Source organism: Anomaloglossus baeobatrachus, chromosome 8 (genome assembly GCF_048569485.1).
Source record: "Anomaloglossus baeobatrachus isolate aAnoBae1 chromosome 8, aAnoBae1.hap1, whole genome shotgun sequence".
Classification (NCBI taxonomy): domain Eukaryota; kingdom Metazoa; phylum Chordata; class Amphibia; order Anura; family Aromobatidae; genus Anomaloglossus; species Anomaloglossus baeobatrachus.
In genome coordinates, this window is record NC_134360.1 from 250,447,205 (window position 1) to 250,519,293 (window position 72,089).

The window sequence follows — 72,089 nt, forward strand, 5'->3', positions numbered from 1 at the left end:
AAAACACTTCTAGTATTGATCATCACGTATGGATTTTACACAAAACATGTGAAATTACCTACAAATAATATGAACAAGAACTACCTTTATTGAAACCAAAAATATACACAATCTAATATATAAAGCTGTGTGTGTGTGTGTGTGTGTGTGTGTGTGTGTGTGTGTGTGTGTGTGTGTGTATATGTGTGTGTGTATATGTGTGTGTGTATAGTGTGTGTGTGTATAGTGTGTGTGTGTGTGTGTATAGTGTGTGTGTGTGTGTATAGTGTGTGTATAGTGTGTGTGTGTATAGTGTGTGTATAGTGTGTGTGTATAGTGTGTGTATAGTGTGTGTGTGTGTGTGTATATGTGTGTGTGTGTGTGTGTGTGTGTGTATAGTGTGTGTATAGTGTGTGTGTATAGTGTGTGTGTGTGTATAGTGTGTGTATAGTGTGTGTATAGTGTGTGTGTGTGTGTGTGTGTATAATGTGTGTATAGTGTGTGTATAGTGTGTGTGTGTGTGTGTGTGTGTATAGTGTGTGTGTGTGTGTGTGTCCACTAAAGGAATCCGCACCGTCGCATTTACAATCACTAAATTTTGCACAGACACCCCATGTGACCCAGGGAACATCATAGACTATGATATGACGTGAAAATTTAACCCCGCGCTTTAGTTATTTACCAAAATCCTGCCTCCATTTAACTGAATGGAGGTGGGAGCTACTGGCTATTAATAGCAACTGTCAGTGGTTGCTATAGGAACAAAATAAGCTGTTAGTATAAGAAGCTTATGTGTAAGGTAAATGAGATGTTGGAGGGGAGACAGATAGAGACAGAGACAGACGTGGAAAGAGACAGACAGAGACAGACGGTCAAAGAGAGATGGGCAAAGAGACAGCCCTGGAGAGAGACAGCCCTGGAGAGAGACAGCCCTGGAGAGAGACAGCCCTGGAGAGAGACAGCCCTGGAGAGAGACAGCCCTGGAGAGAGACAGCCCTGGAGAGAGACAGCCCGGGCAAAGAGACAGACTTGGAAAGAGACAGACTTGGAAAGAGACAGACCTGGAAAGAGACAGACGGACAGACACACACATAGAGACAGACACAGAGATAGAGAGAGACAGACAGAAATGGAGACAGATATACTGATTCAAATACAGACAGAAAGATAGAAACAGACAGACAGAGACATAGACACAGACAGACTAAGAAAGACACAGACAGCGAGACAGACAGAGACTGGGAGAGGGACAGAGAGACAGTTACTACAGTTACTATCCTGGGCAACGCCCGGGTCCTACAGCTAGTATTATATATAAAAGTTTATTGAACATTCATTCTGCAACTTTATTGGAAATTTTTGCGCCTTTTCCTTTCCTTTTAGAGGCCTGCGGATGTTCTCTGTGAAGCCTCCAGCAGTCGTCCTCCATCATCTCCACCTTCCATCCACCTTGTTATCGTTGTTCCATTTCCTTGATATCCTGATGAAATCTTTCTCCTTGCCCTTTCCTAACAGCACCAAGGTTTTAGGGAAAGTCGTCCAAATGGGAATGTAAAAAATGTCATTTCAAATTCCTCCGAACACCCCAGGCTTTGACACGTTCCAGCATATTCTCCACATTGGACTTAAATTTTAGATCTTTGTTGTTACAAATTTCTTCCCAAATTCTTTACAAGAATCTTAAGCTCTTTTTTTTTCAACAGTTTTCATTTTTGTTTCGAACACGTCGTCCTTCCTGAGTTTCCGAATATCCTGACCCTGAAAAATGCCTTCATACAGTTTTACTTCAGCCGGTCTCTGACACTTGGTACACGGGCACTTTAAAGTCCCTCCTTTTGGTAGAGCTTTCACAACCTGCTTCATTAGTCCAAGCTTAATGTGGAGCGGTGGCAGGAGAAATTTAGCGGGGTCAACTAAACTTTCCGCAGTGATGTTCTTGAGTCCAGGTTACACAGATGTTCTCGTTGGCCATATGTTTTGGCTCCAGTGATGATTCCTATCCTGGCTGTCCCATTCACACAAAAAGTATAAGTACATTGTATATTCTCCTTGTTGCCCAAGGAGCAAAGAGAGAACTTTCAGATCACCACATATTGACCATCTTTGATCCTCATAGTTAATTTTCTTGAGAATAAAATCTAAATTCTCATAGCTTTCCTTCAAGAGTTCAGAACGCCCTACAGCCACTGAAGCATACTCGCTGCCATTGTGCAGTAGTACGGCTTTCAGACTTTTTTTGGATGAATCAATAAAGAGTCTCCACTGATTTTTTCCATCAGCCCGGGAGCATCACTGCAATTCACTATAGCACCATTTTGAGAAAACTATGGATGGAATACCTTTTGGAACTCTATGAAATTTCGGAATTTTTGAAAATTTTGGAAGCCTACGGAGTCAGTGTTTGTGAAAAAACTGTATGTGATATAATTTTTTCAATATATGTTAACTGAGTTCAGCAATCGATCGAATCTGAAAATCACTGAATACTTTTCAAACAATTTTACCTTTGCCGACCTGTGTAATCGTTAGATGGCTGTCAGCAGGTTGATAAAGTCTGTTAGTCATTAACATCTAGTTAGTAATCAATGTGTAGATAAGTTATACTTCATCTGAAAGAGATGCATTTGTCACTTCAGCAGGAACCATGGTCAATGCCACCGAGGCCCCATCTCCTAAATATGCCACCTTTGAGACTCCGGATATTGTCGTCGTCGTGCTTTATTTTGTGTTTGTCCTCGGAATTGGAATATGGGTAAGTCCATAGGTATTAACCTGTTATTCATTGTATGTTACCGGTCCAGATCAGACCCATTCACTAACTCTAGACGTGGAGTACATGGTCTGGACATCATTGCAACCAAGCTCTACAATTCGTTTACGTCACAGATGTCCCCTTGTGTGTACAATCCTACAATATCGGGAATTGTCACTACGGATAAGGCTTTCTTAGCAACCATGAAACGTTTAATATCACAGGTTATGGCTACTAGATGGGAGATTTATCCAGGGATTTATTCTCCACATCCCAAGTTAGGGAACTCCCAACTAGAGATGATTGGTTCCGTAGAGGTTCGGTTCACCGGCAGCAAACGAGCCCGAGCCTCCACTGATTCGAGCTTGAACCAAACCCTGGAGCAAGCCACTGATTGGCAGTTTTAGTCTACACCCACATACAGCCCCAACCATTAGCAGATCATTTCCAGGGGAGGGTTGGCAGGCTTTTCAAAACTATTTTTGGGTTGCACACTACATCTAATTGTGCTGATGTTACCCCCAGTGCGCACCGTTCAAACACTGCAAGCGGCTAGTACAAGGCTGAGCGCCAAGCATATCTGTGCACAGCATTGCTCGCTCGAGTGAAGTTCGCATGTTAGGCATTCGAATCCCGAACCTGACCCTTGATTTTTTTGAAGTTAGTGATTGGTTCGAAAACCGAACCTCAGGTTCACTCATCTCTACTCCAAACCTGTCGACAATTATGGGAATTGACTCTTGGATTATACAGGTTTTGTCTTCCTCCGGATCAAGATGGTTGGATTAAGCCCTGGTTCAGACTGGAGTATTTTATGGTCAGTATACAGACCACAATGCTCGGACAGAAAAATATGAAGCTGTAAGGGTTGGGAGACCCCCAGTCAGTCTGGTCATCATGGTCTATATACAGACCAAATAATACACACTCTGTCCCTGGCCTAAAGTTTGGACTCATTGGACATGTTTCCTTTTTCAACCTGAACAGTAGTTTACTGCACAATATGGGTTGTCTATTCTTGTCTACTTGGCTAGTCCTATTTGTTGAGCATGGACCTACAACCATTGGTAAGGTTCCCACAATCTTTGAGCGGAACATTATCCAGCACGACATATTGATCTAAAAATATCAGGGATGTTGGGTACATTTGCCCTCACTGAGCTCCAATCTGTTGCTCCTCTGAGAAAATAAAACAGAACTTACATGATAATAAGTGTGTATTGGCCAAATTGGCACTTTTAAGGTCAACAAAGGCAGAAACGTTTGGAAATTGTCAGATGTTACTCATTTTTTTTTTTCTCAAAGATCTGCTTCAATGCACGTGATGCATTCGTTGCTCATCCAAGCATCACACAAAGAAATTCTGATGTCTAGGTCTAAAGGGGGTGTTACACGCAGCGATATCGCTGGTGTAAGCACCCGTCCCCGTCGTTTGTGTGTCAAATGGATGTGCAAATCAATGCCTGTGGCGCACAATATCGTTAGGAGCCGTCACACGGACTTAGCTGCCTAGCAACGTCGCTGTTGCCGGCGAACCTCGTCCTTTCTAAGGGGGTGGTTCGTGCGGCGTCATAGCGACATAACTAAGCGACCACCCAATAGAAGCGGAGATGAGCGGGACGTAACATCCCGCCCACCTCCTTCCTTCCACATTGCCGGCGGCCGCAGGTAAGCTGTAGTTCGTCGTTCCCGAGGTGTCATATGTAGCGATGTGTGCTGCCGCAGGAACGACGAACAACCTGCGTCCTCAAGAATCAACGATTTTTTGAAAAGGAACGACGTGTCAACGATGGACGATAAGGTGAGTATTTTCCATCGTTAGCGGTCGCTCCTCGCTGTCACACGCAACGACGTCACAAACGATGCCGGATGTGCGTCACGGAATCCGTGACCCCGGCGATATACCGTTAGATACGTCGTTGCGTGTAACGGGTCCTTAAGTCTTTGTCCTTCTGGCCATGTATACTCCCGACAGATAGGTCATTTAAGGACACTACACACAGAGATAAATCTGTGGCATATCTGTGGTTGCAGTGAAATTGTGGACAATCAGTGCCAGGTTTGTGGCTGTGTACAAATGGAATAATATGTCCACAATTTCACTGCAACCACAGATCTGCCAAAGATTTATCTCTGTGTGTAAAGTGGCCTTTATGGTGGGGGGAAAAAAAATCTGTTGATTTTAAACAATGAATTTGAAAGAACTTGGATGGGTTTAGATATATTTTACAATTTTGGTCTATAAGCTTAAAAATAAACCCATAAAGCATGAGCCAATCAGCCCAAAAAGAAACAAAAATCCCAAGTGATCAGATTGGATCAACAGAATTTGCAGTTTTATCTATCCAGAAATTGTTTTGTTTTTTTTCTTTTTTTTTTTTATTATTATTATTATTATTATTATTATTATTATTATTATTATTAATTGACGAGAACTTAGAAGAAACTGTGTGGATAAATCTGTGACGCTAATTAATAGAGACTCTGGACTAGAAAAAAAAAAATTCTGTAAATGGGTTTTGTCTGATTTTGTAGCTTATCTTTATTTAAAGAGAAGCAACCAGCAGGATTTTCATATATAAAGTAAAGCCAGTGCTATACTGGCGCTCGGATGCTGTATGTAAGCAGAGCTTTTGTTCAGAGATTGGATGTTTTATTTCACAAATATGTGCAAGTAAAGTTCCAGCAATGTACTGCTATTTGATTGACAGGTGCAACAGTAAGGGAATATGTGGGTCAAGTCTTGCTATATATTCCCACCCCTGTCTGTTTACCTACGTCGGAATTAATGTCTATGACAGCGACAGGGGGAGGAATACATAGAAAGGCCCAACCCACATATCCCCTTCCTGTTGCACCTGTCAATCAAATAGCAGTGCATTGCTGGAACTTTACTTGCACATATTTCTGAAATAAAACATCCAATCTCAGAACAGAAACTCTTCTTACATTCAGCATTCGAGCGCCAGTATAGCACCGGCTTTATTTTATATATGAAAATCCTGCTGGTTGGTTCCCTTTAAGTGAATGGAGTAGAGCAGCTATACCAGACAGATCCTAGTTACAGACATGCTTTTATACGTTTTCTTAAAGGGAACCTGTCAGCAGAAATTTCGCCCAAGACCTAAAAGCTTCCCCCTCTGCAGCTCCTGGGCTGCATTCTAGAAAGGTCCCTGTTATTATTGTGCCCCATGTGAGACCAAAATAAAGACTTTATAAAGTGGTACCTTTTTGTATTCAGATACTGTAAATGTGACACGGGGGCGGGCTTTCTGGCATCCGTTATTCTGCCCCCTGGTCCTGTATGCCGCCCCCATCACTCCTTTCCATAGCTGATGCACCGCCCACTGCTCCAGCCATCCCCGCGCATGCCCAGTGCCAGTCTCACGGGACTGAGCAGTGTGACCGCTGGTGACGTGTGTGCAGGCAAGTGATTATGGGCGGGGCTGTGATTGTTATCAGCAAGTACCCGCCCATAATCTCGTGAGCGCGCAAACCTCACCAGCAGTCACACTGTGCTCAGGGTTTATGCTAGACTGTATGGGCTGCTTCCAGGGATAGTCACGTGATAGTATTTTGAACACGCCCTTATCACGTCACAAAAGGGACGTCATCCCTGGAAGCAGGAGCTGCAGAGGGGGAATCTTTTAGGTTTTTGGCGAAATTTCTGCTGACAGGTTCCCTTTAAATATGTGTAATGGCCGGTGTGAATATTCTCCTCCCGGCTCAGACTTCTGTCTTGTCCGGCTATGCTCTATCTGCAGGCAACCATTACATGATTGTGGTGCCATTAATTAATTTACACCATGAATATATATTTAACTCTTTTCTGGTTTCCACTAATCCATTATCAGCTGAATCTTTATTTTCAGTCATTACATGTAATTACACGTAATACAAAGGTCACAAGAAAGATATCGTAATAGAAAACACACATAAATATGGGAACTCCTCAGTCCACGGATCTGTAAAGTAAAGTGTGCACCTTTTATGATACTAATGGATCATTCAGACGTCATAGATTTTTCTTGAACTCAAAAAACGAATAATTTTCCATCATTGTTTTGGATCAGACTTTCATCAGTTCGGTCAGTTTTTACCTTCAAAGTTTTGTCAGTTTTTCTTGAATGCACAATATATAAGGATGGGGGTTTCTCCAGCTTCTCCTAGAGAACAGTCAATGAAAACGGACAGCGCAAGGATAGCATCCGCATTGGTGGGTTTAATCTATAGACTTGAATCCAAATCGGGCAAGTCTCACTGTTTTGGTTTGGTCCTCAAAAATCAACGTATATGTGAACATGCTATAGATTTGGTGCAGAAATTTCCTGCATCAAATCTGCACCTTCTGGCAGAAAAATGCACCAAAAAACATGTAGGGTTTTTTTTGGTGCATTGTTTTTCCATGTGCTTTTTTTTTGTTTGTTTGTTCTATTTTTAGTGAAGTCAATGGCTGGAAGGGCTAAAAAATGCAGGAAAAAACTCCCCAACAAATTAATTGATATGCTGCAGATTCTTTCTGCACCAAAACATATGCACACAGCACTTCAGAAATCTCATAGCATTTACTGGATTTAGGATAGGCATGCAGATTTCAAGATTTTAGTGCAGCTTTAAAAAAAAAAAAAAAAAAAAAAAAAACGCATTAAAAAATGCACCATGTTCACCGGCCCTAAAGCTTACAAGTTCTTTCTGTGAAAAATAGAAAAAAACTGACATTTTAATGAGCTGTAATACAATACTAACCAATTTTTCCATGTTTTGCAGTCTTCTGTCCGTGCAAGTCGGGGAACAGTAGGAGGATATTTCCTCGCTGGGAGATCCATGACCTGGTTTCCTGTAAGGACTGATATAGAATATTGGCTTCTACAACCAACATATGACCTGTAGTTGTGGCGACCTGGGCAAGCCAGGACGTCACAGGTACTGCAACAACACGCCCCACACCCCGGTTAGGAACATCAAGGTCAGACACAAATCCTTGTTGCCTCCCACCAGGGGCTGATGTCCACACCAGGTGGGGTGGAGCCAGGCGGTTGGCTCCTCCCACTGAGGAGTTCACAGTCCTGGAGGCGGGAAAGAAGGTCAGATAGTGACGAGGAGTTGGAGTTCCGTGAGGGAAAGTGAAGGAGGAGAAGTAGTGGTTGAGGAGATGGAGCAGACTGACCGTGTCCGGGTACGTTGCCCGGGCACCTGAGAGCAAGGTTGGCAGACGGTGGTGACCGTCTGCAGGCGAGGCCGATCGACGCGGAACCGTAGGACCGGGGTCGGGCGGTGGCCCGCCGGTACCGAACCGGGGAGCAAAGAGAGGCCAGCACCATTCGGCAGGGCCTACGGACCCCGACCAGGCTTGGAGTCGCCGTTAAACCGGTCAAATCCGTCAGCGACGGGAACCTCCGGGGTTTCCCAGCAGTAAAGAGCCGACTGAAGGCAACCGTCCAAACCGTGAGGGAGATAAAGCTACCACCAGAGCTAGAGCTCCCAGGCCCAGAGCCTGCGGGCAAAGGAATGGCTCCCTTAGCCAACATACCGCTGGGGAGCGGGCTATCAGTGGGAAGCCATTGGGGCCGAGAACAGAACACCGGTGCAGGGAGAGACAGTTACCGCCAACCTACCGGGAGTGACCGCCGCAGCCGTCTGTGGGACTCGTCCATCCAGCCGTTTGTTTTACCAGAGACTCCGTGTGCGTTACTGGCTGAGTAAGTACCACCGTGCCGTCTGGCACTGCACTGCCCCGCGACCCTGCACCCTGCCAGGCCCCGCAACCCACCTTCCGACCTCCACCACCGGGCCCCGGGACCACCAAACCCCCCCTACCCACGGAGGGGAGAAAACATCTCAGCTGCTCCCTGTCAACGCTCCCGGGATCCCTGTACAGAGCAGCGGTGGTGTCCCAACCTCACCACAAACCGTGGGTGGCGTCACGTACAATATCCCTAAACCAAACCACCCCTTTCACTCACGGGCGAGGAGCGCCGCTCGAGTCCCCGAGATCCGGCCCACCGCTCGAGCCACCGACCGAGCGAGCAGCAGCAGCAGCAGCTGGACCCGAGCAGTGGGTGAGCGCAGTGCCCTCCCCGCCCGCGACATAGTCATATCCATGCTTGCAATGAATCTCTTAAAGGGGTTGTTACATGTAGTATCTACACCGCTTCCTGTCTCTTGACTTCCTGCTTCACAGGGTGCAGTGAGGTCCTGATGACTGACCTTTCGGACCAGCATTGTGGTTTCACCATTGATCCAAACTGATCACTCTCCCAGGATGCAAGCACAAACATATTGGCTTCTGCAACATTAGAGAAGCTCATGCTGCTCTGAGGCTGGGCGCATGGTGCTCTGAGGCTGGGCGCATGGTGCTCTGAGGCTGGGCGCATGGTGCTCTGAGGCTGGGCGCATGGTGCTCTGAGGCTGGGCGCATGGTGCTCTGAGGCTGGGCGCATGGTGCTCTGAGGCTGGGCGCATGGTGCTCTGAGGCTGGGCGCATGGTGCTCTGAGGCTGGGCGCATGGTGCTCTGAGGCTGGGCGCATGGTGCTCTGAGGCTGGGCGCATGGTGCTCTGAGGCTGGGCGCATGGTGCTCTGAGGCTGGGCGCATGGTGCTCTGAGGCTGGGCGCATGGTGCTCTGAGGCTGGGCGCATGGTGCTCTGAGGCTGGGCGCATGGCGCTCTGAGGCTGGGCGCATGGCGCTCTGAGGCTGGGCCATTGCGCTCTGAGGCTGGGGGCATGGCGCACTGAGGCTGGGGGCATGGCGCTCTGAGGCTGGGGGCATGGCGCTCTGAGGCTGGGGGCATGGCGCTCTGAGGCTGGGGGCATGGCGCTCTGAGGCTGGGGGCATGGCGCTCTGAGGCTGGGGGCATGGTGCTCTGAGGCTGGGGGCATGGCGCTCTGAGGCTGGGGGCATGGCGCTCTGAGGCTGGGGGCATGGCGCTCTGAGGCTGGGGGCACGGCGCTCTGAGGCTGGGGGCATGGCGCTCTGAGGCTGGGGGCATGGTGCTCTGAGGCTGGGGGCATGGTGCTCTGAGGCTGGGGGCATGGTGCTCTGAGGCTGGGCGCATGGTGCTCTGAGGCTGGGCGCATGGTGCTCTGAGGCTGGGGGCATGGTGCTCTGAGGCTGGGGGCATGGTGCTCTGAGGCTGGGGGCATGGTGCTCTGAGGCTGAGGGCATGGTGCTCTGAGGCTGGGGGCATGGTGCTCTGAGGCTGGGGGCATGGTGCTCTGAGGCTGGGGGCATGGTGCTCTGAGGCTGGGGGCATGGTGCTCTGAGGCTGGGGGCATGGTGCTCTGAGGCTGGGGGCATGGTGCTCTGAGGCTGGGGGCATGGTGCTCTGAGGCTGGGGGCATGGTGCTCTGAGGCTGGGGGCATGGTGCTCTGAGGCTGGGGGCATGGTGCTCTGAGGCTGGGGGCATGGTGCTCTGAGGCTGGGGGCATGGTGCTCTGAGGCTGGGGGCATGGTGCTCTGAGGCTGAGGGCATGGTGCTCTGAGGCTGGGGGCATGGTGCTCTGAGGCTGGGGGCATGGTGCTCTGAGGCTGGGGGCATGGTGCTCTGAGGCTGGGGGCATGGTGCTCTGAGGCTGGGGGCATGGTGCTCTGAGGCTGGGGGCATGGTGCTCTGAGGCTGGGGGCATGGTGCTCTGAGGCTGGGGGCATGGTGCTCTGAGGCTGGGGGCATGGCGCTCTGAGGCTGGGGGCATGGCGCTCTTAGGCTGGGCGCATGGCGCTCTGAGGCTGGGCGCATGGCGCTCTGAGGCTGGGGGCATGGCGCTCTGAGGCTGGGGGCATGGCGCTCTGAGGCTGGGGGCATGGCGCTCTGAGGCTGGGGGCATGGCGCTCTGAGGCTGGGGGCATGGCGCTCTGAGGCTGGGGGCATGGTGCTCTGAGGCTGGGCACATTTCTTCATTGCATTTTTTTTCTCCATGTAATTTTGTAAAAACAGCAAAGTGCAAAATGTTCTTCTTACCCTGTGTCCTTATTATAAGGTGAAATCAAGTCATCTTCATCTGCAATCTTCTTGTCCTATGCACATGACTAATATATTATGTTTTGTTAATAAGTCAACTTTTTACTTTTTTTAATATAAGTTTTCCAGATATAGAAGCAAATTTTTATCACACACATACACTGTCTCTTGGATTCTTCCCAGCATGGTGATGGCACGACCAATGTTATTAATGCAATACTATGATAATATAAATACACAATGCTGCCAGTTACTAAACAATATGTCAGTATTTTATTCCTGGCGTACTTCCCCCTCAAGTTTTAACCCTTAGACTTCTCATAAGTCTCTAATACGGTCTGGTAACCCCTTTGTGCACCCACGTGTGAGTCGGCGCTTTCCCCTCATTGCCTCAGACTATGTGGAAGGATGTTATAAAAGCGACAATGTGACACGAAACAGTGACTTTATATTAAAGCTTATATCATGTGAGACCTCGGGGCTAAGATCTGTAGCTATAAGCTGCAATTTATATGTGAAGCCCCACAAGTGCAGTGTCGGTGCATTACCTTCTGGGACTCCACTCAGCTGGATCTGGTCACAGGTAGGAGATCTTCTTCTTGTCGTGACGCCACTCTCAGAATTGCGGTCAGTGGGGACCGCCACTGCAGATTGAGGGATGCCTGGGGCTGATGGTGGGTGCAGCCAGTTGTAATAGCCTCCTGAGAGTGAGGCAAGCCCCAGGGCCCTGTGTAGGTGTGTAGAACCACAAGGCGCAGAATAACTCCACACAATCAGAATGTCTTTCAGGGGTTTTACTCACAGAAGGTGGCAGAGTGAGTAACCCGGGCGTAGCTGGGATGAACCAGGCTGGAACCAGGTGTCCTTCAGGCTGACTGATGAGGGTGGCTACCGACTCGCCTTCCTTAGCCCTTCTGTGGTTTGTGGTAACCCCGACTTTTAGTCCCTATGGGGGTCACCCAGGGAAGTAGCTGCTCCCCTCGTTTGTTTGCCGTTTGCTTGTCGCCTGGACCAGATCACTCCAGCTGCTTGCCTCCTGTGAACTATGGGCCCTAACTGTGGCTACGTGGCTGCGGCCTTTGGGGTGTTGTGGCGTGGGCTTTGAGGGCCCCACACCGGCAGGTTTAGCAAGGAAAGGTGGATCTATCCCCGCACCGGGATCTGCCGCCCGTTTGGGCCTGGTACTCCCTGACCGTCTCCGTACTTTCCACTACGCTGCTCTCTCTCCAGCTGTGTGTGGGGTTCGGGCAGCACTACCAGGTGACCGTTCTCCCCCGTCGGTAGTCACTGCGCGGACGCTGTTAGACTGCAACAGCTCCAGGGTCTGCTTCTGCTCTTCCTGAGCTGCACACTAAACTGGCTCACTCGTGGGACCTGCACTGCTGCTCCTGTCTGAGCTCCACTTCCATGCTCCTCACTCCTCCACACTCTGCTTCAGACTGTTTACTCCTCCTTCTCTTTTCCCCTTGTGCCTGCCTACGCCACCTAGCAACCAGGCTCTCTACCACACCCCTTGATTGGAGATGGAGGCTTCGCCCCCTCCACTCCTCAAGTGGAGGTGAAGGCTTTGCCCCCTCCTGGGATCCCCAGGGGTCCTCTCAAAGGTACATGGGTGAGACCTGATCACTATGCGCCTGTGTAGTCACACCTCGGTCAGCCTTCTGGATTACCTGTTTGTACTGTCCCCAGCATGGGTGCAGTACTCAGTGGTGCCTGACCAGGTCAGGGGCGCCACATTCCCCCTTAGTTATCACCAGCACGTCCTCGGGCTGCAAGACAACATTTTAAAATGCATAAAACATTAAAACATGGTAAAACTTTTTAAAACCACCAGGTACCATACATCACCACCCTCCACCCACAAGTCCGTTAACCCACCCTAAACCCTTTCACGTTGGCCGCGCCTTCAGCCACTTCTGGCAGGATGTAGAGGCGGCTTTCATGGTCTGGTGGTTTCAGGGTATACCTGGCCTGGTGGAGCCGCGCCTTCAGCCACTTCTGGCAGGATCCAGAGGCGGCCTTCACAGTTGGTGCTGACCAGGTACCCTCTTTGTGGTGGAGAGCCAGGCCCCATAAACAGGCGTGCTCCCTGGTTGCAGGCGAGCCAAGGCCCCATAAACGGACGTGCTCCCTGGTTGCAGGTGAGCCAAGCCCCTAAACAGGCTGGCTCTGGTGGTGGTACCTCTGGGGTAACTATGTACACTGCGAGAGTTTGTGGCTATAGCCAGTTCATAGCCTTAAGGTTTATGGGTTTCTCACATTAGTTCATGTGGGCACATTTCTTAAACATTAACGTTGCAAAACTTTTCAAAACTTGTCAAACTGGTAACTTCTGTACTTCTTTCTTTACTTTACGCAGATTCCTCCTTACCAGGGCTTGGGCCTGTAGGGCTGCGGCACCTGTTGCTTTCTCCATCTCTGTCTTTTCCTTCTTCTTCTGTATCTGTTTCTTTTTCTGTATCTGTTTCTTTTTCTGTTGAGACAGCAGGTTTACTGTAGGGATTTCTGGGACATGGTGTAACATCTAGTGCGTACCATCCCCTTTCTCCTTGGTGCATGGTGAATTCCACTGAATCTCCTGTTCGTAGGTTCCTTCCTGGATGTCCTCTGGGCAAATGGGCTCTAACGTCTCTTCTGTTAACAAAGATGCCTTCCTTCATACCAGGAGCAACTATGAAACCATATCCACTCTTCAAGCTGAAATCTTCCACAACACCACGACAGAGTGGGCCTCTAACCTGGGATTTGGCCCTTCTCAAGAACCGTTTCTCTTCCAAGTCTCTGGCCATGACTTCTTTCTGCTCTGGAGACTGCGGTGCAGGTGGATCCCTTGTCCTGCTACGACGCCGTGTCCTACGGGCTGGGTTCTGCTGGGTTGCGGCTTCACTGTTTGCAGGCTCCCAGGTGATGTACCTGGACAGATCTTCTTCAGCAGAGGGTGTCGGGCTCTCTTCATCCCAGCGGGAATACGGCAGCATCTCTGGCGCGGGGCATGGATCCACTGCTGATGGCTCCGGGGTCAGCTCCTCAGCTTCCTGGCCTCCTCTCCCCCTTAGTTCTTCGGAGCACTCCTGTTGTGGCAGCGCCGGGGATGGGTGGTCATCAGCAGGCCCGGGCGGGGGACTCTTTGGCGTGGTTGCTGCAGAGGTCGCCTTGGGGGTGTGCGGAGGGAGCAGATACCGATCCACCATCTCCTGTGGGAACTGGGCCTCTAGGTCAGCCTTCAGCTTCCAGTATTCGGGGTCCTCTCCTATCAGGGACTTCCTAGCAGGGACTTCCTTAGACTGGGGAGCGGTGTCTGCTCTGGCCTTGCAGGCCGGGGTAAACAGTGGTACATTCTTGTCTTGGCGGGCCGCGCCTGACATGGCGGCGGCCTGGTCTTGGCGGGCCGCGCCCTGCATGGCGGCGGCCTGGTCTTGGCGGGCCGCGCCCTGCATGGCGGCGGCCTGGATCAGCGTTGCAGTTGCAATCAGGGTCGCAGCTGGAGTCTTAGCGGGCGTCGCTACTGTGGCCGGTTCTTGGCGGGCCGGGCAGGGCATCGCCGCGGCGGCCTGAATTGGCGTCGCAGCCGCGATGGGATCTGTGCAGGCTGGGCTGGGCGTCGCTGCAGCGATCGGAGCTTGGCGGGCCGCACCTGGCGTGGCTGCGGCCTGGTTCAGCACCTCGCCTGCGGCGTGGATGAGCGTCGCTGCTGCGGTGGGGTCTTGGCGGGCCGGGCCTAGCAAGGCGGCGGCCTGGGTCAGCGTCACACCCGCGGCATGGATGAGGGTCGCGGTGGCAGCCGGATCTTTGCGGGCCGGGCAAGGCATCGCTGCGGCGGCCTGGGCTTGGCGGGCCGGGCAGGGCATCGCTGCTGCGGCCTGGTCCAGCGTCGCCGCGCCGGGCGCCTCTTCAGAGACCGCGGGCGTGGCAGCAGGGGTCGGGGCACTCGCGCTGGCAGGGGCAACACTGGACTCACCCATCGGTGGTATCATCGGGGTCTGAGTCGTCGCCGTCCGGTCTGGCACTCGTTGTGCGGTTCCCCTCTCATAGGCCTGAACCGCTGCAGCCATCTCCAGAAGCTCCGTGCGTTCCTCTCTGATCTGCTCCACGACCCGGGTCTCCAGTCGGTCGCAGAACTGGGCAAGCTCCCGATACCACCAGGCAGCGGAGCCTGGTTCTGGGTTTCTGCGTTCAGACGCCATTTCCTCTGCGCCTTCTTCTGCACGATTTCCCAGCAGTGGACTCGTCGCTGCCTCAAGTTGCAGGCTCTTCAGTTTCTGCTCTGCCTCTTCCAGCAGCAGGCTTATGGCTCCCTTTCTGTCCCGACGTCTCTGAACGCCTCCGCTCTCTTCACTTGCAAGGTCAGGACTCTGCAGGGGATCTCTGGGTAGCCACACCTCTTCGTGGGCGGTAACTTCTCCCAGCGCGGGCTGCTGTTGTTTTTCAGCGCGCTTTTCATGGTGGCAATATGGCGGCGCTTCCAATTTTCCAAGCGGACCGCCCAGGCACATGGTCACCTGTCTGAACAGGTCTAGTCCTTATCCTGTTCGTGACGCCAGATGTGAAGCCCCACAAGTGCAGTGTCGGTGCATTACCTTCAGGGACTCCACTCAGCTGGATCTTGTCACAGGTAGGAGATCTTCTTTTAGGATTGTCGTGACGCCACTCTCAGAATTGCGGTCAGTGGGGACCGCCACTGCAGATTGAGGGATGCCTGGGGCTGATGGTGGGTGCAGCCAGTTGTAATAGCCTCCTGAGAGTGAGGCAAGCCCCAGGGCCCTGTGTAGGTGTGTAGAACCACAAGGCGCAGAATAACTCCACACAAGCAGAATGTCTTTCAGGGGTTTTACTCACAGAAGGTGGCAGAGTGAGTAACCCGGGCGTAGCTGGGATGAACCAGGCTGGAACCAGGTGTCCTTCAGGCTGACTGATGAGGGTGGCTACCGACTCGCCTTCCTTAGCCCTTCTGTGGTTTGTGGTAACCCTGACTTTTAGTCCCTATGGGGGTCACCCAGGGAAGTAGCTGCTCCCCTCGTTTGTTTGCCGTTTGCTTGTCGCCTGGACCAGATCACTCCAGCTGCTTGCCTCCTGTGAACTATGGGCCCTAACTGTGGCTACGTGGCTGCGGCCTTTGGGGTGTTGTGGCGTGGGCTTTGAGGGCCCCACACCGGCAGGTTTAGCAAGGAAAGGTGGATCTATCCCCGCACCGGGATCTGCCGCCCGTTTGGGCCTGGTACTCCCTGACAGTCTCCGTACTTTCCACTACGCTGCTCTCTCTCCAGCTGTGTGTGGGGTTCGGGCAGCACTACCAGGTGACCGTTCTCCCCCGTCGGTAGTCACTGCGCGGACGCTGTTAGACTGCAACAGCTCCAGGGTCTGCTTCTGCTCTTCCTGAGCTGCACACTAAACTGGCTCACTCGTGGGACCTGCACTGCTGCTCCTGTCTGAGCTCCACTTCCATGCTCCTCACTCCTCCACACTCTGCTTCAGACTGTTTACTCCTCCTTCTCTTTTCCCCTTGTGCCTGCCTACGCCACCTAGCAACCAGGCTCTCTACCACACCCCTTGATTGGAGATGGAGGCTTCGCCCCCTCCACTCCTCAAGTGGAGGTGAAGGCTTTGCCCCCTCCTGGGATCCCCAGGGGTCCTCTCAAAGGTACATGGGTGAGACCTGATCACTATGCGCCTGTGTAGTCACACCTCGGTCAGCCTTCTGGATTACCTGTTTGTACTGTCCCCAGCATGGGTGCAGTACTCAGTGGTGCCTGACCAGGTCAGGGGCGCCACATATACTTATAAAACAATTGTGATCTTTACAGGGACAAAGCATTGGGAGGATAAACTATAAATCCCCAGTGTTTGTATACATGAGTCCAGTGGGCGGTCCTAGTCAGTGACTGACAACTATATCAGCATACTTAGGCAGGCTTTGCACGTTGCGACATCGCAAGCCGATGCTGCGATGTCGTACGCGATAGTCCCCGCCCCCGTCGCAGGTACGATATCGTGTGATAGCTGGCGTAGCGAAAATTATCGCTATGCCAACTTCACACGCACTCACCTGCCCTGCGACCGTCGCTCTGGCTGGCGACCCGCCTCCTTCCTAAGGGGGCGGGTTGTGCGGCATCATAGCGACGTCACACGGCAGGCGGCCAATAGCGGCGGAGGGGCGGAGATGAGTAGGATGGAAACATCCGCCCAGCTCCTTCCTTCCGCATATCCTACGGAAGCCGCAGTGACGCCGGTAGGAGATGTTCCTCGCTCTTGCGGCTTCACACACAGCGATGTGTGCTGCCACAGGAGCGAGGAACAACATCGGACTGTCGTGTCAGCGTAATTATGGATTACGCCGAAGTTGCACCGATGATACGATTACGACGCTTTTGCGCTCGTAAATCGTATCATCTAGGCTTTACACACTACGATGTCGCATGCGATGCCGGAAGTGCGTCAGTTTCAATTTGACCCCACCGACATCGCACCTGCGATGTCGTAGTGTGCAAAGCCGCCCTTAGTCCTATAGAAAAGATTCTCATTAGTGATGAGTGTGCACTACCATGCTTCGGTGCTCAGGTGGGCCAACTCGTCCACCCCATGGAAGTCCATGGGAAGCTCTATTTTCTGGAAGATTACTCAGAAAAATGCTTGAGTTCCCCCATTGACTTCCATTTATATTTGAATGCTTGAGTTACCCCCATTGGAGCAACCAATTGCTCGTTACTAGTGATGGGTGAACCTGGACTGTAAAATTCCGGGTCCGCACGGGTAACCTAGTACCCATGCACCGATCCCAGGCCCAGAGTTCTCAGGGAATTCTGAGTAACTATACGAATCCAGCCAACTGAGTAATTAAAAAAAAAAATTAAAAGGAAAAAGAAAAAAATAAGAATAAAGCAAGCACATTATACACTGAGCAGGTGTAACACTACTTCCAGGGCCGCTCATTAACTTCATGCATGTGCACTGCTTCCCCTGACCATTGGCAGTCCTTGCATCTGTGATTGGTTGCAGTCGGACTGCACCCCTACCCTGTGTGACATCGTCTGACTGCTTGGAATCGCACACAGTGTCTGTGTATGTATAGTGGTGTGAAAATAAATTAAGAACAAAATTATGATACCCAACACAGATAAAGCATATGGCTACAGGCTGCAGACCCATCCATGTGCTTATCTTGGCTGCGTATCAAAATAAGAGGAACCGCATGTGGCTTTTTTAAATTAATAATTTTAAAAACCTGCTTGCGGTTCCACTTAATTTTGATACCCAGCCATGATAAAACCGACAGCTGGGGGCTGGTATTCTCAGGCTGGGGAGACCCATGGGTATTGAGCTCCCTCCAGCCTAAAAATAGCAGCCTGCAGACACAAAGAATTGTCGCATCTTCTAGAATGGGACAATCCCGACACTGTACCCAGCTCAGATGCCAGGACTGCCAGTGGGTGGAGGAAGCAGTGCATATGCGTGAGGTTAATGAACAGCTCCAGATGTAGTGTTAGGGGTACTTTGCACGCTGCAACATCGCTAGCCGATGCTAGCGATGCCGAGCACGATAGCACCTGCCTCCGTCGCACATGCGATATCTTGTGATAGCTTCTGTAGCGAACATTATCGCTACGGCAGCGTCACACGCACTTACCTGCCCTGCAACGTCACTCTGGCCGGCGACCCGCCTCCTTCCTAAGGGAGTGGGTCGTGCGGCATCACAGCGACGTCACACGGCAGGTGGCCAATAGAAGCGGAGGGGCAGAGATGAGCGGGACGTAAACATCCCGCCCACCTCCTTCCTTCCGCATTGCCAGTGGAGACAGGTAAGGAGATGTTCCTCGCTCCTGCGGCTTCACATGTCGCGGGCGGGGAGGATGCCGTCGCTGCTGCGCTCTCGCTAACTCTCGGGTCCGGCGCTGCTGCGATGGCTACTCGGTGGCTCGAGCGGTGGGCCGGATCCGGGGACTCGAGCGGCGCTCCTCGCCCGTGAGTGAAAGGGGTGGTTGGTTTGGGGAATTTAGTCCGTGACGCCACCCATGAGTCGTGGTGAAGATAGGCACCACCGCTGCTGGTGACGGGGATCTCGGGAGCAATGGTAGGGAGCAGCTGGGATGTTGTTTCCCCCTCCGTGGGTAGGGGTCAGTGGTCCCGGGGCCCGATGATGTGGTGACGGGGAGTGTTCTTCTTTCTGACTACTATGGATTCCCAACGGTAGTCCGCTCCCCGGTGTATGGGTACCGGAGGAGCCCGTTTGCCCGCAGGCGCTGGCCCTTGGGTCTCTAGCCATAGGCGGTAGCTGTATACCCTCACGGTGCGGACGGCTGCCTTCAATCGGGACTTTTGCTGTTGTGAAACCCCCGGGGTTCCAGTCACATTCGGATCTGACTATTGTCGGCGGCTCCAAGCCTGGTCGGGGTCCGATGGCCCTGCCTGTGTGTGCTGGCTTCACTTCGCTCCCCGGTCGGTACCGGCGGGCCAACGCCCGACCCCGGTACTACGGTTCCGTGTTGCTCCACCACTCCTGCAGACGGCCACCACCGTCTGCCAACCTTGCTGTCAGTGCCTGGGCCACAAACCCAGACACCCAAGTGCTCACTCCTCTCACTTCAAACTCCTACACTCATCTGTCACCTTTCCCGCCTCCAGGCCTGTGAACTCCTCGGTGGGTGGAGCCAACCGCTTAGCCCCGCCCCACCTGGTGTGGACATCAGACTATGGAGGGAGGCAACAAGGGTTTTGTGTTTGGCTGGTGTCCCTGTCTAGTGGGGGTGGGGTGTTTGTGTGTTATCTGTGACGACCTGGCTAGGCCAGGGCGCCACACACACAGCGATGTGTGCTGCCGCAGGAACTAGGTGCAACATCGTATTTCCTATTGGTGCGACATTAAGAAAATGGCTGACACTACACAGATCATCGATTTACGACGCTTTTGCGATCGTTTATCGGCGCATCTAGGCTTTACACATTGCGATGTCGTTACCGGCGCCGGATGTGCGGCACTTTCGATTTGACCCCAACGATATCGCAGTAGCGATGTCGCAACGTGCAAAGTACTTCTTACTAATCCCTTATCATCACTGACTAAGACCAGCGAAGTCGATATACTGTATTTATGGCTGACAAATTAGAAAGCGTGAAGCTGAAAATGTTTATATTTTTTTTTTTTTGTTCCTAAATTTCAAATAAAAGTCACCTCTAGATCCCTGTGGATCCTCCAAATATTTACAACCTTCTCCTTATTCTTACAGATTGGAGCATCGTTAATGTCCAGCAATGTTGGAAGTGGTCTCTTCGTTGGGATGGCGGGGTCGGGTGCCGCAGGAGGTTTGGCCGTTGGAGGTTTTGAGTGGAATGTAAGAAAAAATTATTACTTGAAATAAGAATGACAAAGGATTTAAAAAAAAACCAAAAAAACATAAAGAGGATCTGTCATCCTATTTCACAATAAAAGTTGGAAATCATAGGGACCTGATGAAGCTGGTGTACTTATGTTGAAAATCTATGGTAGAACGGCTATAGAATCTTTTTAGAAAAATGTCTTGCCTTTTTATAGAAATATAATATACAGTTAGGTCAGAAATCTTTCGCCAGTGACACAGTTTTCGCGAGTTGGGCTCTGCATGCCACCACATTGGATTTGAAATGAAACCTCTACAACAGAATTCAAGTGCAGATTGTAACATTTAATTTGAAGGTTTGAACAAAAATATCTGATAGAAATTGTAGGAATTGTCACATTTCTTTACAAACACTCCACATTTTAGGAGGTCAAAAGTAATTGGACAAATAAACCAAACCCAAACAAAATATTTTTATTTTCAATATTTTGTTGCGAATCCTTTGGAGGCAATCACTGCCTTAAGTCTGGAACCCATGGACATCACCAAACGCTGGGTTTCCTCCTTCTTAATGCTTTGCCAGGCCTTTACAGCCGCAGCCTTCAGGTCTTGCTTGTTTGTGGGTCTTTCCGTCTTAAGTCTGGATTTGAGCAAGTGAAATGCATGCTCAATTGGGTTAAGATCTGGTGATTGACTTGGCCATTGCAGAATGTTCCACTTTTTTGCACTCATGAACTCCTGGGTAGCTTTGGCTGTATGCTTGGGGTCATTGCCCATCTGTACTATGAAGCGCCGTCCGATCAACTTTGCGGCATTTGGCTGAATCTGGGCTGAAGGTATATCCCTGTACACTTCAGAATTCATCCGGCTACTCTTGTCTGCTGTTATGTCATCAATAAACACAAGTGACCCAGTGCCATTGAAAGCCATGCATGCCCATGCCATCACGTTGCCTCCACCATGTTTTACAGAGGATGTGGTGTGCCTTGGATCATGTGCCGTTCCCTTTCTTCTCCAAACTTTTTTCTTCCCATCATTCTGGTACAGGTTGATCTTGGTCTCATCTGTCCATAGAATACTTTTCCAGAACTGAGCTGGCTTCATGAGGTGTTTTTCAGCAAATGTAACTCTGGCCTGTCTATTTTTGGAATTGATGAATGGTTTGCATCTAGATGTGAACCCTTTGTATTTACTTTCATGGAGTCTTCTCTTTACTGTTGACTTAGAGACAGATACACCTACTTCACTGAGAGTGTTCTGGACTTCAGTTGATGTTGTGAACGGGTTTTTCTTCACCAAAGAAAGTATGCGGCGATCATCCACCACTGCTGTCATCCGTGGACGCCCAGGCCTTTTTGAGTTCCCAAGCTCACCAGTCAATTCCTTTTTTCTCAGAATGTACCCGACTGTTGATTTTGCTACTCCAAGCATGTCTGCTATCTCTCTGATGGATTTTTTCTTTTTTTTCAGCCTCAGGATGTTCTGCTTCACCTCAATTGAGAGTTCCTTAGACCGCATGTTGTCTGGTCACAGCAACAACTTCCAAATGCAAAACCACACACCTGTAATCAACCCCAGACCTTTTAACTACTTCATTGATTACAGGTTAACAAGGGAGACGCCTTCAGAGTTAATTGCAGCCCTTAGAGTCCATTGTCCAATTACTTTTGGTCCCTTGAAAAAGAGGAGGCTATGCATTACAGAGCTATGATTCCTAAACCCTTTCTCCGATTTGGATGTGAAAACTCTCATATTGCAGCTGGGAGTGTGCACTTTCAGCCCATATTATATATAGAATTGTATTTCTGAACATGTTTTTGTAAACAGCTAAAATAACAAAACTTGTGTCACTGTCCAAATATTTCTGGACCTAACTGTAATTAATATTTAATAATATATAATTTTTATAGAAATGCTCAATTTTATGTCCGGATTATAAAGCTATTCTGACTGACTGTGATTTACAAAGTAATAACACCGGCCTCATTGGGTCTAAGAAATTTATGTAATAATCTTTGCAGTTGTAATTGTGAAATCCGGTGACAAATCCACTTTAAATTTCAGATTTCTTTTGCTCGTTTAAGGGGTTATTACAAAGTTCTTTAATGAATAAAATAGCGAAGTGCTTTGGAAAACAAATACATTTGCAAATTCCTTGTAATTAAAAACATTCTCTACAAATGTTTAATTATTTTATTAACAGCTGATTGCAATCGGTCACCATTGTAGTCTAGTAGCAATAGTCAAACCTGGGCAGTGCTTCCAATTTTTGTTGTAATAGAGCTTGTAAGCGCTGCTCTGAAGTTGGATCAGTGGAGGGCCCTTTTTTCCTCCGGATTTGGGCAACTTTGGTGCATTTGCACCTGATATGGCAGAGGTAAAGCTGCATCACAGAGGAGCATTTGAGAGTGCACAGCTCGGCCCAACAGCACAGTCCGAACTGTCAATCAACTGGAGCACACCATCAAAGGAGTAACCCAAAAAATCAGCACTATATGGTTTCCTGTCCAAAAAGTTGAAGAATCATGTGGACTCAGCCACAATCTAATTTGTGAGTTCTCACGTAGGTGGTCAGTCACCGCCAATCATAAATTTAATGGCAAAGGTATTTTAAAGCTATTAGGAAACTCCTTGTGATGTGTAGAGGATGTACATTGTATCCTTCATAGCGCTGTCCTTTTCTACAAGGCATCTTGGGTGCTGGTGGCCCTTGGATGGATCTTCGTACCGGTATATATTGCCTCTGGAGTAGTCACTTTGCCCGAGTTCTTGGAAAAACGTTTTGGTGGTCGCCGGATTCGGATCTACATGTCCGTCCTATCGCTCATCCTCTACATCTTCACTAAAATATCGGTAAGTTTACTGCCAACTGGACCGATCCTTTCATTGGTCAAACTTATTCTTTGCTTTCTCCCAGAATTATGATTGTTATTAGAAATATTAGCAATGATACCATTGCCCCTTTCTTATCCACCATGTGACCTCATCTGACGTTATGATAATCCTGGATCCAAAATCATAAAACGCCAGATACATTTTTTTTGTAAAATTGCTCAGATTAGTACTGACTTTATGCAGATTATCTCTATTGAAAAATCTGAACAAAACTGGATTGTAAAGCGTAAAAATGTTCAACACTATATCTTGTATGGTGCACATGTTTATATTAGGTACCATTTTGGAGGCAAATGCACTCACAATGACTCCTCAGGGGTGTGACCAAAAAATCATATGCTATGGGGAAAATAAACTTACAATGACTCCTCAGGGGTGTGACCAAAAAAATCATATGCTATGGGGAAAATGCACTTACAATGACTCCTCAGGGGTGTGACCAAAAAATCATATGCTATGGGGAAAATGCACTTACAATAACTCCTCAGGGGCATGGCCAAAAATCATATTACCCTCATGGGGCAAATGTACTCACCATAACTCATCAGGGGCATAATCAAACAATCATATCCCATGGGGAAAATGCACTTGCAATGACTCCTCAGAGGCATGATAAAAACAAATCATATTACCCCGTGGGGCAAATGCACTCCCAATGCATAACCTCCTAAGGGGCTTAACCAAAAAGTCTTATACTCCCATTGGGTAAATGCACTCGCAATGACTCCTTAGGGGTGTGACCAAAAATAATATCCCATGGGGCAAATGCACACGCAATGACTCCCCAGGGGCATGGCCTAGAAATCATATTATCCCATTGGGTAAATACACTCACAATGACTCCTCAGGGGCTTAACAAAAAAAAAATCATATTACCCCATGGGGCAAATGCACTCACAATGACTCCTCAGGACCTTAACCAAAAATCATATCCCATGGGGCAAATGCACTTGCAATGACTCCTTAGGGATGTGACCAAAAAAGTCATATATCCAGTGGGGCAAATGCACTCACAATCACTCCTCATGGGCATGACCAAGAAATCATATTATCTCATGGGGCAAATTAACTCACAATGACACCCCAGGGGTGTGTCCAAAAATATTCAATGGGGTAAATCCACGCACAATGACTCCTCAGGGGCGTGTCCAAAATTATTCACTGTGGTAAATGCACGCACAATGACCCCTCAGGGGTGTGTCCAAAAATATTCAATGGGGTAAATCCACGCGCAATGACTCCTCAGGGGCGTGTCCAAAAATACCAATCCAATACTTCACAGCTAGAATATTGATCCAACATCCTAAATCCATTTCACACTGTTCAGAGATTTCCGTTTTGGGAAATCTAGCACCGCATTCTAAACTGAATTGAAAGGCAATTTTTTATTATTTTTTTAATGTGCAGAAGATTGTGCCAGATTTTATTGCCAGAATGTACCACTGCCAATGCCGTTTGGGTGATTCTAGAACCATTTCATTCTTGAACTTAATGAAATACACTTACATAGACTATAAATTAAATAGTCTCCTTTTTATATGCAAGGGAAACTGAGATAAAACATAAGAAATGTTCCAAAAACTCAGCAATGTCTCTCTCCTCCTCACTGTCCTAGTGCATGTTTAGCTGTAAGGAAACTTGCTGCAGCAGGAGCCTCCCCCCAGTCCTCTGTTTGCTATAGGACACACAAACCCCACACCTGTACCATCATATATCCTCTGCAAGTGCAAGGAATTTAGGATGGAGTTCAAACCATAGTTTCCTGTAGGATTTCTGGACTCATGCCCTTGTTTATACGTGTTACTCATTTTTAGGTTTATAGTTTCTTAAAGTTAATGTGTCAGCTGGATTTCACACCGCAAACTATTTATACGCACATGTAGCTCTTCAAAAAGAAGACCAACAATAACTTTACATGGTCAGTCCATTTCCCTGTTACTGAGAAATCAGTATTTTTAGAGATATGCAAATGTGGCTCAAGAGCTATTTGTACATCTGAAGCCTCTGTCACTCCAGTTCTATTCGCTGCTGAGCACTTCTTGCTTGATTGATGTCTCCTTTGCCTGAAGTCTCACACCCCAAAGTATTTATATGCACACGTGGCTCCTTCAAAAATGAGACCAACATTGCCTTTACATGGCCAGTCTGTTTCTCTGTTACTGAGAAATCAGTATTTTTATAGATGTACAAATGTGGCTGACGAGCTATTTGTAGCTCTGAAACTTCTGTCAATCCAGCTCTATTGCCCATCCAACTCCGCCTCCTCCTGCTTGACTGACGGCTCCTTTTTACACAGCATAGATGCTGTCAGTCAAGCAAGAGGAGGTGGAGCTGGGCGGTGAATAGAGCTGGAGTGACAGAGGCTTCAGATCTATAAATAGCTCTTCAGCCTCATTTCCATATCTATAAAAATACTGATTTCTCAGTAACAGAGAAACAGACTGGCCATGTAAAGGCATTGCTGGTCATGTTTTTGAAGGAGCCACCTATGCATATAAATAGTTTGGGGTGTATGACGTCAGGCAAAGGAGCCATTAATCAAGCAGCAGGGAATAGAGCTGGAGTGACAAGAGGCTTCAGATCTACACTTGGCTCTATTCCACGCCCAGCTCCACCTCCTCCTACTTGACTGAGAGGATCTATGTTGTGTGACTTCAAGCAAAGGAGCCATCAGTCAAACAGGAGGAGGTGGAGCTGGACGGGGAACAGAGCTGGAGTGACGGAGGCTTCAGATTTACAGATATATTTTCAGCCTCATTTACATATCAATTCAAAAGTTGATTTCTATGTAACAGACACGCACTGACCATGTAAAGGTATTGCTGGTCTTGTCTTTGATAGCGGTACATGTGCATATGAATAGTTTGCGAGGGGAAATCCTACTGACCGATTTTAATTTAAAGAGACAGTCCACTTCTCTTCTTTCATTTAAAAAATGAACCCAAGATGGTCTTAACATAAAATACAAACTCTCCTGCCAATCCCAGCCATTCCTTTTATACCTATGGCGGCATTTGCCATCAGTTTTCTGACTTCCTCTTCTGGCAGGAAGGCACCATGTGACCACTGATTGACTACATCAGTGATGTCCTGTCTGACCCAGAAGTAATACTCTCTAGAACCTCCATCCAGCTGGGACAGAACGGAACCGCTGCAGCTGATCAGTGGCCTTAGATTGGCTGCAGTAGTCATCTTATGTGACCTGCTGGTAAAGTTAGCCAGGAGACCACCTGAGCATGCCCAGCACCGAAAGAGCATCAGGGTCGAATATATTTTTAATTGTTTTTGTTGATATTAGGACCTCCTTGGATTCAGTTTTGCACTGTATTATTACCTTGATTGATGGCAATATTAATATTTCTTTTTTTTGTTTCAGACAGATATTTATTCTGGAGCTCTCTTCATCCAGGTCTCTCTGGGTTGGAACATTTACCTGTCCACAGTGGTATTACTAGTAGTCACAGCAATTTACACTGTCGCTGGTAACTATCGTCATAATTTATCTTTTCTATATCATTACTGGGTATTTGGTCGGGCTTCATAATTTAATATTTTATTTAGAGGAGCCTCCAGCTACCCGGATATGCCTGTTTGGGTGACGGCACCTTTTAATCAAAAAGAGCATAGTAATGTGCCCCATCCTTGTCTCCTGTAGTAATGTGCCCCATCCTTGTCTCCTGTAGTAATGTGCCCCATCCTTGTCTCCTGTAGTAATGTGCCCCATCCTTGTCTCCTGTAGTAATGTGCCCCATCCTTGTCTCCTGTAGTAATGTGCCCCATCCTTGTCTCCTGTAGTAATGTGCCCCATCCTTGTCTCCTGTAGTAATGTGCCCCATCCTTGTGCCTGTAGTAATGTGCCCTATCCTTGTCTCCTGTAGTAATGTGCCCCATCCTTGTCTCCTGTAGTAATGTGCCCCATCCTTGTCTCCTGTAGTAATGTGCCCCATCCTTGTCTCCTGTAGTAATGTGCTCATCCTTGTCTCCTGTAGTAATGTGCTCATCCTTGTCTCCTGTAGTAATGTGCCCATCCTTATCTCCTGTAGTAATGTGCCCCATCCTTATCTCCTGTAGTAATGTGCCCATCATTGTCTCCTGTAGTAATGTGCCCCATCCTTATCTCCTGTAGTAATGTGCCCCATCCTTATCTCCTGTAGTAATGTGCCCATCATTGTCTCCTGTAGTAATATGCCTCATCCTTGTCTCCTGTAGTAATGTGCCCATCCTTATCTCCTGTAGTAATGTGCCCCATCCTTATCTCCTGTAGTAATGTGCCCCATCCTTGTCTCCTGTAGTAATGTGCCCCATCCTTGTCTCCTGTAGTAATGTGCCCCATCCTTATCTCCTGTAGTAATGTGCCCATCATTGTCTCCTGTAGTAATGTGCCCTATCCTTGTCTGCTGTAGTAATGTGCCCCATCCTTGTCTCCTGTAGTAATGTGCCCCATCCTTGTCTCCTGTAGTAATGTGCCCCATCCTTGTCTCCTGTAGTAATGTGCCCCATCCTTATCTCCTGTAGTAATGTGCCCATCATTGTCTCCTGTAGTAATGTGCCCCATCCTTGTCTCCTGTGGTAATGTGCCCCATCCTTGTCTCCTGTAGTAATGTGCCCCATCCTTGTCCCCTGTAGTATTGTGCCCTATCCTTGTCCCCTGTAGTAATGTGCCCTATCCTTGCGCCCTGTAGTAATGTGCCCATCCTTAAGTAATGTCCTCATATTGGTCCCCTTCTTATCCCCTGTTACACCATTCTTCACATACACACAAAATTCTTCTCACCTAGCCTCCGTTTCCTCGGTGTCCTCTTACCTGCTTCTTGTGGCGCACAGGCACATAGACCCCTCGATGATCTTGGCCAGTGCAGAGGGCATCCGCTGCCGTCAGCGCTTTATTTACTTCAATTGAATGATTTGTGGCCCTGTGTACCGGCTGAGGTCATAGAGGGGTCTATGTGCCTGAGGTCCGAGTTTTAAAGACCCCTAAGCTGGATCATGGCAGAGGGGTGGCAGCGATCAGTGAGCACAGTAACTAACTTGACTCCCTGTCGCCCCTACTGCGGTCTGGCGCCAGGCGCTCTGTGCAATTGTACAGGTCGCAGATAGCTAAAGCCAGCCATGAGTGGGACCTCATTCGAGTATAAGCCCAAGGGGGCTTTTTCAGCATAAAAAAGTGCTGAAAAAGTCGGCTTATACACGAGTATATATGGTATTCCACTTATTAAAAAACACTGCTATTTAAAGAAGCACTCCCATAAATATTTTTGTGCATATAGTATATTGTTGGTGTATTAACATAGTCACCTACCGCCACCTTCTTCAGTATCCAGCGTCGTTCCACTCCTCTTCTCAGTAACATTATTGCAGTTCAGATTCTCCGATCACTCTATGCTCTATGTGTGAGCCGGAAGTCTCTTTTACATTGTAAGTCTATGGAGCCTTTTTTCTGTTGCACCGTAGACTTACATTGTAAAAATCACTTCTGGGACACGTAGAGCACAATGGGATTTGGAGAGTCTGAAAAGTGGCGACGTCACTGAGAAGAGGAGCAAAACGATGCTGGATCCCAGAGAGCATACTGTAGGTGAGTATATAAATGCACTCACTACAGGCAGATATACACAGGTTAATGAAAATAAATATTCAAAAGAAGGCTTCTTTAATTTAAAGGGGGTTGTCCACTACCTTTAAACTAAACCATTCATCCAAATTCATTCACAAGAAATGTAAAAAGTGTATATTGGAGCTTAAAGGGAACCTGCAAACAGGATTTCACCCCCCCTTCCCACCCCAGAAAAGAAAAAACAGTTTATTTCCACATGTGGCTTTTTAAAAAAACAAGTCCAGCAACATGGCTAGTCCCGTTATTGAGAAATCATTATTGGAATTGATTATCCAGTTGAGGCCAAGAGCTATGGTAGATCTGAAGCCTCTGTCACTCCAGCTCTATTCTCTGCCCAGCTCCACCTCCTCCTGCTGCTTAACTGACAGCCTCTCTGCTGTGTGACTTCAGGCAAATAACTCACCAAACTAGAGGAGGCGGCACTGGGTGGGGAATAGAGCTGGAGTGACTTTAATATTACTGCAATATATTAATATCATCAAGCAAGCAATCACTCGATCACATCCCTGATGAGACCAAAAATGTATGTAAATAGTTAAAATTTAATAATAGTGGTGTGAAAAAGTATTTGCCCCCTTCCTTATCTTTTAATCTTTTGCAGGTTTGTCACACCTAAAATGTTTCAGATCACCAAACAAATTAAAATATTAGACAAAGATTACACAAGTTTATAAATGAAGGCCTTTATTTTTAAGGGAAAAAAAATTTGCATCAGGGAGGCATATACTACAGTTATTAGGCATTCACCTTATGGTGGCAGTTTAAGTGATTTAGTGTTACAGTGCATGTATAGGTATGTAACCAGCAGCACTGTTCTATGTGATTTTGCCCCTAAATCTAATAGCTATGTATTTTGTATTTTTCTACTTCCCTGGTTATATGTAAATTGTAGCATCTGGGTACTTATTTGGTCTCTTACAGGATATTTCTGTTTTTTAATATTTATTTTAATTGTATGTAATAAAATTTAAGTTTTTAACATGAACCACTGATGTGTTTCCTAATTGGGGGACAATTTTCTGAGCTGATCTAGTTTATGTTTGAGTGGCATGAATAAATGATCAGGTGGTTGTTGAATAAATTCAATATTGCCATATTCATATGAAGTAGCAGAATAAAATTAACATCGTTTTTATACTGCCATAAAACCTACAAACAATGACAGATTTTATGTTGTTTTTCCTTATTCTCCAAAAGATTAAAAAAAAAATAAATTACGGTACAGTAATGGGTCCTGCAGACGGGCGCATAAAAAATTGTCCAATGAAACTTGGACTATTTTTAATCTTTTTCTAATTGTTATGATATTTTCATCCATGTGCCATCCGTGTGAATGTTTAATTACATCCATTTGAGCTGCAGTGTCCTAAAGAGGTTAAGAAAAAAACTGGCAACCTGTCAAGTGTTGGCTTCTTGTTATCATGGCATAATCACACAAATGCACTTTGTCCAAACTATCAAGATAAACGTTGAAACTTGGACAAACAATCTTTTTATATCACTGACAAGGACTGTGCCGGTTATTCCTGCTCATATTATTGATAAACAAAAATATTGGCTCCAATTCATTATTTACATTTTGTTTTGGGTTTTTTTTCTCTTGTGTTATTGGTTGTCATTTTTGTTCATTAAAATAGATCCCGCGATTCACAAATTTGGTGCAAAGTCAAAACCGAGCTTTTTTTCTCTGCGTCTTGAACTGTTTTGGCGACTTTTGGTTCTAAAAGGGGCACGTTGGTGTCAAGTCACAAAAAAATTGCACCCCAAAAATGGTGTACTCAGATATGCCACTGTCAATGGCTGATAGTGGGATTTAACACGCACAGACACGAAGTGCATCATCGATCCCACTCATTGGCACCCCATCATATGATTGCAGGGCGCCGATGTCTTGTCATGGCAGTCAGGGGTTAGCTGATGACCCCCATACCTGTGAGCACAATCCCCCTGTGAATGCCGGTCCATGGCCACCATTCATAGGAGATCATGATTTCTGCTGTACAGAGTGGTGCTGGTGCTGATGGGCTGCTCTGTAAAGCAGAGGCGATTGGAGGTTCAAGTCCCCTAAGGGAACTATTAAATACAATAAAAAAATGTAAAAAAAAAATAAAGTTTTAAAAAGTGTTAAAAAAATGAAAAAAAACAACAAAAGTTAAAGCACCCCTACTTCTACCCCATTAAAATAAAATAACACACAAATATTTGCCACTGCCGCTTACATGACGAGTCTATGAGGGATACCTCTGTCTTCTTACTTACCCCTTCCCCATTTAACACTATCAGTATTAAATAACCACACAACTACCTCAGTTGGTCAAAAAGGCCACAGCTTTTATTTCAACAAGTGTATATATATATATATATATATATATTTCGCAGATCAACATGCCTCCCCTTTAACAAGCATAGCTGATATATTTATACATTAGATACTAACAAAAACACCGATGGGTCCCTCCCAGAAGCAAGCCAATAATCCCTATGCCCTAGCCGCAACCTAAAACCGGCCCAGAGGACCACCTCGGCCGCTACCAAACCGACCCGAGGTGTGAGGTATTAACGTTCCATCGTTAAATACCCCTCCCCCGAACTTGCAGGACATACGCCCACAAGTTCCCAATTTCTGTACGAAGCCACTCCCCCTGAGTGTCTTCGTACCACCAACCGAGTGTTGGTACTCCAAGCCTCTGGAATCGGACCTATCCCCCCGCTGTGACACACAAATTGTTAACATTCCTCATTTCCTTGTCTTTTTTTTTTTTTTTTTTTTTATAATTAGGGCGGGTGGGTGGGACACCAGGATTTCGGCGCCGACCAGCAAAAGAGGAGGTACCAATTCCACCCTCCTACTATATAACCCCTAACCAGCCAGCCCCCCCTAGTCTGTCCCCCCCAATCACCATTAGTCCCTTATTCTCTATTCCCATAACCCCATAGAATGCACTTCTGCATTCAAACCTCTTAACCCTTTCAGACCCAGTCCCCTCCTACTCGTCATGGGCTTATTCGCTCTTATAGGGCTCTCTGGCCCTTCTGAAATGCTCGATCTATAAAAAAATAATTTGATTGCTAAATGTTGTAATGGAAAAAAAAAATCAAAAAGACAGAATTACCTTTTTTTTTTTTTTTTTTGTTGCCTCAACATTACAATAAAATGCAATTAATGTCAATGGAAACATCGTATCTACCTCAAATTGGTATAATTATATACATCATCTCAATACGCAAAAAATAAGCCACCATACATCCCGAAAAATGAGAACGTCACTGGTTTTGGAAAATAGCACCAAAAGCGAAAAAATGTTCTGACAAATTAATGATTTTTTTTCACCATTTAAAGAAAAACCAAAAACTATATACAGTATGTTTGTTATCTACAGTCATATGTTAAAGTTTGGGCACCCCTATTAATGTTAACCTTTTTTCTTTATAACAATTTGGGTTTTTGCTATTTCAGTTTCATATATCTAATAACTGATGGACTGAGTAATATTTCTGGATTGAAATGAGGTTTATTTTACTAACAGAAAATGTGCAATCCGCATTTAAACTAAATTTGACAGGTGCATAAGTATGGGCACCCTTATCAATTTCTTGTTTTGAACACTCCTAACTACTTTTTACTGACTTACTAAACCTCTAAATTGGTTTTGTAACCTCATTGAGCTTTGAACTTCATAGGCAGGTGTATCCAATCATGAGAAAAGGTATTTAAGGTGGCCACTTGCAAGTTGTTCTCCTATTTGAATCTCCTATGAAGAGTGGCATCATGGGCTCCTCAAAACAACTCTCAAATGAGCTGAAAACAAAGATTCTTCAACATAGTTGTTCAGGGGAAGGATACAAAAAGTTGTCTCCGAGATTTAACATGTCAGTTTCCACTGTGAGGAACATAGTAAGGAAATGGAAGAACACAGGTACAGTTCTTGTTAAGCCCAGAAGTGGCAGGCCGAGAAAAATATCAGAAAGGCAGAGAAGAAGAATGGTGAGAACAGTCAAGGACAGTCCACAGACCACTTCCAAAGACCTGCAGCATCATCTTGCTGCAGATGGTGTCACTGTGCATCGGTCAACAATACAGCGCACATTACAAAAGGAGAAGCTGTATGGGAGAGTGATGTGAAAGAAGCCGTTTCTGCAAGCACGCCACAAACAAAGTCACCTGAGGTATGCAAAAGCGCATTTGGACAAGCCAGTGACATTTTGGAAGAAGGTCCTGTGGACTGATGAAACAAAGATTGAGTTGTTTGGTCATACAAAAAGGCGTTATGCATGGAGGCAAAAAACACGGCATTCCAAGAAAAGCACTTGCTACCCACAGTAAAATTTGGTGGAGGTTCCATCATGCTTTGGGGCTGTGTGGCCAATGCCGGCACCGGGAATCTTGTTAAAGTTGAGGGTCGCTTGGATTCAACTCGGTATCAGCAGATTCTTGACAATAATGTGCAAGAATCAGTGACGAAGTTGAAGTTACGCAGGGGATGGATATTTCAGCAAGACAATGATCCAAAACACCGCTCCAAATCTACTCAGGCATTCATGCAGAGGAACAATTACAATGTTCTGGAATGGCCATCCCAGTCCCCAGACCTGAATATCATTGAACATCTGTGGGATGATGTGAAGCGGCTGTCCATGCTCGGCGACCATCAAACTTACCTGAACTGGAATTGTTTTGTAAACAGGAATGGTCAAATCTACCTTCATCCAGGATCCAGGAACTCATTAAAAGCTACAGGAAGCCACTAGAGGCTGTGATTTCTGCAAAAGGAGGATCTACAAAATATTAATGTCCCTTTTATGTTGAGGTGCCCATACTTTTGCACCGGTCAAATTTTGTTTAAATGCGGATTGCATATTTACTGTTAGTACAATAAACCTCATTTCAATCCAGAAATATTACTCAGTCCATCAGTTATTAGATATATGACACTGAAATAGCAAAAACCCAAATTGTTATAAAGAAAAAAGGTTACATTAATAGGGGTGTCCAAACTTTTTCATATGACTGTACGTACTCATACTGACCTGGGGTATCGTATTGCCAGGTCAGATTTACCATATCTTGAACGTGTAGAATAAAAAAATTAAAAAAACACTGTGGATTACCCTTTTCTTTCCAATTTCACCGCACTTGGACATGTTTTCCGTTTTGCAATACACTATGTGGCGGAATGAATGATATCATTCAAAAGTACAACTCGTCCCGCAAAAAACAAGCCCTCATATGGCTATATTGACAGTAAAAAAAAAAAAAAGTTATGGCCCTTTGAAATAGGTGGCGGGGGGGGATGAAAGCGAAAAACGGAAAATCGCCTGGGGGTGAAGGGGTTAGTTTACATACCGAGCAGAATTATAACATAGCATAGCTATAGCCTTGTCTATCTCCGCTTCTGTCGCCAGGCAAGGTCGGACTTGTACTATGAACGGTCTGGCAATGAAGGAGGCTACCATTATTGTTCTGGCTGCTTCAATTCATTTAGAAAATAATATGTCACCTTCCTGAAGGTCCAGAGCATCCATATGTAACCAAATATGCTATGTTACATTTAATAGGTGGACTGGCCGCAGTCATCTACACTGACACCCTGCAGACTGTCATCATGGTGGTTGGAGCCTTCATCCTCATGTTTATGTGTAAGTCTTCCATCATTTCCTCAGCATTCTGAGTGCTGAATTTACTGCAAAAGGATTGTAAGTGATAATGAGTGGGCACTACCATGCTCGGGTGCTCAGTACTCGTAACTAGTGATGAGCAAGCACTACCATGCTCGGGTGCTCAGTACTGGTAACTAGTGATGAGTGGGCACTACCATGCTCGGTGCTCAGTACTCGTAACTAGTGATGAGCGGGCACTACCATGCTCGGGGGCTCAGTACTCATAACTAGTGATGACCGGGCACTACCATGCTCGGGTGCTCAGTACTGGTAACTAGTGATGAGCGGGCACTACCATGCTCAGGTGCTCAGTACTCGTAACTAGTGATGAGCGGGCACTACCATGCTCAGGTGTTTAGTACTTGTAACTAGTGATGAGCGGGCACTACCATGCTCGGGTGCTCTGTACCCGTTACTAATGATGAGCGGACACTACTGTACCGCCCCGCGGGCTCGGCCGCGGTGGTTTGGTAGGGGGGGGGTTTGTAAGTTCGTGACGCCACCCACGGGTTGTGATGAATAGATGGACACCACCGCTGTCGTTAACTAGGCCCCCGGGGACGGTGTTGCGCAGCTTGGTGTTGACCCCTCCGTGGGTAGGGGAGTGATGGTCCTTTGGGCTCGAGGGTAGGAGAGGAGGAGTGGGAGCGGGTGCGTAGTGGAAGCTGGCGCGGCTCAGCGCGGTGCGCGGCCCGAAGGCACTAGTGTACTCACTATGACACAATACACTGGAGTCTCTGGTAAACCAAACGGGATGATAAACAGGGCCCGCAACCGGCTGCAGCTTCTTCCTTAACAGGTTGGTGGTTTCCGCCTTTCTCCTGCACCTTTTTATATGAATGTTTGACTCCTATGCCTAAGCAACGGTAGTCCGCGCTCCCCGGCTTGCTGGTTGTCAGAAGAGCCCTGTTTGCCCGCAGACGCTGGCCCTTTGGGTCTCTATGCCTTGGCGGTGGCTTTACCCTAATGGTTGGGCTGTTGTCTTCTAACGGATCTTGTGTGGGAAAGGTCCTTAAGTCCAGTCCTCAATCAGTTGATTTGACTCGGCCCTGTCGGTTCAGGGCATTGTACTGGGTCTGAGTACCCTAGCTGGTGCTCCGGTTTCTAATCGGTTCCCCGGCTCGGTACCGGCGGGCCACTGCCCGACCCCGGTCCCTACGGTTCCACCGGCTGTAATCCCAGCTCCTGCAGGCGGCCACCACCGTCTGCCTCCTTGCCAGAGATGACTGGGCTCCGACCCAGCCACCTAAATAGACTATTGGCAGGCCTGAGCACAGGTCTGCCCTTGAACTCGTCCTCCCTCCTTCACTGTCAAGACTCATCTACCTTCTGCACTAGAACTAGAGCTTCTGTGTTTTTCCGCCTCCTGGCCTGTGAACTCCTCAGTGGGTGGAGCCAACCGCCTGGCTCCACCTCCCTGGTGTGGACATCAAACCTGGAGGGTGGTGACAAGGGTTTTATGTTTCGCTGCTGTCACCTTTTCAGGGAGGGGGTGTGTGTGTGTAACGGGGTGCCAGGGGTGCCTCGGGGATTGTAGTCGTGGCCCCGGTTTCGCTCAGGCTTACCCCCGGCTCCACCATCACTATTGGGACAGGGGATTGTTCTGTGGGGCAGAGTGTGGTGGAAAAAGAGCATACTTTCAGCTGCAGGAAGACTCTTCAGGCAGGGATCAGATAAACCAAATGACATCTTTATTGCACAGAGTTTCACAGACAGCTCAATGCACGGATCTTGTAGCGCACGGTCACAATTCCTGTCCGGGGAAATCTTTCCTTGTTGTCTCCTCTAGTGGGGATGTGCCCGGCTACTCCATTTCATCTAGGCTCCCACTCCGGCTATCACAGACTGGACCCACACCAATTCTGCTTCACCCTTGAGGACACTTCTTCTCTTCTTCCTTTCTTTCTTTCTTTCTTTCTGCCCACTCAGCTCCACACTCTGCCCCTGGCTGTTCCTTCTCCCCCGTCCCGGAATCAACTGACTTTTACACACACACACTCTCTTTCCCCCTAACCTGCCGGCTCCTCCTCCCTCCTGCACAGTTTCTATGGGGACAGCCGTCCCACTCGGCCACTAGGGGAAACCCAGCTATACAGTGCAATTACAATAAAACATCAACATAAAACATCAACAGCTTTGTCTACCCCAGCGGGGGTATCTTCAGGGGGAAACACTGCACCTCTTTGTAAGGGGTCTGCCCACCACTTACATTCCTCCCCTCTTTAAGCCTAAGCCTCCCAGCAAGGCTCGAACCTGAAAACACAATTTAGCAGCAAGGCAAACTTTGGATAAAACTTTAAAACCTTCATAAACAAAGTCAACCACTGAGCGCCCAAGTTCTGCGCCCGGAGTCCCTCCTGGGAGCTCCCGGTCTTTGTAGGCAGTGTGCCCGGAGGCCTTCAGCAGGCACTCCCGGTCTTTGCTGGTCTTCTGCCCGGAGGCTTTCACAGCACTCCCGGTCTTGGTAGGCAGGAGCACAAACAATAAAGTCTCCGTTTACATCACAGAGGGAGCCCTTTGCACAGTCCGGCATCAGGCCCCTTCCGGGCTTGGTAACTTGAACATGGTTGCAAACTGTAAACCTTTCCCGGCTCTTTCAACAATGCCGGTACTTAACACGAACATGTCCATTACCTCCGGTCATTACGGTTCACACGGGATGGTACGCGCGCTGCCATTCGGCCCGCTGGGCCCTCACATATTCGGAGAGGGACTGACCTGGCAAGTGGCGCAGCCTCCGGAACGGTTCGTAGTTGACGGGTGGTTCTGGCGCCTCTGTTTCGGGTTTTGCCTCCTCAACCCCCGACGGGGGTTATGGGGGTCGCTGAACGGGACGGCTGTGGACTGCCCACGACGATCACCGGGTGTGTGACCAGACTCTGGTGAATTGCCAACACCGCCGGTGTCCCCTTCTCTGGGTCAGCACTCAGTCCTGGCATGACTTCTGGCGATACCACCAGCGTGTTTCTCGGCCGGGAAATCTCAGCCAGCACCGGTCTCTGCTGTGTACGTCTCCGGTACTGACCCTCTTCCCATCCGATCTCTTGCAGACCTTCCTGTAATGGCGCCGGGGACGGTGGAGATACTGGGGAAGGTGGAGGCGGGCCTTCTTTTCCCGCTCTTGGGTACACTCCACCCCCAGTCTCGCACATAAAGTCGACCCGGCCAAGGCGGCTCTTCTTTTTCCCTGTAACGCCGCCCACTTCACGTATCTTCATCAGCATCCTGGGGCCAGCACCTCCCCTCTTTGGGCGGCGCACTCCGCACTTCTTTTTCTTCACCGGCCAGCCCCAGGCTCTTCTTTTGGCGCCAATTCTTCGCGCTCTCACTGTGTTCATGAAGACGGCGGCCATCTTGCCGCCATCTTGTGCCCGGTCCAACGCCTTAGGCACCACTTCTTCCCACCATGGAATCGGGACCCTTCGCCAATAATCCGGATCCTGTGCCCTAGGCACCACTTGGTCTCCATCTTCTTGAATCGGGACCCCTTGCATATAATCCGGATCCTGACGACTACGCCACATGTAACAGGGTGTCAGGGGTGCCTCGGGGATTGTAGTCGTGGTCCCGGTTTCGCTCAGGCTTACCCCCGGCTCCGCCGTCACTATTGGGACAGGGGATTGTTCTGTGGGGCAGAGTGTGGTGGAAAAGAGCATACTATCAGCCGCAGGAAGACTCTTCAGGCAGGGATCAGATAAACCAAACGACATCTTTATTGCACAGAGTTTCACAGACAGCTCAATGCACGGATTTTGTAGCGCACGGTCACAATTCCTGTCCGGGGAAATCTTTCCTTGTTGTCTCCTCTAGTGGGGATGTGCCCGGCTACTCCACTTCACCTAGGCTCCCACTCCGGCTATCACAGACTGGACCCACACCAATTCTGCTTCACCCTTGAGGACACTTCTTCTCTTCTTCCCTTCTTTCTTTCTTTCTTTCTTTCTTTCTTTCTTTCTTTCTTTCTTTCTTTCTGCCCACTCAGCTCCACACTCTGCCCCTGGCTGTTCCTTCTCCCCCGTCCCGGAATCAACTGACTTTTACACACACACACTCTCTCTTTCCCCCTAAGCTGCCGGCTCCTCCTCCCTCCTGCACAGTTTCTATGGGGATAGCCGTCCCACTCGGCCACTAGGGGAAACCCAGCTATACAGTGCAATTACAATAAAACATCAACATAAAACATCAACAGCTTTGTCTACCCCAGCGGGGGTATCTTCAGGGGGAAACACTGCACCTCTTTGTAAGGGGTCTGTCCCCCCTTACATGTGCATGGGACTACCTGGGACGACCTGACTAGTCCAGGGCGTCACACTACCATGCTCAGGTGCTCAGTACTTGTACTCTGTACATTAGCAGAAGAGGGAGGAGAGGAGTCCGGGCAGCGGCTGCAATCACCCAGCACCAGTCACATCATGACCTCACCGACCCCCTACTCTGAGGTGCAGTGATCAGTGAGGGTGTAGACTGCCCCAGCATATGGGAACCTCACTAACCCCCACCAGCAGTCTCAAGCTGTTGGGGGAGGGGAGGGGGGGGGGTGAGGATGCTGGCTAGTGCGAGGTGTTGGAGTCAGACTGACACCTGTGCTCTTCATAACATGACAGCTTCATCTAATTCTATAAGGCTGACACACTTGGCACAGGAGACCCCCTACTAGTCCATGCACAGGCCGCAATGTAACAGATCAGAATTCCCACCGGGAAATCGGGGAATTCCCTGGTGGGCCCCGCATTCTGGTCTGTGCATGATCCATGTTGCACTGATGGGCTATTTCAGACTTCTCCTGCACAGGTCAATGGCACTTCTCCTGCACAGATGTCAGGTTGACTCTAAGGCTATGTGCGCACGTAGCGTTCTGTCCCTGCAGAAATTTCTGCAGCGATTTGAACTGCACATGTGCGCTTCAAATCGCTGCAGAAAGAGTCCGTAATGAAAAAAAAAGCCGATTCCATGCGCTTTGAGTGCAGCCCCTCCCATAGACAGAGCGGGCGCTGCATGTAGAGCGCAGGAAAGAAGAAACATGCCACTTCTTAGAACGCGCGCTTCGGGCAGCAGCCAAAGCGCTGCGCTCTAAAATGCCACGTGTGCACGGCTCCTGCATAATTTTCATAATTATGCAGGGGACGCAGGACGCATGCAGTTACGCTGCAGTGCAGATCGCAGTGTAACTGCATGCAAATACGCAACGTGCGCACATAGCCTAACTAACATCTGTCGCCAGCACAGCAGGAGAAGGAGGGAGCGCACCGCCATGGATGCAGATTAGCTGTGCTAGTGTAGGAAGGGGAGGACGCTTCCATCTCTTGTCAGTGTCGGCCCTGCAGTGGGGTCCACCGGGGGATTCTCCGATTTCTCAGTGGGCCAGCTTGAGCTATATGGATTCATGCCTCATATTTGCATTATGTTTGCAGCTTTTCACAAAATCGGCTGGTACACGGGACTGGAGGAGAAGTACATGCAAGCCATCCCAAAAGTAATTGTCCCCAACACGACATGTCACCTGCCCCGCAGCGATGCCTTTCACATGTTTCGTGACCCGCTCACGGGAGACCTGCCCTGGCCCGGTCTCATATTTGGTCTGACAATATTGGCCACTTGGGTTTGGTGTACTGACCAGGTGAGTCAAAAAGCGCACGGTTTACCCAAAAACCGAGTCAAATTAAGAAAGTAGTTATTATACCTATGACTTTTTAGATTGTCACTTTCTTTTTATTTAGTAGGTGAAGGTGAATTTGAAAATTTTACTATTATAAAATAAGGAAAAAAAAACCTGCTGAATTTTATAATCTCAGTAGTTTAATCCAAATTGATCCAATTTAATAGACAAAGGCAAGCCTGTAGTTCAGGGCTGGCAAGCCATTGGAGAATGGTAGGAATGATGCTAGGAAGTGAGAGGAAAGGAGGTTCCAGCACCTAAGGTGCTGACAAGTGATTAACTCCACACTCTTTATTTATCGTATTTTGCTTTAAAGGAAAAAATATCACATTCAGAACTGGTAATTACCTGCAGATATCGGAGTAACATGAAGGTTTATAGTGTTTAAATCCTGAATAGACGACTTACTGGAGCAGCAGCTACAGGGAGAAAATTGTGTTTTATCCCTCCTGCAGCTGCATGTTTACAATCATTGGGGCGGTGCAGGAAGCGGTTACAGTCACCACTCACTATACCGTGAGCCCAGCTGTATTCGCTCCTCGGCACATTGACAGCCTGCTCTGCACACACGGACAGCATTACACACTGCAGAGCCGGATGTTGATCAAAATATTGGAGACTGATTACAGAGTGCTCTGTGTAAAGTGATTGGTGGCTATCACCACCCCAATGACTGTAAATGAGCAGCTTCAGGGAGAATGTACCTTTATTTTCTCCCTGTAGCCGCTGCTCCAATAAACCATCTACTTAAAGATTAAATGCTATTTACCTGCACATTCTCTGTCTACATCGCTTGATTGGCAGTTCCTCAGTGTCCCTCCTCCCTGCTGCCACTATAATCTCACACTGCTCAGTACAAGCCGCAGCGGTCAGAGTCTGAATACAGGTGGATTCATGAGCTCTCTGACGCTTTATCTAGACTCATAAAATGCTGAGTTTACGATCAGGATTCTACAGCTCGTCTGTGTTAGATTTTCAAAGTAAGTACACCGGTTTCATCAAGTGTAAAATATAAACACGGCTTACAGGATGAATGTCTATTAATGACTATGGACGATGTATTCCAGGTGATTGTGCAGAGGTCTCTGTCAGCCAAGAATTTATCCCACGCCAAGGGAGGATCCATTGTTGGGGGATACTTGAAAATCCTGCCCATGTTTTTTGTGGTGCTGCCTGGAATGATCAGCAGGGCTTTATATCCCGGTAAGGTTACTAGGATTTTGCTTTGTCTTAATAGAACTCATATAATCTTTCCTTATTTGATGTCTTGTTAACCCTTCAAGACACAACCAATTCTCATTTTTGCCCTTTCTTTGTCTCCTCCCCTTTTCCAAAAGCTATAACTTTTTTTTATTTTTTATTTGATTTAGGACTTGTTTTTTTGTGGCTTTGAATTACATCATTCTCTTTACCATATAATGTATTGAGAAAAAATCCAAGTGGGGTGAAATGGTTAAAAAAACACCGCAATACCGAACTTTTTTGAGTTTTTGTTTCAATTATATTATTGGTTTAAAGGGAACCTGTCACCAGGTTTTTTCCTTATAAACAGTCACCACCAGTGGTCCCCTATATACAGCATTCTAGAATAACGTATATAAGAGCCCAGGCCGCTGTGTATAATGTAAAAAGCACCTTTATAATACTCACCTAGGGGGTTGTCCGGTCCAATGGGTGTCGCTGCTCTCCAGTCCGGCATTGCCATCTTGAGTGATCCCTGTGTTCCTGCCCAGCCCCGCGTACATGATGCGTTCTGCGTCATTCACACAGAGGCCTCCATTGTGCTCTTGCGTAGGCGCACTTTGATCTGCACGCCTGAGAGCAGATCAAAGTACTGTAGTGCGCATGCGCGGGTGGACTTTGACCTTTCTTGTGCCTGCGCATTACGCTACTTTGCTCTGCCCTTAGCAGGGCAGATTAATGTGCGCATGCGCAAAAGCGCAATGGAAAATTGTACATTTAAGGGAGCTTTACACGCTACGATATCGTTAATGTTTGATCGTCGGGGTCACATTCTTAGTGACGCACATCCAGCATCATTAACAATATCGCAGCGTGTGATACTTACCAGCGACCTTAGGCGACCTCAAAAATGGTGAAAATCGTTCACCATGGAGAGGTCGTCCCAAACTCAAAAATCGGTAAGGGTTGTTTAGCGTTGTGATTCATCGCTCATGCGGCAGCACACATCGCTCTGTGTGACACCGCAGGAGCGAGGAACGTCTCCTTACCTGCCGCCGGCCACAATGCAGAAGGAAGAGGTGGGCGAGATGTTTACATCACGCTCAGCTCCGCCCCTCCGCTTTGATTGGCCGGCCGCTGTGTGATGTTGCGGTGACGTCGCTGTGATGCCGAACGTCCCTCCCCCTTGAAGGAGGGATTGTTCGCCAGTCACAGCGCCGACGCCGACAAGGTAAGTATGTGTGACGCTACCGTAGCGATAATGTTCACATGTTCACTACGGCAGCGATCACAAACAATCGCATGCGCGACGGGGGCGGGTACTTACACGCTCGCTATCTCTACAAATTGCTAGCGATATCGCTACCGTGTAAAGCCCCCTTTACTGTTGTGAAGCCCAAGGCACTTCAAACAGTTGGCAAGTTCAACTTTTCTTTGAGGGAATGTATCACCTATATAACATTCAAATACTTAGAACCTGAGATTGATATTCTTTTTTTTCCCTCAAATTTTTCTTTTTTTTTCTATTTATAGATTTTTTTTAATTTTTTTTTTTTGTATATGATTATATAGGTTGACTTTTTGCTTGAGCTACGGTTAACAGGATTTTTGAGATTTCCCTTACAACAGCCAGCCACACTGACCAAATACAGAAGGCTAGAGCTGACTCATTGGCTCCTATGGGAGTGTTGTGGGCATGCTCAGTGTCCTGTGCAGAGGTAATTGTGCAGGGAGGGGAGAAGATTAGTTGTCACTATCATCTACTGTGAATATTGGATTAACGGATCCTATATTATCTACATATAAGTGTTACCTTTCACCTTTCTTGCGCCTGCGCATTACAGTACTTTGTTCTGCCCTTAGCCAGATCAATGTGCGCATGCGCAAGAGCACAATGTGAAAATGTGTGACTGTTGATAAGTGATCTCTGCAGAACAGATAGTATCAGCTCAGTAAGAGGCTCGTGAAAATCTGCAAGATTTCCTTTTCCTTTGTGTTAGTCATATGAAGAACTTAAAAAAAATCCAAACTGTTAAAAAAAATATATAGGCACCATAACATTGAGCTTGAGTCATTTTCCGGTGACGCTCTTCCTTTCCTTTCCCTTTCAGATGAGATCGGCTGCGTTGACCCTAATGAATGTTATAACTTTTGTGGCGTTAATTCGAGCTGCTCCAACGTTGCATATCCCATGCTGGTAATTAGACTCATGCCTGTGGGTGAGATGTTAATTTATTTTCTGTTTTGGGGGAAAAAGGCTAAACTGAAATACTTTCAAGAACTCCATAAAACGTTTCTGTACATCTTAAAAAGGTCACGGTGACAGGTCTGACAGCGTTATCCTGTGAATACAATTCAATCCCTGTCCATATTCTACTTTTGTGCAAGTGGTCATCACAGAAGGAGGACTACCACAAAGATCCTCCTCTATGAGACCAAATAGCTTCAGCCAGGACACGTGTTAGATGGTGGCCCATTCAAGATAAAACTGTTTGTGTTTAATGACTGGACTTCTGATTAGTGATGAGCGGGCACTACCATGCTCGGGTGCTCTGTACTGGTAACTAGTGATGAGCGGGCACTACCATGCTCGGGTGCTCAGTACTGGTAACTAGTGATGAGCGGGCACTACCATGCTCGGGTGCTCTGTACTGGTAACTAGTGATGAGTGGGCACTACCATGCTCGGGTGCTCCGTACTGGTAACTAGTGATGAGTGAGCACTACCATGCTCAGGTGCTCTGTACTCGTAACTAGTGATGAGTGAGCACTACCATGCTCGGGTGCTCAGTACTGGTAACTAGTGATGAGCGGGCACTACCATGCTCGGGTGCTCTGTACTGGTAACTAGTGATGAGCGGGCACTACCATGCTCGGGTGCTCTGTACTGGTAACTAGTGATGAGCGGGCACTACCATGCTCGGGTGCTCTGTACTGGTAACTAGTGATGAGCGGGCACTACCATGCTCGGGTGCTCAGTACTGGTAACTAGTGATGAGCGGGCACTACCATGCTCGGGGGCTCAGTACTGGTAACTAGTGATGAGCGGGCACTACCATGCTCGGGGGCTCAGTACTGGTAACTAGTGATGAGCGGGCACTACCATGCTCGGGGGCTCAGTACTGGTAACTAGTGATGAGCGGGCACTACCATGCTCGGGTGCTCAGTACTGGTAACTAGTGATGAGCGGGCACTACCATGCTCGGGTGCTCAGTACTGGTAACTAATGATGAGCGGGCACTACCATGCTCGGGTGCTCAGTACTGGTAACTAGTGATGAGCGGGCACTACTATACTCAGGTGCTCAGTACTGGTAACTAGTGATGAGCGGGCACTACCATGCTCAGGTGCTCAGTACTGGTAACTAGTGATGAGCGGGCACTACCATGCTCAGGTGCTCAGTACTGGTAACTAGTGATGAGCGGGCACTACCATGCTCGGGTGCTCAGTACTGGTAACTAGTGATGAGCGGGCACTACCATGCTCGGGTGCTCAGTACTCGTAACTAGTGATGAGCGGGCACTACCATGCTCGGGTGCTCAGTACTCGTAACTAGTGATGAGCGGGCACTACCATGCTCAGGTGCTCAGTACTTGTAACTAGTGATGAGTGGGCACTACCATGCTCAGGTGCTCAGTACTGGTAACTAGTGATGAGCGGGCACTACCATGCTCGGGTGCTCTGTACTCGTAACTAGTGATGAGCGGGCACTACCATGCTCGGGTGCTCAGTACTCGTAACTAGTGATGAGTGGGCACTACCATGCTCGGGTGCTCAGTACTGGTAACTAGTGATGAGTGGGCACTACCATGCTCGGGTGCTCAGTACTGGTGACTAGTGATGAGTGGGCACTACCATGCTCGGGTGCTCTGTACTGGTAACTAGTGATGAGCGGGCACTACCATGCTCGGGTTCTCTGTACTGGTAACTAGTGATGAGTGGGCACTACCATGCTCGGGTGCTCAGTACTGGTAACTAGTGATGAGCAGGCACTACCATGCTCGGGTGCTCAGTACTGGTAACTAGTGATGAGTGGGCACTACCATGCTCGGGTGCTCTTTACTGGTAACTAGTGATGAGTGGGCACTACCATGCTCGGGTGCTCAGTATTGGTGACTAGTGATGAGTGGGCACTACCATGCTCGGGTGCTCAGTACTGGTAACTAGTGATGAGTGGGCACTACCATGCTCGGGTGCTCTTTACTGGTAACTAGTGATGAGTGGGCACTACCATGCTCAGGTGCTCAGTACTGGTAACTAGTGATGAGTGGGCACTACCATGCTCGGGTGCTCAGTACTGGTAACTAGTGATGAGTGGGCACCACCATGCTCAGGTGCTCAGTACTGGTAACTAGTGATGAGTGGGCACTACCATGCTCGGGTGCTCAGTACTGGTAACTAGTGATGAGCGGGCACTACCATGCTCAGGTGCTCAGTACTGGTAACTAGTGATGAGTGGACACTACCATGCTCGGGTGCTCTGTACTGGTAACTAGTGATGAGTGGGCACTGCCATGCTCGGGTGCTCAGTACTCGTAACTAGTGATGAGCGGGCACTACCATGCTCGGGTGCTCTGTACTGGTAACTAGTGATGAGCGGGCATTACCACTCAGTGGTTGTTTGGTTTCATAATATTGTCTTATACATGAGTCTTATGTCGCAATGTAGGACATTACCGCTGCAGTTACAACTCGGGATAATACTCGTTTTGGCGGTTTAGTAGCCACATGGTGACTTGTAAAGCCAGATACCGAGCCTCCACCATCACCTAATACTTCCCCCATTAAATTATATCATTTTTATTATCATGTTCCTAGTCTACAACAGACCATAGTTTGTTAATTAATATTAGTTTTTATAGATTTTTTTTCCTTCCAGGACTGAAGGGTCTAATGATAGCAGTGATTATGGCAGCTCTCATGAGTTCGCTCACGTCCATCTTCAATAGCGCCAGCACTATATTTACGCTTGATATCTGGATACGTATACGCAAGAATGCTAAGGAACAAGAGCTTATGATTGTCGGCAGGTACAGTACAATAATATAATGGGATACTGACGGGTATAACAATGTACAACTAAAAGAATAATAATACATTGGAGCAAAAATGTGTTGAGTGTTTGCTAGGTGTCCAGTAGGCAATGGCATCCCTGAACGTATGGTGTGGCTTATCTAATTCTCTCCTTGCATGGAGTTACTTAACGAGATCCTGCTACGAGGTCAAAAGTCTCCATTTTTTTGTTGTTATTTTATTCCCGCTGTTCCCCTGAGTATTCCATTTTTTGTTTTTTCCAAATCCATCATGCGGTTCCAGAGTTATAGGCTTTTATATTTAGTGATCACAGGAGGAGCCTAAAGACACGCCCCAGAGGATCCTGAGAGTACCGCCCCCTAGGTAAAGACCATAAAAGCACCAAACATAAAGGTCCATATCTCTGAAACTGTATGGCGGATTTTCAAAAAACAAAAAACGGATTACTCAGGAGAGCAGCGGGAAAAAAATAACGGCAAAAACTGGCCACTTTTCACCTGGTGACAGCTCCTATTTAGAGTGATTACAAAATGTAACAGAAACATTATATTTCTACAAACATATTGAAAGTTGATTTCTATGGTAAAGTAAGAAAAGGCTTGACCATTAATCATATGGAAGTACTAATGTAAGGGTCCATTCAGCCTCCATAGGTTGCAGGGACCTTGGTAAGTGGCTCATTCTTTTCTTCCAGATGACCTAGCATAGATGAGGTTACAGCTTCTGGGAATCAGTTTTGTTGGTAAAGGGGCAGGGGTACAGGTAGGAGAAGAAGAGTCTGGTGTTACGTTGCCAGGATGAATAATCAAGGAATCGGCCGATGAAAGGACATTTTTATGGCTGAGATTATTATTATTACTATTTATTACTATAGCGCCATTTATTCCATGGCGCTTTACAAGTGAAAAAGGGGGATACATGGAAAAATACCAAAATCTTGAACATTTCAAGGCACAGACTGGTACAGGAGGATAGAAGACCCTGCCCGCGAGGGCTCACAGTCTACAGGAGGAGAGAGGACCCTGTCCGCGAGGGCTCACAGTCTACAGGAGGAGAGAGGACCCTGCCCGCGAGGGCTCACAGTCTACAGGAGGAGAGAGGACCCTGCCCATGAGGGATCACAGTCTACAGGAGGAGAGAGGACGCTGCCCGCGAGGGCTCACAGTCTAGAGGGAAGGAGTTCAGGATACAGTAGGTGAGGGTAGAGTGGGTCATGCGATGCTATGGTGGTCTGAGGGTTACTGCAGGTTGTAGGCTTGTTGGAAGAGCTGGGTCTTCAGATTCCTTTTGAAGCTTTTCGTGGTAGGTGAAAGTCTGATGTGTTGGGGTAGAGAATTCCAAAGTATGGGGGAGGCACGGGAGAAATATTGTATGCGATTGTGGGAAGATGAGATTAGAGGGGATTGGAGAAGGAGGTCTTGTGAAGATCCGAGGACACGTGCAGGTAGGAACCGGGAGACTGGGTCACAGATGTATGGAGGAGGATTGTGGATGTGTGTTGCTTTGTATGTCATGGTTAGTGTTTTGAAACAGAGTTTTTGGGCAATAGGTAGCCAGTGAAGAGCTTGGTAGAGAGAAGAGGACAGGGAATAGCGGTGGGACAAGTGGATTAGTCGGGCAGCAGAATTTAGGATAGATTGGAGGGGAGTAAGAGTGTTAGAAGGGAGGCCACAGAGCAGGAGATTACAGTAGTCCAGGTGGGAGATAATGAGGGCATGCCTAATGTTTTTGCAGATTCTTGGTCAAAGAATGTACAAATGCAGGAAATATTTTTGAGTTGCAGTCGGCAGGAGGTGGAGAGGGCTTGGATGTGTGGTTTGAAAGCGAGAACAAACTCAAGGGTTACCCCCGGGCAGCGAGCATGCAGGAGTGGGGAGAGTGAGCAGCCATTGACTTTGATGGATAGGTCAGGTGAAGTGGTAGGGTGAGGTAGGGGGAAAGATGATGAATTCTGCTTTTTTCCATGTTCTGTTTTTGAAATTAAGTAGAAAATAAGGATGAAATAGCAGACAGATATTGTGGGATTTTGTTGAAATGTGAAAAACACCATTCTTGTAATCAGTTGATTTCTTTTTTACTGCTTAGTCATATGACAACATTAATATATAGATAATACAGTATCAACCACGCAGACTAGGTGATGGTCACAGCTCACCTCTTCTCCCTCTATGCACAGGTCACAGAACATTCCCATAACACTCTCCTTAGGAAGATAATGAGTCATGGATATTCTGTAAAGTTTCATCACCTATGAACTCATAGACGTCTTCTGTTTCCCGTCACAGAGTCTTTATCGTCATACTTGTGGTTATCAGTATTTTGTGGATCCCTATAATTGAAGCCGCGAATAATGGTCTGCTCTTTGACTATATGCAGTCTGTCACTAGCTACCTCTCCCCACCGGTTACTGCAATATTTATTTTGGGAATTTTTGTCAAGAGACTCACTGAACCAGTAAGTGTCTACTAGAAAGTCTACTAGAAAGTCAACATTGTACGTGTTGCGTAGAACTGATTCTTACACTTCTCATATCTATTTACAGGCTGCTTTTTGGGGTTTGCTCATTGGTCTTTTGGTGGGTTTGGTTCGAATGATTATGGATTTTGTGTACGTTGCGCCAAGCTGTGGTCAGGAAGACACAAGACCTCCAGTACTCAAGAATGTCCACTACTTGTATTTTGCCATCCTTCTCTTCGGGCTAACGTCAGCCATCTGCATTGGGATCAGTTTGTGCACTAAAGCTATACCTGACGATGAGGTAAAGAGACAGTGAGGTCTTCTTCATGAATCATTACTAACTTCAAAATATGACGTTCTACTTGGCCTTCTCAATGGATCCTTTCATCTCCACAATGTGGACTGTATAAATCTTTGCATAATTATTGAATTTTGGGAGCGTGATGTCTAGTCTTTGTAGTCTAGGACCTTGTTAAGGACTCGTAACTTCTTCTTTGTACTCTTTTAATTGTTCCTAGCTCGGTCGTATGACTTGGTGGACGCGAAAAAAAGTTGATAAAACCCTTTACCTGAAAGATGAAATGGGTCTTTCATCGGATGTTGCTGTGATATCCTCAACTATCGAGAAAGAGCCAGGTGAAGAAGACTGTTCTCTCTGTAATCTCAAGATCTCCTCTCAACCACTAATGACATGTGACTAATAATACGATGCAATATTAAAATTTTAAGTAAAATTCTAAATATAATTTTATGTATACTGGGGGTTGAATGGGAGTTAACTAGGTTTATCTAGACCCTTTACCAACTTTATAGGCCTAATACATTTAGGCCTGTTTTTCTTACCCTTGGGCATTGTCCAGATCTTCCTTGGAGGACTGATCATGATTATTGACCATTTCATAGAAATCATTCCACCATTGCACTAGATTCTTATATCCATCTCTCTTATGGAACTAGTTGGATCAGTGCAACTATCATGATAGTACGGCTATTACTGCAGGCAGGACCTCAGCCCCAAAGAAGAGAAAAGGCCCATAGCAACTTTAAATAAATGGAGCATGGTCCTAGAACTTTGGAAACTGGAACAGACCCTGTTATTTATAGGGCCCATTCCTGTCTCTAAAGTGGCTACCATTGGAGCCCTGCTTACTTTGTCCTGACAATGGCACAAGATCCTGAAGTTTGGGTTTGTGAACAGGTCACCACAACCTTTACACAATGTGTCCTGCAAGTAGGGAGCAGGTGCAGACCAATTGTAGTGTGGCATCTGTAAGCCCACCAGGTGTCCAGAAAGCAAGTATGGCACCATCATTACATTTCCTTGCAAAACAGAAATGAAGAAGAGTTTAAATCGATCACTGGTGGAGCATGCACCCTACCTCAACATTCAGCGGAAACAGAAAGTTACTCTACTTAACTGTCTCCATCAGTCCCATGGGTTGTGAATGGACCAACATCACCATGTGTGCTCAACACCTGCTCCTCGAAAAGATTCCCTCAAGTTGGGCATGCAGTATAGAGCGATTGGGGCATGGAACACCATTTCTAGTAATCACGCACCCATATTATCACCCATCCTTTGCAAAACGTATAAATATCTACAGTGGGATAATCCCTATAAAATAGCCACCACCTTTTGGGTTCCCAGTTTCCATATACTGTCTCCATCTTACTCCACAGAGAGCTCCAGGATGTGTCTCACTTCTCCATTTCTTTCCTGCTCCATACACTTTCCATTCCAACAGCTTTATCCAAGATTCCTGCCACCTTGTGTTGGTGTAGCGCGAGATACAGTCAAGTACAGCGATCTGCTTTCATCAGCAGTCATATGTGTAGCGCTGGTGTCTCTGCAGGGACACCAACTTACTCACATCTCCGAACAGGTTGCTTCCTCCCTCGCTGCCCTGCCACCGTCCACATGTGCTCCTGCTTTCTCCCCCTCCCTAGGCCTGTGCACGCAGCTCAGGTTTCCTGGGACTGTGCTTAGGGCATGCACGCACACACCAACCTTCCTCTTAAAGGGTCGTTGCGCTATTTCCTGTAAATGCCTTTCAGCCTATGGCTGAAAGGCACTAAGTATTTAAGGCACCTTCCCATTAGGGGAGGTGCCTGCGCATCACTCCTAGTTAGTTAGTCTTCCAGTTTGCTAGCTAGTTGTCAGCTCCTGTAGTTCCTCTGTCCATTACCTGTATCTGTCTTCCCATACCTATCTACCCTGCCGCACCCACCATATCTCTGTACTCCTCCTGTCTGTCTACCTCAGTCATCCCACCTGTAACAGCCTGCACCTGTGTTCATACCTGGGTCCGTCTCTTGTCCAGGGGGTCAGCTGCCACAGTTCCAGGCACTGACCAGGGAGTGGTACGTGGTATCCGCCTTGTGGCACGTGCTTAGTTAAGCCTCTCCTACTAAGGGTAAGCCCGGGTCTCCCCTGTGGTCCAATCATGCTAGCTGCCCCAGCAACATCGGCGGTGAGCGTTACAGTCGGCCACCTCTCCGCATTGAGATCTGTCTCTTTGTGTCGTTCCCCTCATAACACTGTCTTGGCCTTGTTCTTTCTCTCATAGTCACAGGGGCTAAGAAAGTCAAGAGGCGGACTAAGGTGCCCTAATATGTTGGCGGCCCTGGTCTATGTCATTGGCAGAATCGCTACATATTGTCTTGTTCCACGTAACATAACGTCCACAACTGTTTATTTCCGCAGATGAAAGTTCGATCCCACAAGTTGAGATTCTGAATGATAGTTCTTCGGTAAAAGATCAGAAAGAAAGCGATGACGGTAAGTACACAAATATTACTCAGCTCCTAAGTTCCAAACATGAAATTCCAAACACAACGCCAATGTTTTACTTTACACCATCCACGGCCCACATGTAAATGTCCGTCAGATACAAACAAGTTTATTGCATTTGGAATTTCTTTTCTGTTTTTATACCATATCGAATGTTAAAATGAACGGTGTCACTCAATACTACAACTTGTCCCACAAAAAAAGAAGACTATGAAGACAGAAATATAAAAAATATGGTCATTGGCATATGAAGATGATAACAAAAGCACAAAAACAAAATATTGCCCAGCTCTTTAGTGGTTAAAGGGAATTTGTCAGTTATCCATCCAAACTATATATTCTATATGGTCATGTTGTTCTCTGAAAAATAATGTGATCCACACTTTTATCTTGCAATTTGTGGCTCCCTGATTGAAAAATTGCTGTTTTAAATCATATGTAAACGAGGTATGGACATGACGTGTGACATATGTGTCGCTAGGTACGTGGAAGTACCAAGCAAACGGGGAAAGGGAAAAGAAATCCTATGTGTAGGGAAGAGGGAGATGGTGACCCCTAACCAAACCTACGCTGACCCCTGGGGTCCCCTAGATAGGTTCCGCACCTATGCGCTGAACTGGATCCCTAGGTATCCCTAGTGCTGGGCCCTATATAGGGAACGGATGGGATGAGTTCTTCATTAACCCAACTGAAGACTAAAGTAGACACAAGGGGGACAAACAGGGGGAAATGCATGAACTACTAAGTTTCCGTAATAATAGCACAGATGAGTGCAAGCCGCCTGCTTGCATCCAGAGCTTGAATGAACTGAATATTATCAGCACACAACCAGGGAAAATGAGAGTATTTAAACCCAAGGGGGAATACAGATGATTAGCAGCTGAAGGGGAGAGAAGCTCCACTGGGAAAAAGGATGAAAACCCAGCAGAAGAGATGCCTAGTATACTGAAGAATGACAACAAGAACTGTTGTGAATGTCATCGAGTGGGTGCTGGCTTGGAGCTCCTTCTGGTGGACAGGAATGGTAATGAAGCTAATTCTGAATCTGTGACTCAAACAGGTGTTGGTATTAATTGGGAATCCAGGAAATCCTATTGCTGACCAGCCTGGTGTATATAGGAGAGCAGTTTTTGCTTAGCTGCTGCCGGTGATGAATGTTTTTTTTCTGCCTCTGAAGATGGCTTGGAGTTTGTCCTTCAGTTTCCTCAATTTATTCTGTGCCAGAATTCACTCCAGATAAGTCTGCAGATTTTCTTTGCTTAATTCCTGGTTTTGCACCTATGGGTGTTTGTGGTTTTTTTTCTCCATTTTGTTCTGTGTCTGTTTTCTTGTATGTGAGGATCTGTCTGTCTGCTATTTTGGGAGGGCAATTCCTTCAGCAAGAAAGGGAGCTTGCTCCCTGGTCATGTTTGGATTATTTGTACTTTAGAAATTTATTTGTTCAGTGATTTTGTTTCTTCCCATTATATGTGCAGTTCTGTTCAAAGTATCTGGCACAAGAGTACCTGATATAGTGGCGGAGAGACCGTGTAGTCTTAGGGCCTTTTTTTCTATCAGGAATTTGGTATTTTTTACAGGGTTTTTTGCTGGCGGCAATCAGTTATCTTTCCTGTCCTGTTGTATCTAGTTAGTCGGGCCTCCCCTTTGCTAATCTATATTTTCTATCTTTGTATTGTGTTTTCTTACATCACTGTCATTACATGTTGGGGGCTTGCTATATGCTTTGGGGACTGCTCCGAGGCAAGTTAGGATTTCTTATTTCCTTATTCCTACTTTGATGTGTAGCAAATTTCTCCGGCAGTGACGAAGTGTCTAGGTGTGTTAGGAACATCCCACTGCTACTTCCAGTGTTGTCCGATAGATAGAGGATTGCAGTCAGCTTAGTTTCAAACTACTCTTGTGTTTTTTGTTTTTTCCTGATTAATGGCATTTTTTGTGATCATCCACGGTTACCAGTCCATAACAAGGAACAATAGAAATTCAGGGAGCATTTTGTGCATCCAAAAGCTGTGACCTTTTATTGACGGACACCACAGGACGGTCTGTCACCCGTGACACACCCATGACACTATGTTTCTCCATATTTTGTACATCCAATTTATAATAATTATGTCTGCTGCTTTCTTACAGCTGTAACATATTCTTGCTGGAAAAAGTTGTATTTCTGGTTTTGTGGGTTATCCATGCAGCCTGAAGTCAAAATGTCCAAAGAAGAAGAGCTGAAGCTGCAGAACAAGTTGACCAGTATTGAAGAAAGGCCATTGTGGAGGAACGTGTGCAATGTCAACGCTATCCTTCTCCTCGCAATTAATGTTTTCCTCTGGGGTTACTTTGGATAAAATGCAAGTAAAAACCATGTTTGTAAAGTTTATGGTCAAAGTTTTTATGGCATTAGTAAACTACAGAAGTGTCCTTCCTTATAATTCCTGTTGGCAGAATACGTCCAGAGATCAGTGACACCAGATGACCAGCTTAAATAAAATAAAAAAAAATGTGGGGAGTAGTTCATGCTATATGTGTCTGTGTGTGGTCACCCAAGGGTTGTGATATGAATTGCAGCCTATTGAGGGTTTCGTTGGCATGTTCCAAAAATTTATCGAATTTGTATTATGATATAATAAGAAAATTTATGGAAAGGGCAGACTCACCTGCATCACAACCAGAACTGTGGCCTTGAACCTTGGGGCTCTTAGACCTCGTATTTGAACAAAAAAATTGCACCATGTTTTTCTGCAATGTGAAATCTACCTACTCTTATCAAAACTGTACACTGGAATTGTTTTCTAGCACTAAAATCCATCCTAAGGAACCAAAAGACTGCCCATAAGAGACCTAACCGAATGAAATATATGCCATGAAGCTCAACCATTTCCCTAGTGAGGACAAACAGGTCTCCAAAAGAGATGAGCGAACCCAAGGTTTGGTGTTCGGAGTTTGGGTTCGGCTCACACTGGGGTAACAACAGCGTGATTGGATATAATGTGCACCAAAAAAAAAATTGGAAAAACTCTGCTTTCTTCCTCCCGGAAGGGATCTGTGAATGGCTGACTGCATGTGGGTGGACACATTTAGTGATTTTCCATTGAGGTTCAGGTCAAGTCCGGGTTCCAAATCGATATCTGTCTAAAGTCCAGCTGAATCCACCGAACCGAGATTTCATGGGTCCGCTCATCTCTAGTCTCCGATCATTCATATGTGAACAAATCTGAGCCAAAGATCAATGATTTTGTGATATTCAAAGAATTTTTAGTACAAAAATATGTTCTCAAAATAAAGGTGAAATATATTTAATGTACGAGTATGACCATGAATTCCCTTTTTGTAATATCCGCAGATTATCTTGAGCCTAGAAGACTATGATGCATTATTCCGGTGATAAATGATAACTCTATGGGGCCAATTCATCAAAACGTTTATGTCAGTAAAACGTTGAAAAAGTAGTACAATTTTTGTGCAATTTGGAGTTGTGTAAAGATGTTACAACTTTTGGCATTTTCACGACAGTTTGAAGCCAAAATGGACAATGGTGCAGAGGAGGTGGGGCGTGACAACGGCCGGAGCTGGGGATGAGGTGGGGTGTGACAACGGCCGGAGCTGGGGATGAGGTGGGGCGTGACAACGGCTGGAGCTGGGGATGAGGTGGGGTGTGACAACGGCCAGAGCTGGGGAAGAGGTGGGACGTGACTGGCCAGAGCTGGGGAGGATGTGGAGCATGACAACGGCCGGAGCTGGGGAGGAGGTGAGGCGTGACAATGGCCGGAGCTGGGGAGGAGGTGAGGCGTGACAACGGCCGGAGCTGGGGAGAACGTGGGGCGTGACAACGGCCGGAGCTGGGGACGAGGTGCAGATAGTGGGGCATGACAACGGCCGGAGCTGGGGAGAACGTGGGGCGTGACCACGGCCAGAGCTGGCGAGAACGTGGGGCGTTACAACAGCCGGAGCTGGGGAGGAGGTGAGGCGTGACAACGGCCGGAGCTGGGGACAACGTGGGGCGTGACAACGGCCGGAGCTGGGAACGAGGTGCAGATAGTGGGGCGTGACAACGGCCGGAGCTGGGGATGAGGTGTGGCGTGACAACGGCCGGAGCTGGGGATGAGGTGGGGTGTGACAACGGCCAGAGCTGGGGAGGACGTGGGGCGTGACTGGCCGGAGCTGGGGAGGAGGTGAGGCGTGACAACGGCCAGAGCTGGGGAGGACATGGGGCGTGACTGGCCGGAGCTGGGGAGGACGTGGGGCATGACAACGGCCAGAGCTGGGGAGGAGGTGGGGCGTGACAATGGCCTGAGCTGGGGAGGAGGTGAGGCGTGACAACGGCCAGAGCTGGGGAGAACGTGGGGCGTAACAACGGCCGGAGCTGGGGACGAGGTGCAGATAGTGGGGTGTGACAACGGCCGGAGCTGGGGAGAACGTGGGGCGTGACAACGGCCGAAGCTGGGGAGAACGTGGGGTGTGACAACGGCCGGAGCTGGGGAGAACGTGGGGCGTGACAACGGCCAGAGCTGGGGAGAACGTGGGGAGTGACCACGGCTGGAGCTGGGGAGGACGTGGGGCGTTACAACAGCCGGAGCTGGGGAGGATGTGGAGTGTATTTGGGCATGACTATACCCGCTTGTCCAATTAATTGTACACTTTTGTACACCAGAAATGCTACTCCTGTGTTGTGCATGGAGGCGCACAACACTCCGAAGATGCACCAAATTCATTAAGTGATGTGTGCCTCTTAATGAACTTGATGCATTGTACTCCAGAAAGCTCTTCATTAAGACTGAAGTGTGTTACGCCTGCCTCTGTGTGTCACTTCTCTTTTACCTCCCTACAGAATAAAGTAAGGGGTACTTTGCACGCTGCGACATCGCTAGCATCGGCTAACGATGCCGAGCGCGATAGTCCCCGCCCCCATCGCAGCTGCGATATCTTGTGATAGCTGCCATAGCGAACATTATCACTACGGCAGCTTCACACGCACTTACCTGCCCTGTGACGTCGCTCTGGCCGGCGACCCGCCTCCTTCCTAAGGGGGCGGGTCGTGCGGCGTCACAGCGACGTCACACGGCAGGCGGCCAATAGAAGTGGAGGGGCGGAGATGAGCGGGTCATAAACATCCCGCCCACCTCCTTCCTTCTGCATAGCCAGTGGAGGCAGGTAAGAAGAGGTTCCTCGCTCCTGAGGCTTCATACATAGCGATGTGTGCTGCCGCATGAACGAGGAACAACATCGTATCTCCTATTGGTGCGACATTATGAAAATGACCGACGCTACACAGATCAACGATTTACGACGCTTTTGCGATCATTTATCGGCTCATCTAGACTTTACACGTTGCGACATCGTTACCAGCGCCGGATGTGCGTCACTTTCGATTTGACCCCGACGATATCGCAGTAGCGATGTCGCAGCGTGCAAAGTACCCCTAAGAATCCTTCCATGTTCATATTTATCTCCGTATTTGGGGAAGGGACAAAAGAGTATGTTTTAGAGATTCGCAAGTGAAGTCAATATGAATTTGATTTCTATATTTCTAGGAATTTTTGTATAATTTACAATTCACTGCCGCTACTTTGCACAGTATAGAAGAATATATCTCCCAGAGAGGGCTCACATGACCTTGGGTGAACCTCCCCATAATGCCTTATAGTTATCACATCACAGGGTAGAGCACAGACAACCAGGTGGAATTATCATAGATTGTATAAAAGCTAAAGTAGGGAATGCAGCAGCCATTTCTGATGAATCTGGATAAAGAAAGGATATCATAGCTCACAGCTTAGCCATAGAGATAGGGGAAAAAAAAGTAATAAAACACTGAACAAACTGTACATACAGTGTTTGAGAGCACAGCAATGAAAAACAGATAACTTCCATTTCCCCATAGCCATTTATATTGAGATCACTAAAGAGCTTGAAAAGGGTTGGATGCAATTCTAGTGCCACGAGTGTGTCACGTCGTGCTGAGACCTCAGGGGGATCAGGTATCGTATGGTCACAGCGTATTGTTAATCGCACATGCACTTTAGTAGCCCCTTGTCATTTACTTGTCATTTACCTGGAGTTGGAGCATATTTAATTCCATCCGGCACTGAAGGTGTTAAGGTTCATTTCTATCCTGCAGTGATCTAATAGGTAGTTGTATTCTCAGCTGCAGCCACTCCCTTCTGCTATAAGTATCTACTCCTCACACCTCCCTATACCGGCTATAGCTCATACCTCTGCTGCCCACTTTGAAGGAACCTGTCTTTGGAGGAACTGAGTTGTCATTTCTGTTGCACCTGAGAAGTTTCTGCTGGAGAAGCTGTGGAGTGTTCTTTGTTGTGTCTTTCCCTTCCTATTAGTCTTTCCTTCCTTATGTTGTCTTATTACAGTGGTAGCCCAGCGTCTTACTAGCCTTCACTAGTCAGGGTGAATTCTAGCGAGGACTTAGACATGCAACGGTGCATGGGGGGGGAAGGACCCATCTAAAGACATTAGGGAGTGCAGTGATCGGCCTCAGGTGAGTGTTAGAAGGTGACCTCGCTCCCCTCTGCCTAGCACCAGGGCCTTCTGTTGTATTTCTACCCTGCTGTGTCTTCTGTTGTAGCTCGCAGGGAGTCCTCTTGTACCTGACGTGACACCTGCAGCCACATCGTGACCTCAGAGTGTAATATTCCCTGTTTGTCTCCCTACCCTCTTGTCTCTTTAGTGCAGTGATGGGACTTGTGAACCTCACCCGCCTCTCACTAGTCAGGGCCTTGATAGGGATTCTTAGGGACATAGGGCGCTGCTCGGGGACAGTTGCGGAAACTGTATAGGGACTGGTTAAGAGAACAGGGACAGCTCAGGAAATTATAGGAGGTGACCATCTACTTTCTCACTAGTGCCAGGGCCCACCATTGTTGTTGTGTCCTCTATGTTTCCCCCTTGTCTGTGGTGGTGTTTAGGTGTTTTTTGTTGCGCATCAGACCTCGGTTGGTCTGAACATGCTTTCCACGACCATTGCGTGACACATTTTTACCATTACTATTTCCTAATTTTTTCTCCTCACATAATGTTTACCAACAAAATGTTGAAATAATTTGCTGTACACTCCTAAGTCCCTGTATAGGAAGCTGCAGGTAGACAGAACTCTATGCGTAATTAGGATATATGGAGCTCTGTATCATTAAAATATAGATCTGAGTACTGTAGAAATATAATATGAGATGCATTGATGCAGAATTTTGAACCTCTAGAAAAAGTGTTCAGTTATGGACATTCCCTTGAAGGCCCATGGGTCACATGGACCGTGCTGACCTATTGAGCTTTACCTGTTCTCTGTGAGTGAATGTCATCCCTGTACTCTGCAATCAATCTTTTATGTCCCCCTAACAATATTGATCTTTTTTCTGAAAGGGAACCTGTCTGCATGTTTTTCATAGGGAAATAGTGGCATGGCTATTTTCCTACAATAAAAGTCATGCCTTTTCTGTACAGACCCGATGTATCAGTCATGAGAAATCTAGCGTGGAAGCCGTATGCAAATCAGGCTGGGGGTGTGTCAGTACAAATGAACCACCTCTTCCTGGTGCACTGACACGCCCCCATTGCACTTTCTGCCTGATTTCCATATTTTTCTATCCTTGATTTCTCCTGACTGGCATATTGGATCTGTACATAAAAGGTATCATTTTTATCGGGGGACAAGCACCTATAAAGTTATGCCACTACTTCCAGATGTGAAATCGTGCTGACATATTCCCTTTAAGTCACCATCTGTTATGGATCAAGAACCTGTGTTTTGCAGATGTAAGTCGACCATTTATGTAACCCTCTCCAGTGCGGTTGTTCTTTGCCCCTCCATATTTATGATCCACTGAATCAACAGAATAAAACTTTGATCTCTGGTAATAGAATTGCTATCCGCCTTGTATCAGATGTCCTATCGGCACGCTCTCAGTGCGCGGTCTACGTCACACCATGAGAATTAACTAGTTCATATCTGGTGTCCACTCTTATACTCCAAGAGAAAAGAAAAACTCCACGACTCTAACCTTGAAAATTACCGACATCTACAACATTTCTCTAGTGATAACCTGCAAAGCATTTTGGGTATGAAGAGGTAATTGCATTGGGTGTATGATTGTGTTAGTAGCTGTTCGGGAGTTCGGGGCTGATTGCATTGGTGACCCCTCCGGCAGTAAAGGGACAATCGCATTTTACGTCCAGTCTCTGAGTCTCAGCACAATCTGCATAAGGTTTTATTTGACCTTCAAGTGACTGCCGGCTTGTGAATATAAGGATTGACCATGAAATATGGATTGTGTTTAACTTAACCCTATAAGGGTGGAAGTGGATTCTCGGTGGCCACAGCGTTGGTCCTGAATTTCCCCCCAACAAGCTATATGTTCCGACATATTGGGGCTGAGAAGAGAGGTCTACTGTCCACCATATATTATCCACGGCTAGAGATGAGCTTCAATGAGGTTCAATGTTCGTACCAAACACAGACTTTACACAAAAAAAAATTCGGGTTAAGAGATCAGGTGCTTTACGTCTGCAAACCACTTGCGTGAGCATTGTTGTGCTCGGGTACGCTCAGTGCGAGCCGGTTGCAGTGTTTGAGCAGCTCTCACTGGCGGTAACAACAGCGTGATTGGGTGTAGTGTGCACCAAACAATAAAAGGAATAACCCCTCTCACCCAACCCTGGAAGTGATCTGTTCATGGTTGGCTGCATGTGGGCGGAGACCCAAACTGCCCAATCAGTGACTTCCATTGGGGTTTAGGTCAAGTCCGGGTCCAAACCGAACGTTTTCAAAAGTCCAGCTGAACCTGCCAAACCGAACTTCCACGGGACTACTCATCTCTATCTATGGGGAGAAGGCAACTGATAGCTATTTGCATATTGCTTGCCGCTTTTACATAGGTGTTAGTCAGTGCATGGTGTGGCACTATTATGTGTGTACTGTATGGCATTAGTTTGTGTGAACTGTGGTTTTGTTTACACACGGATGGCACGAGTGTGTATGTGCAGCTGTAGAAGCCTACAACTTGACGGCTGTTGAAGGACATTATTAGCGTTGGGTGTCCTCTCCAATGGGCAGCGTGCCATAGTGCCGCCACTGAAATAAATTCCTATATGCCTACATCTCGCTAAACTATAGCTTACTCTTACACTCTATTACATTGGCAGCCTCAGGAAAATAAATTAGTATGGAAATACCCGTCCCGCCTCCAGTCCTGAATTTATTGCAACGTTTTAGGATTAATATGGCTTCGTTTTGGCGAGGACGTCCACAAGTTGCCTAATATTTCATTTCATGTAAATATAGTTACCAATTGACAACATCCTCACAAATGTTCTCAGCTCGGCCCGTCGCTCACCGTGATGTATGGCGCCGTTCACGCATTAGGATATTGCTGCGCGGAGCAAGTTCTCGAGGCAGGACGTAACGCTCACAAACACCGGCGGCAGGAAAAATTAATTGTCTCCATAGAAGGTTCCAAGGTCAAGTCTGTCTCTCTTGGAAAATTCCTTAATTTGTTGTCTTAATTTAAGAGGGTTTTCTTTTTTCGGGGAAGATATTAGCGATGCATGAAGCAAAAGCAAGATGTGCCAATCCTACGTAATCCATGCAGCCGGCAGCGGCTGGCACCGAGCGGAGAACGAGGCTTCCCCCCAAGTAATTTCTTTTAAAGTCAGACACCCCCTTTACACTCTACGGATGTGTATGGAAAGTTTAACTATTTCAATAATTCTGTACAAAATGAAGATATTTTTTATTTCACAAACAATCTCCATCTCCAAATCCGTGCCATGTTCCAGTGCAGCGTCCAACGTCATCCAAATTGTTGAGGACGCAGAAAAAGTTAAGTTTCCCATGGTCCACAATCTACTTTCCACCCATCGCTAACCGACCTGTTCAGGTTGCTGATGTCTGATGGTGTATAATCAAAAGTGGCAGCATAGTGTACTATATAGTATAAAACTAGTCTGTAAACCCACTCCACATAGTTACATGGGTTGAAAAAAGACTTAGGTTCATCAAGTTAAACTTTTCTTCACCATTAGACATTCTTCATCACTAAATTATCTATAATCCAAAATGCCAGTCCAGCACTTTTACCCTCAGTTTCTTTAGTCCGGCAGTGACTGTCTTGGAGGTCTTTGGGGTTGTTATGTTGGAATAAGAAGGGAGAGGATCATGCTCTGCTTTAGTTTTTCACAGGACATGTTGGCATTCATGGTTCCCGCAATGAATTGTAGCTCCCCACAGCTGGCAGCACTCATGCAGCCCCAAACCATGACACTCCCACCACCATGCCTGACTGTAGGCAGGACACACTTGTCTTTCTCCTCCTCACGTGGTCACCACCACCTACTCTTGACACCATCTGACCCAAATAAGTTTATCTTGGTCTCATCAGACCACAGGACATAGTTCCAGTGATCCATGTCTTTAGTCTGCTTGTGTTCAGCAAACTGTTTGCAGGCTGTCTTGTACATCATCTCCAGAAGAGGCTTCCTTCTGGGATAACAGCCAAGCAGATTAATATCTTGCAGTGTGCGGCGTATGGCCTGAGCACTGATAGGCAAATCCCCCCATCCCTGTAACTTCTGCAGTGTGTAATGTATGATCTAAGCACTGACAGGCAAACCCCTCAACCCTGTAACCTCTGCAGTGTATGATGTATGGTCTGAGCACTGACAGGCGAACCCCTCAACCCTGTAACCTCTGCAGTGTACGATGTATGGTCTGAGCACTGACAGGCGGACCCCCCAACCCTGTCACCTCTACAGTGTACGATGTATGGTCTGAGCACTGACAGGCGAACCCCCCAACCCTGTAACCTCTGCAGTGTACGATGTATGGTCTGAGCACTGACAGGCGGACCCCCCAACCCTGTCACCTCTACAGCAAAGCTGGCCGCACTCATGTGTATCTTGAAAACACGACCTCTGGATATGACGCTGAGCTTGTGCACTCAACTTCTGTGGTTGACCATAGCAAGGCCTGTTCTGAGTGGAACCTCTCTTGTTATAGCGCTATATGGTCTTGGCCATTGTGCTGCAGCTCAGTGTCAGGGTGTTGACAATCTTCTTATAGCCTCGGCCATCTTTATGTAGAGTAACAATTCTATTTTTCAGATCCTCAGAGAATTCTTTGCCATGAGGAGCCATGCTGAACCTCCAGTGACCAGTATGAGAGAGTGTGTGAGGGATAACACCGAATATAACACCCTTGCTCCCCATTGACACCTGAAACCTTGGAGCACTAATGAGTCACATGACACCGAGAAGAGAAAATATCTGTTTTGGCACAATTTGGCCATTTTTAAATAGGGGTGTACTCACTTTTATTGCTCGCTGTTAAGGCATTAATGGCCGTGTGTTTAGTTATATATAGAGAGCACGAAATTTACACAGTTATACAAGCTGAACACTATCGTAACTACTGTACATTGTATCACAGGGTCAGAGCTTCAGTGTTGTCTCATGAAGAGATTTAATAAAATATTTACAAAAATGTTGAGGGGTGTACTAACTTTTGTGATACATTGGATATAAATTAACAGCACAGCCACAGGTATTATATTGGGTACAATAAAAATCTTCCAAATGATTTTCAACGTCGCTCCAAATGTGGAAAATAAAACGTTAGAGGCAGCGCTGCAAAGTGGTGGTGAAATTCCGTGCAGCGGAGTCTGCGCTTCTGATCTGGTCTCTATCGCGCATGCACATGCATATAAACCGCTATTTTTTACCATTATCTTGCAGTGTCGTCTTCATATTTTGATTCTTCACACACTCTTCAATAATGAATTTGCAAAACCAAGAAAGAAAAATCATGGTATTATGAATATCTAGTCCCTTGTGCTACTATGAGCAGCGGCGTGGTCTAATCATATATATTATATATAGTGACCTGCGGCGTCTACAGACTTGTCTCTGTTACAGAGTTTTGCACAAACATTGCCGACTGTCATGTCGGCATTAGACTCTGTTCAGATTGTAGATTCTGCCACTCCGCCTGATGGTTTCTCTGGTGTCTGGGATCAACATGGGCAGACTCGGGCATCAACCTGCTGTGTGCCGATTCATGGGCAGACTAGCAAGAGCTAATCTATACTAATCTGTTTGCTCCTTTTATCACATGTTGTGGGGAAACCTATCACATCTGTTTCCCTCCTATTTATGCTGGTTGAATCCTTCCACCCATGCCAGCTATAGTTTATTCTATGTTGGTTTGTGAGGTGTGGTGTCCCAGACTTTGTGGCGAAAGTTGTGCGTATTGCTTGGAACACTTGTGGAGACAACCACTGTTTTGTAGCTTCCTTCCTGCTCTTGTTTTTCATTCTGAATTGCTTATTGTCTTTACCTTTTGTGTGTGTGTGCTGTGTGACAGAGTTTTGGTTTTCCCTTGTCTGTCTTTATATGTGGGTTTCTACACACTCCTGTCCAGTCCCTCCCTGGGCAAAAGATAAATCAGATCAGGACTGGTTAAGATGAAAACTCAGGCATCTCCACCATTAGAAGTATTCCTGAGATTAAGGATAGCATAGGGTTCACTAGCTTGGGGGACAACTCCGTTCCCAAAATCATCCTGACTGTCTCCCATCGAGCACATCTGGGACATTAATGGTCAGCAATTGCAAAGTAAGCTGCCAGCAGAGGATCTTGATGAATGGTCAAGTGCAGAACGTTCTTCAGATGACCATTTATAACCTCATTGATAGCCGCCAAGGCTGTAGTTGTGGGGATTTCTGCTGTGGATTTATTATGTTAAGGGGGTATATAAAATATAGAATTGTATTTAGCTCTATTAGGAGTTTCTATTAGTATAGAGAAATGTGAAAAGAAGCAAAATATAATCAGAGTGAGGAGCTGTACATAAAAGAAGCCATAATGACGGTCTGGGGCAAATAGAGCACATCCTGACCATACTCCTGTGGCACAAACTTATACTGCAAGGGTTAATGTGAGCTCCTTTACCAAATCCTACCTGTGCCCCTGCCTTCTTTATATGAAAACTTATATTTTCAGTGGTTTTTTTTTTATCTACATTTTGCACAGTCCTTTTATTCCACAAATAGAAGAGGCAACTTCTGGAAATTCATCAAATCTCCGCCATGACCACTAGGTGGCAGCGTAAGATAAGAAATTCGAGTTTTAATGTCCAAAAGCAGAAAAGAATAGGAGAAATGCTGGGATATAGTCTGGAGGCGAGAATACAAAGAGGGTACAGAATTTGCATAGAAAAAGAATATAATAAATAATTAGATGCTAAAATAATTTATTATAACCTTTATCTTTCGTGTTATTGCAATTATTTCTCATGTTGATTTTAATAAAAATTAAAAACATCTACACATTATTCTATGTAATATTTTTATAATAATAATAAATAATAATAATAATAATAATCTTTATTTCTATAGCGCCAACATATTCCGTAGCGCTTTACAATTCAGGAGGATCATATACAAACAAGTAACAGTTATAGAAATACAATATTTAGAGGGGAAAAAAATACAACCCTGCTCATGAGAGCTTACAATCTACAATGAGATGGGGGGAGAGGCAAGGTTCAAGTGCTTATTTACAATGACAATCCAACCATCTCACGGAAATGGGGCTGGATAATGGTTTCCTGGACCAGTGGGCCCGAGCCTTGAGATGCCTTTGGGTGCCATGGAGTTTGATGTGGAGCTATATTGTGAGAGGTTGTAGAGGGACTATGTGAATCGAATCTGATTAGGGAGTGTGATAGGCCGCCCTAAAAAGATGCGTCTTTAGGGTGCGTCTGAAGCTGAGTAAGTTGTGATTTGTCCTAACTTCTTGGGGTAGAGTGTTCCAGAGGGTTGGTGCAGCTCGGAAGAAGTCTTGGATCCGGGAGTGGGAGGTTCGAATTAGTGTGGATGTTAGTCGAAAGTCGCTTGCAGAGCGTAGAGAACGGGTGGACTGATAGACAGAGAGGAGGGTGGAGATGTAGGGGGTGCCGCATTGTGGAGAGCTTTGTGGGCGAGAGCAAGCAGTTTGAATTGGATCCTATGATATATGGGCAGCCAGTGCAATGACTGGCACAGAGCAGAGGCATCCGAGTAGCGGCAAAGTTTATTCCTATTTTAGTTTTTATTATTATTATTCTGAATGTTATATAAATAGCAGGTCTGGCTCTACTGTATAGATGGCCGCTTGCACTACCTTTGTTCTGCCTGTAGATGGCGATGTCACTTAGTGAACTTTCATGTTCTGAAAAAAAAAAACAAGACTCAGAAATGTCATTTTATCCCCAGTCTCCACAAAATAAAAATAAAATGGTAGAAAATATCACTCTAAAAACTGTCCATGAAATAGTTGTATGACATTGGAGAAAAATGGCAGATTCCTCCTGTAAATATTGCTATTCTATTGCAGGAGCTACCGTATGTATAGTGCAAAACCAGATGTGGCCAAGAGAGGGCAGTAGAGAGGATGAGGAGTGTTATTTCCCGAAAAATGCTCACGTTCCCCATTGACTTCGTGCCTGTAGTTACCAATACTGAGGACCTGAGCATGGTAGTGCCCGCTCATCACTAGTTACCAGTACTGAGCACCCGAGCATGGTAGTGCCCGCTCATCACTAGTTACCAGTACTGAGCACCCGAGCATGGTAGTGCCCGCTCATCACTAGTTACCAGTACTGAGCACCCGAGCATGGTAGTGCCCGCTCATCACTAGTTACCAGTACTGAGCACCCGAGCATGGTAGTGCCCGCTCATCACTAGTTACCAGTACTGAGCACCCGAGCATGGTAGTGCCCGCTCATCACTAGTTACCAGTACTGAGCACCCGAGCATGGTAGTGCCCGCTCATCACTAGTTACCAGTACTGAGCACCCGAGCATGGTAGTGCCCGCTCATCACTAGTTACCAGTACTGAGCACCCGAGCATGGTAGTGCCCGCTCATCACTAGTTACCAGTACTGAGCACCCGAGCATGGTAGTGTCCGCTCATCACTAGTTACCAGTACTGAGCACCCGAGCATGGTAGTGCCCGCTCATCACTAGTTACCAGTACTGAGCACCCGAGCATGGTAGTGCCCGCTCATCACTAGTTACCAGTACTGAACACTCGAGCATGGTAGTGCCCGCTCATCACTACTTACCAGTACTGAGCACCCGAGCATGGTAGTGCCCGCTCATCACTAGTTACCAGTACTGAGCACCCGAGCATGGTAGTGCCCGCTCATCACTAGTTACCAGTACTGAGCACCCGAGCATGGTAGTGCCCGCTCATCACTAGTTACCAGTACTGAGCACCTGAGCATGGTAGTGCCCGCTCATCACTAGTTACCAGTACTGAGCACCTGAGCATGGTAGTGCCCACTCATCACTAGTTACCAGTACTGAGCACCCGAGCATGGTAGTGCCCGCTCATCACTAGTTACCAGTACTGAACACCCGAGCATGGTAGTGCCCGCTAATCACTAGTTACCAGTACTGAGCACCCGAGCATGGTAGTGCCCGCTCATCACTAGTTACCAGTACTGAGCACCTGAGCATAGTAGTGCCCGCTCATCACTAGTTACCAGTACTGAGCACCCGAGCATGGTAGTGCCCGCTCATCACTAGTTACCAGTACTGAGCACCTGAGCATGGTAGTGCCCGCTCATCACTAGTTACCAGTACTGAGCACCTGAGCATGGTAGTGCCTGCTCATCACTAGTAACCAGTACTGAGCACCTGAGCATGGTAGTGCCCGCTCATCACTAGTTACCAGTACTGAGCACCTGAGCATGGTAGTGCCCGCTCATCACTAGTTACCAGTACAGAGCCCCCGAGCATGGTAGTGCCCGCTCATCACTAGTTACCAGTACAGAGCACCCGAGCATGGTAGTGGCCGCTCATCACTAGTTACCAGTACTGAGCACCCGAGCATGGTAGTGCCCGCTCATCACTAGTTACCAGTACTGAGCACCCGAGCATGGTAGTGCCCGCTCATCACTAGTTACCAGTACTAAACTCCCGAGCATGGTAGTGCCTGCTCATCACTAGTTACCAGTACTGAGCACCCGAGCATGGTAGTGCCCGCTCATCACTAGTTACGAGTACTGAGCACCCGAGCATGGTAGTGCCCACTCATCACTATTTACCAGTACTGAGCACCCGAGCATGGTAGTGCCCGCTCATCACTAGTTACCAGTACTGAGCACCTGAGCATGGTAGTGCCCGCTCATCACTAGTTACCAGTACTGAGCACCTGAGCATGGTAGTGCCCGCTCATCACTAGTTACCAGTACTGAGCACCCGAGCATGGTAGTGCCCGCTCATCACTAGTTACCAGTACTGAGCACCTGAGCATGGTAGTGCCCGCTCATCACTAGTTACCAGTACTGAGCACCTGAGCATGGTAGTGCCCGCTCATCACTAGTTACCAGTACTGAGCACCTGAGCATGGTAGTGCCTGCTCATCACTAGTAACCAGTACTGAGCACCTGAGCATGGTAGTGCCCGCTCATCACTAGTTACCAGTACTGAGCACCTGAGCATGGTAGTGCCCGCTCATCACTAGTTACCAGTACTGAGCACCCGAGCATGGTAGTGCCCGCTCATCACTAGTTACCAGTACTGAGCACCTGAGCATGGTAGTGCCCGCTCATCAATACTTACCAGTACTGAGCACCTGAGCATGGTAGTGCTCGCTCATCACTAGTTACCAGTACTGAGCTCCCGAGCATGGTAGTGCCCGCTCATCACTAGTTACCAGTACTGAGCACCCGAGCATGGTAGTGCCCGCTCATCACTAGTTACCAGTACTGAGCACCCGAGCATGGTAGTGCCCGCTCATCACTAGTTACCAGTACTGAGCACCCAAGCATGGTAGTGCCCGCTCATCACTAGTTACCAGTACTGAGCACCTGAGCATGGTAGTGCTCCCTCATCACTAGTTACCAGTACTGAGCACCTGAGCATGGTAGTGCTCCCTCATCACTAGTTACCAGTACTGAGCACCTGAGCATGGTAGTGCTCCCTCATCACTAGTTACGAGTACTGAGCACCCGAGCATGGTAGTGCCCGCTCATCACTAGTTACCAGTACTGAGCACCCGAGCATGGTAGTGCCCGCTCATCACTAGTTACCAGTACTGAGCACCCGAGCATGGTAGTGCCCGCTCATCACTAGTTACCAGTACTGAGCACCCGAGCATGGTAGTGCCCACTCATCACTAGTTACCAGTACTGAGCACCTGAGCATGGTAGTGCCCGCTCATCACTAGTTACCAGTACAGAGCCCCCGAGCATGGTAGTGCCCGCTCATCACTAGTTACCAGTACAGAGCACCCGAGCATGGTAGTGGCCGCTCATCACTAGTTACCAGTACTGAGCACCCGAGCATGGTAGTGCCCGCTCATCACTAGTTACCAGTACAGAGCACCCGAGCATGGTAGTGCCCACTCATCACTAGTTACCAGTACTGAGCACCCGAGCATGGTAGTGCCCGCTCATCACTAGTTACCAGTACTAAACTCCCGAGCATGGTAGTGCCTGCTCATCACTAGTTACCAGTACTGAGCACCCGAGCATGGTAGTGCCCGCTCATCACTAGTTACGAGTACTGAGCACCCGAGCATGGTAGTGCCCGCTCATCACTAGTTACGAGTACTGAGCACCCGAGCATGGTAGTGCCCGCTCATCACTAGTTACCAGTACTGAGCACCCGAGCATGGTAGTGCCCGCTCATCACTAGTTACCAGTACTGAGCGCCCGAGCATGGTAGTGCCCGCTTATCACTAGTTACCAGTACAGAGCACCTGAGCATGGTAGTTCCCGCTCATCACTAGTTACCAGTACAGAGCACCTGAGCATGGTAGTGCCCGCTCATCACTAGTTACCAGTACAGAGCACCTGAGCATGGTAGTGCCCGCTCATCACTAGTTACCAGTACTGAGCACCTGAGCATGGTAGTGCCCGCTCATCACTAGTTACCAGTACTGAGCACCCGAGCATGGTAGTGCCCGCTCATCACTAGTTACCAGTACAGAGCACCTGAGCATGGTAGTGCCCGCTCATCACTAGTTACCAGTACTGAGCACCCGAGCATGGTAGTGCCCACTCATCACTAGTTACCAGTACTGAGCACCCGAGCATGGTAGTGCCCGCTCATCACTAGTTACGAGTACTGAGCACCTGAGCATGGTAGTGCCCGCTCATCACTAGTTACCAGTACTGAGCACCCGAGCATGGTAGTGCCCGCTCATCACTAGTTACCAGTACTGAGCACCCGAGCATGGTAGTGCCCGCTCATCACTAGTTACCAGTACTGAGCACCCGAGCATGGTAGTGCCCGCTCATCACTAGTTACCAGTACAGAGCACCCGAGCATGGTAGTGCCCGCTCATCACTAGTTACCAGTACTGAGCACCTGAGCATGGTAGTGCCCGCTCATCACTAGTTACGAGTACTAAGCACCTGAGCATGGTAGTGCTCGCTCATCACTAGTTACCAGTACAGAGCCCCCGAGCATGGTAGTGCCCGCTCATCACTAGTTACCAGTACAGAGCACCCGAGCATGGTAGTGGCCGCTCATCACTAGTTACCAGTACTGAGCACCCGAGCATGGTAGTGCCCGCTCATCACTAGTTACCAGTACAGAGCACCCGAGCATGGTAGTGCCCGCTCATCACTAGTTACCAGTACAGAGCACCCGAGCATGGTAGTGCCCGCTCATCACTAGTTACCGGTACTGAGCACACGAGCATGGTAGTGCCCGCTCATCACTAGTTACCGGTACAGAGCACCCGAGCATGGTAGTGCCCACTCATCACTAGTTACCAGTACTGAGCACCCGAGCATGGTAGTGCCCGCTCATCACTAGTTACCAGTACTGAGCACCCGAGCATGGTAGTGCCCGCTCATCACTAGTTACCAGTACTGAGCACCCGAGCATGGTAGTGCCCGCTCATCACTAGTTACCAGTACTAAACTCCCGAGCATGGTAGTGCCTGCTCATCACTAGTTACCAGTACTGAGCACCCGAGCATGGTAGTGCCCGCTCATCACTAGTTACGAGTACTGAGCACCCGAGCATGGTAGTGCCCGCTCATCACTAGTTACCAGTACTGAGCACCCGAGCATGGTAGTGCCCGCTCATCACTAGTTACCAGTACTGAGCACCCGAGCATGGTAGTGCCCGCTCATCACTAGTTACCAGTACTGAGCACCCGAGCATGGTAGTGCCCGCTCATCACTAGTTACCAGTACAGAGCACCCGAGCATGGTAGTGCCTGCTCATCACTAGTTACCAGTACTGAGCACCCGAGCATGGTAGTGCCCGCTCATCACTAGTTACCACTACTGAGCACCTGAGCATGGTAGTGCCCGCTCATCACTAGTTACCAGTACTGAGCACCCGAGCATGGTAGTGCCCGCTCATCACTAGTTACCAGTACAGAGCACCCGAGCATGGTAGTGGCCGCTCATCACTAGTTACCAGTACTGAGCACCCGAGCATGGTAGTGCCCGCTCATCACTAGTTACCAGTACAGAGCACCCGAGCATGGTAGTGCCCACTCATCACTAGTTACCAGTACTGAGCACCCGAGCATGGTAGTGCCCGCTCATCACTAGTTACCAGTACTGAGCACCCGAGCATGGTAGTGCCCGCTCATCACTAGTTACCAGTACTGAGCACCCGAGCATGGTAGTGCCCGCTCATCACTAGTTACCAGTACTAAACTCCCGAGCATGGTAGTGCCTGCTCATCACTAGTTACCAATACTGAGCACCCGAGCATGGTAGTGCCCGCTCATCACTAGTTACGAGTGTCATGATGTATTTTACCTTCTCACTGTATTTGCTGTAATACTATGTCAGGATGTGATGTCACTTTCCTTTGGTTGTACTTACTGAACACTTTGAAATGTCTTGGGATGTAAGTAACCATACCTTCCCCCCATCTCCTGTGTCTCTGGGCCCATAATGCAATTATCTCTTGTCCACACAGCCAGGGGAACTTCTCATTGTTTCGTAAGCAGTGGATAACGCCAACTACACAAACCTGTAGACATCTCGGAGCCAACCTTCTAGAATCTTCTAGTGGGCCCAACCATTGCATAGACCCCTACCCTTGAGGGGCGGGCCCACGAGCTCAAACAATTCACTCCTGTTTCTAAATGCAGTTGGGAGTTGAGTTTTTGAAGAGGAAGGGAGCGAGATCTGAATCTGCGGACAGACCTCGCCGTCCAGTGGATTGTGTGGGATTTCTGGGACTCTGAAAAGGACTATTACGTTGTGATCTGGCACTTTGGATTATCGGGAGGTGCCCCCGAATCTGTTTTATTTGGACTTGTCGTGTGCTGTTCCTGTATTTCTGTTAGTAAACCTGTTGGATCATCCTCGGCCTGTTGTCTCCCTTTGCTCTGATGTACACCCCGTCACAAACTGGTGGCAGCGGCGGGATCAGAGCAGAAGAAATGGAGGACAACAGCCAATCGACGTCTGAAACCAGAACCTCAGGATACAGGAACTGGACTGTGGCGAGTCTACAAACAAAGGCCCGTGAATTAGGTGTCGGCTACAAAGGACTCTCTAAGGAGCAACTAATTGAGGCATTGGAACACGCTTGCCTGCAAGATGGCACCGAGGAACAATTTCCACAGCAAGGGGAGCAAAGACGGGAGCCGGAGGTGAATACCCAAAAAAGTCAATGGGTTGTGTGGTACAAGGAAAAGATGGCACTGCTTGGAGATGAGGCCACCATAGAAGATAAGAGGGAGGCCATGCGTGGAGCTGAAGAGAAGGAGCGCAGGATGGAGGAGATGGCATTGCTGGATAAGCAGCTCGCTGTGGAAGCCGCGAGAGGTTCCAGACAG

At 47.6% G+C, this 72,089-nt stretch overlaps 1 protein-coding gene across 1 annotated transcript; it reads left to right on the top strand.

Moving 5' to 3' along the window:
- Positions 1 to 1,724: 1,724 nt before the first annotated feature.
- SLC5A9 (solute carrier family 5 member 9) lies at positions 1,725 to 54,554 on the top strand. The gene is made up of 16 exons (XM_075321203.1): positions 1,725 to 1,786; positions 2,616 to 2,731; positions 7,499 to 7,570; positions 19,909 to 20,013; positions 22,687 to 22,851; positions 26,270 to 26,375; positions 34,064 to 34,144; positions 39,577 to 39,782; positions 40,889 to 41,024; positions 43,115 to 43,222; positions 45,882 to 46,032; positions 48,322 to 48,490; positions 48,579 to 48,794; positions 49,012 to 49,129; positions 51,198 to 51,272; positions 53,415 to 54,554. The coding sequence occupies exons 2-16, from the start codon at positions 2,624 to 2,626 to the stop codon at positions 53,621 to 53,623; spliced, it is 2,025 nt and encodes a 674-aa protein (XP_075177318.1). The 5' UTR covers positions 1,725 to 1,786; positions 2,616 to 2,623; the 3' UTR covers positions 53,624 to 54,554.
- Positions 54,555 to 72,089: the final 17,535 nt, after the last annotated feature.

Coding starts and splice junctions, on each gene's coding strand:
- SLC5A9 (XM_075321203.1), top strand. CDS start 2,624: ATGGTCAATGCCACCGAGGCCCCATCTCCTAAATATGCCACCTTTGAG. Junction 49,130..51,197: donor AACTATCGAGAAAGAGCCAG/GTGAAGAAGACT, acceptor TTATTTCCGCAG/ATGAAAGTTCGATCCCACAA. Junction 51,273..53,414: donor TCAGAAAGAAAGCGATGACG/GTAAGTACACAA, acceptor GCTTTCTTACAG/CTGTAACATATTCTTGCTGG.